Consider the following 61492-nt stretch of genomic DNA (forward strand, 5'->3'; position numbering starts at 1 on the left):
TTATTTTTAGCCCCGATCCTTTCTTCAATTTTCCTTCCGAAGAAGGAGTGGTTGTCTTCTGAAGCAAGCATTGTGCAAAGTCAATTTCACCCGCTGAAAAGTTATTGCCGCAAACACTTTTGACAACAATGCCACCTTCCCCTCCGACCATGACCTGCTTTGGCATGTTGAGAAGGAAAACAATAGACAAACTATTTCGTCATACATCGTTTTCCTGCAAGGCATGAGATTGTAAACCACCATTGTAAACAAGCATTTACAACGGCGCCACCTCACTTCTGTGAGCTTTGTCATTCAATGCCTGTTTTACTGCGCCGACAAAGAGGAGGTGTAAATTTAGCAGCTGCTGCTGACGTCATTAGGGAGTTGACGAGCACCAGCATCGCTGTCGATGCATATCGACTCTTGGTTTCAAGTTCCACGCACTTTGAGTCATGAGCATAGAAAATGAACAGGGTTGCAAGGCGACGAAAAAAGGTTCCGTTCCATCAATCAGCACATGATCGATCGGGACTGTGACCAAAAATGCCATCAATCAGCATATGATCGATTGGGACTTAAAAGGTTAAATGAGGACAATAAATGTTTGCATTGTTGCTAGCCAAATCTTAAATTCTGCAGTGATATGGTAGAGTCGACTACATACTATCAGGATGTATTCCACAGTTAATCATGCTCTTACCAGTTGAGCCTTCTCTAGGAAAGCCACTCTGATCTTGTCTTAGTTGGAATCCTGGCTTTCTAGGCTCTTTCATTTATCTGTTGAAGAATAATGATCATTGTGACAGACTGAGATTAAAAATGGCAGAGCAACAAATACGGAATACCCAAGTAGAGATAAACATGAAATAGTACTGCATATTTGTATACTCAAATCACAAGAAGTTCTCCTTGTATTAGGTAGTAGTCGTGCTGAGAATGGAAAGAAAACAAGAACGGATGGGACATTGAAAAAATGTAACATGGACTTACTACTGTTTTGGGAGTGAAAAATTAGGTTTCGAATGGTTGCTAAATATGTGAAAGTGCTCAAGTGACATTTTTTTTTCATTTATACTATGCAATTAGAATATAATGAAGAAATATCATCTTGACTGATTGATTCATTTTGGTTTTCAGATACATAAAGAAGAGTAAAGTAAAATCCACAATGACTACTAAATGAGAAGTCCATGTGCACTCCCAAAGGTAAAAGCATCGGTTGAACCTCGCCCAAGAATAAAGACTATTGAATTGAAATTGAATCTGCCAAACAAGGATCTACGTTGCATCAGACAGTGCAATTGACATTTTTTTTTCTTTCTTTTGATTTTATTACTTCCTGGTCCTATAAAATTATAAAATCTAATTTACACAAGGCAAGTAAAAGAGAGTGGTTGGGATGAATACCCGTTCAGTGTTCAAGACAGACAATTTATACTGACTCATAAATTCCACAAATATTGGTAACCCACAATAATTTCTGACGAACTAATTTGGTTGGGAGACAGAGATTAAAATATTCAGTTACCCAAAAAAGTCATTATAAGTCGTTAGATTTACGAAAGGGAGACTCAAGTTCTTTAACTGAAATAGAAATAGTCCTGCACACCAGATTAAGCTGCCTGCTCAACTCAGGTTAATTGCCAACGCTACGAGTATGTAATGAAGTTATATCAATGAAAGTTTATTATGTGATTTTGATCATCCTTGCAGTTTACCTGATATTTTCATCAGCTTTTCATCTGATTTTGGATGGATGCACACATTTTCGTTTTCAGTGCAAAAAGAGAAAAAACATAGACAAGAGTAAAAACCTTTGCATTCTATGATGCCCTATCAAATTAATATTCTGGCTAGTTTGAAAAAAAAAAAAAGATGGTCAAAAACTCGAATTTCTAAATTCTTGTCACAGGACAATTTTACTTTAGCATGTGAAATTTATACTTAAGATAAAATCCATGTAATTGTTGCTATGGATTACTAAAATAATATTATTGCCCCAAGTGGAAGGGGCAAGTTCCTTGAAGAAGAACTTTGTCATATTCTCACCACAAGCTTAGAAATTTCTAGCTACAGCACTGTGTGTGCCTCATGAAACAATTAAAACAAATCGGTCACATAGACAAGCAGCTTTGGTTGACAAACAACTGCAGCACAAATATTGGGTGTGGCCAGTTTGAATATATCAAAGTTGAAAACAATTTTTGTTAACAGTCAAACTGCATTTTTAAAAATCTTGTTCTCTGCCTACGAACATTGTATAAACATGCATACAGTATTTACTTTCTAGATTAACTTAGCTATTAAACCAATCAATGTGCTAGCTTCCCGTATTTCGAAATTTTGATTCTTTAAATATTGACAGTTTAATAATTCAAATAAAAATTAATTACTGCCTCTTTATCGAAAGTATTCAGGGAGGATTATGATGAGTTATTTTTTGATAGGGGGTTTGATGAACAACTTTGCGGGGGGAGGGCACCCATGAAAAAATATACATACACACACACACTAGAGAAAACATCTGATTGTACCCTTGAATTTTTGGAAAGTTCACCTTGTAAGCCGTGATTTTTTTTTCATATATATTTTATTATGGTCCTAAAGTGGCCACTCTGAATACATAACAATCTCTTTCAGGTTATCCACAGTCAAAGTACACCTTTTGTCTGTGAGGATCATCTTATATGCTGCAAAGGATCTTTCAACAGACACATGGTGCAAATTTGGATATAGAAATATTACATTGCGAGGCATGAATGTCGTAAAGTGATGAAAAAGTGAGCAAGACCACATGGATCAGAAGTTTGCACTTTGGACTGTGCAGGCAACAGTGGCATCATACATTTTGCTTCGTTTAGAGCTTTGAAAACACATCATGAACTTGGAAGCAGGGAAATTGGCAGACGGTATGTTTCAAACACATAAGTCATTGATTTTTTTGCCACTTAATTCTGTAAAACCATTGATTTTTTTGTCACCTAATTCTGTAAAACCTTTAAAAATATAAGAAGACTTAAAAAAAACATTTGAATTAGGCTCATAAAACTACAATAGGTCCTAACAAGCAAAATATGTTATTTTAGGCACATCATAATTTGCTGCATTCTTTCATGAAACACTGACATAACTTTTTTCTTATTTATCTGAAAAGGAAAAAGTAGGTAAAAATAACTGAAAATCTGATGTATAGTCATCATTTATTCAAGTAAAAAAAAACACTTTACCTCAAATCTTGACATCCTTGTGTCCTTCTCTCTTGCAGATGACAGGTATTCATCGAGAAGGTTTTCCGATTCATGGCACATGTTGTGGAAGTCCTGGAAATCCTCTAGCTTGTCTACACACAAACAGCACACAAACTTCGGCAAACTGTCATCCTCTGTAACCTGGAATACAGAAAATTTAAGTCACAAACAGGTTTCGGACATGGGCATTTCAAACATGTGAAATACTTTTATTACATATAAATTGCTGTTCATAGTTTTGCAATGTTAGAAATATTGGTCCAAGTTCCTTTTGTTTCATTGTGATTTAATCATGCTGCATATGCAATATTTACATGGTTTGATTTTCGTTTACATGATTTGATACTACAGTGTTTTAGTGATTACTTACTGTGGGTATCCTTGGCACTGGTTTTTCACTTTCATATAGTTCTATGTAATCTGGCTTAGTTACCTTAGCATTTTCATGATAACCCTAAATGCTTTCATACTTACGTTAGGTGGGTCAGGTTGAGTTCTCCTAGCATCTGGGTCGTCGCTACTGGGTGGGAGAGAGTATACTGTATATTCCTCAGATAAAGCGAAGTAAAAAGCTGGTAAAGAATTATAGTATAAAGCAGGGCTCGAAAAATCCTGGTCGCCAGGTCGACTAAAAATTTCAGCCTGGCGACTGTGATCTTAGGCTGTAATATGTATGAAATTTTGATGATTCTAAGTTCAAATTGCAGTACAGTCTAAATTAGCAAATGTTTTTTTCTTTCTTTTTAATCAACTTTACGAACATTCCAGAGAATCAGTAATAATTTCTTACTCCTTGTCCCCCAACACCCCATTTCCTGTTCTCTCGAATGATTTAGTGATGTTTTGAATACCGTGATGCTCAGCTTCTTATACAGAGTGTTTCAAAAGTTGCACAACTCAAATTTGAAAATGTATATCATGAAAACCGTAAGAGATATTTACACCAGGTTTTCTGCATTATAAAGTCTCACCCATTGAGATATTTCTCAATGCTTAAAATTATCAGTTTTCTCCATACAGAAAATTTTTAGGCTGGTGAAAGGCAGCATTAAATTTTTTTCCAGAAATGCACTTTTGAATGAGAAAAATACGTAAGAAATTATCGAAGGGTCATAATTAGATGTCTGATGACTTAAGCCATGTCAATCTGTCATTTGCGACCAATATTGGTCATGTGCAACATTTGATGGATTTTTCATTGGCAATTTCATGGGTTGAGTGAAAAAGTGCAATTTTTGGGACATATATGGCAATGCTAGGTCGAAATATTGTCACCAGATGCACACCACATATGCCTAAGCATTGGCTATACATTTACGTGAAAAATCATAAACCAAGATTTTGTTCCAAAATTGGACTCTTGAGAGAATCCTAGTCTGCCTCTGGTTACACTGAATTCTCTTCGCTCTCTTTCGACGCTACTATGCATGTTCTTTTAATTGATTCAGCATGGCGTATTCTTTGGAGCATCGCGTGTGCATTGCTGAAGAGAATTTTACTACTCATTCTTACACTCATGTGCAAGAGGTTTTCCAAGAAAAATCCCCTGCTTCTGCTGTACCTCACAAAGCAACTGTTTTACGACTAGTCAAACACCAACAAATGATCCCACAAATTCTTAAAAGAGTTGGTATTATTATTGAAGATCAGGCACACACAGGAGATGTACTACGTAGAAATTTTTAGCGAAAAATGCAGGCACGACCAGGACCTGGGTCTCTGGCATACCGTACGATTTCTCTAACCACTGAGCTACTGAGCCAGCCTGGCCTCGCCTGATTTCTTGCTGTCCCTGTTTTAGCTGTGTGAAATCGTCTGTGCCAGTGCTACTGCAACAGGAATCTGTTGCCTTTGAAACACGGTAGACTTCGACATTGCCTGGTTCCTCCCTGTGTAGAGATGTTAATGCATTATTCGCTGAAAATTTCTACATACTACATTTCCTATGTGTGCCTGATCTTCAATAATTAACATCTCTACGCTGGGAGAAACCAGGCAACGTCGATGTCTACTGTGTTTCAAAGGCAACAGATCCCATTGTGGTAGCACTGGCAGAGAAGATTCCACACAGGTAAACAGCGACAGCAAAAACTCAGGCAAGGCCAGGCCGGCTCAGTGGTTAGAGCAATGGCACGGTATATCAGAGACCTGTGTTCGAGTCCTGGTCAATCCTTCATTTATTGCTGAAAATTTTTACATTGGTATATATTGTTGAAAATCAATTCTCAGATGTTTTCAGCAAATTAACAATAACATAAATTTATTAACCCAGTGATAGTGTACATGATTAGATTTGTGCAGAAAACCTGGTGTAGATACCTCTTACAGTTTCAATGATATATATTTTCAAAGTTTGGGTTGTGAGACTTTTGAAATACTCTGTAGTATGCACAATTGCTAGTAGGTAGTTTCCTGGCACCTAGCTTTGAAGAGAATTTTTCGAGCACTGGTATAAAGCACACAAAGGGACCTTAACAATTGACAAACATAACTCAGATTCAATTCAAAAACTAAGAACAATTCTAGATTCTCCATCTGAGTTGGTTTCCTTTCATTAACATGTGAAATATAAACATTTAAACAAAATGTCTTTGTTTCGAGTTTAGGAGATGCGGCAGTGCAGTTCCCATTCTTGACGATTGTTGTTTTGTTCTCTTGTGTTTCTTTGATAATTTGTTTTCCTTTGTTGGACTACATTTACAATTGAACAAATCTTTTCAACAGCTGTGGTGCTTTTGCAACGTTTCATTCTTAGTGTGTGCGAGTAGTTGGCGGAGTTCATGGTATGGTGGTGTGCATTTAAGCATTATACCCACGTAGTTCTTTGCTTTTATTTGGAGAAAATTAGTGTGTAAAACAAGGTCCTCTTGTGATTGCGTCTGTGTGAAAATAAAATTTTAATTAGTCTGGTATAGTGCAAGCAGATGTAGAAGACTTAGCATGTCGGGTAAACAAGTTAGTATATCCGATTATTTTAGACAATATAGTAAAAAATTTAAACTTGATAATGCCATCCATAAAAGTCATTCTGATGCCAGTGTAGAGGAATCTGAAGGTATTTCACCAGTTGAAGTTGAAAGTGATTTAGAAGACACAATGGAAGGGGACGTATCGGCAAGTGATTCTTCTGTTTCAACCTTCCAGTGGCATTACCAAAGCTCCAAATCAACTTCCACAACAGCGTGTATTAACACATTTTCCTCAGAAAAAATTTGTCAATATAAAGATAAGTTTCCAGGCGGATTGGTATAACTATTTTAAATTATGGGAACACAACGTCCAAGCTGATTCAGCCTTTTGTTTCCCATGTAGATTCTTTGGGATTGAAAGCATACATGGGTCATTCCATGTCAAATCATCCAGAATTTTGTGAAAATGTCACCCATCATCCCAGATTTTAATGGAATTCAGTATACTTATAGAACTTTTGATGCTGATTTAAAAAATTACATTTTTTTTAGATTGGTCAAGTGGTTCAGAAGTTACACCCTTTTTAAAATGTCTGTGTTCGCCTCATGCGGCTACACTTTGAATGACACGCATTAGGTTATAAATGATAGCATCTTCCCTCAGGTTTGCCGTAGAAACTTCAAGTTTGTTTCCTTTTGTTCAGAATAGTGTAAGCTTTCATTTAAATAAGGTTTCAGATGAGTGTATCAATAATCATGTATTTTATGTATAGTTTCATGTATTTTTTTAGAAAAATAAATTACCAATTTCAAGAGCCAATTTTGTGCAATGCCCCCCTTCAATTTCCCCCAAATTTTATATACAGGTAGCTCAGAGTGTGTACTAATGCCTGATGGAAAAATTGGGATGGGCGGTTCAGACAGACAGGGTGATAAAAAAATCATTTGCATTAAAAGTTAATCTTATTAAAAATGCTTATGTATTTAGCACAAGTTCTGATGGACAATATGTTTTGAGGTACAATATTCAAAATTTTTGTGGTAACGAACCTGAGAGTTTAAAATTTTATATTTGTAAGAAGTTAAGATTTCTAAAATGTTTGTTACTTCAAATAATGTACAAGTTGTCACAGACAATTATAGTTAGACCAATACAGTTGTAGTTGGAACTTTTATATATGTTTATAAATACGTCAAAATCTGTTCGTGTTGACGTCACTTTCTCATCTCAGCCGAGGAAGTGAACCCACCTGAATGTTCCTCACCTGACGACAAACTGAGTTTGAAAAACAGGTGAGGGTGAAGAATAATAAGAACTTTGAAACGGAGAGAATTGAAGTATAGATCTTGGGTTTTTCAAGTTTTCTTCTTGCCGATAAGTTGAAAGTAAACAATTGATTATGTAATTTGACTTTCGTTATATGTGAGTGAATTGCCCAACGTTAGTATTGAATTTTCTAGTGTTTTATTGGTATGCAATTAGGAAATATAAGTGATTATAAAACTGGTTTTAACTTTGAAAACAGTGTTGTGTTTCTTTTCTACCCAGCAAGCCCTGATGATTTGCAGTATAGTGTTCTCATGTTCCCGACTAAAGTAGCAGCGGACTAACTTTGTGACGACTGGTGTCCAACTGGAGGATGTTGCATTGTTCACTATGTGTGAAGGTAAACATAGGCGTTACCTGGCGGGGGCAAAGAGAAGCATTTGTCTCCTCCAAAATTTATAGATTAATTAAAAATTTCAAGTTAAATATATTTTGTGAACCTCCTGGCACTTGAGGAAAAAAAAAAAAAAAAAAAGAATAATTATTGTGATTTTTCAAATGTATTTAGCAAATAATCTCAGACACTATTTTTATTGGATATAAAACTTTGTGATTCTCTCAACCCAATGATAGTTCCCAAGTTACGCTCACGAAGTTAGTACGTAATAATACTTACTCTACTGTACTCTATGCATTGCCAAAATGTCATGTACTATAAATTGTGCCGTTCACATTTTCTGTTCCCAACTGTAAAAACAATATATATCTGTAACCTCTCTGAATGCTACGTAGAAGTATTTTCTTGGAATTGCTGGCCTGGCAAGGAAGCTATGCTTTGTTGCATGCCACCATCAGAACATCCACGCTTTACTTCAATTCATTTCTAATTGTATGTGAAAACTTCAGTGTTTTATGTGGACTGTCGAGCTAGGAAAAAAGTCATCATAGAAGGAGTGGATCTTTGGATCTTTTTGAATTTGGATTGGAGGAGAACGAAATACGTACAAATGGAATCAGTGACACCATATTCAAAATACCTTGGTCAGCATACAAATGATTTCTTAATTTAAAATGACTGTGTTTTATCATTTATTTGCAGTAGTAATGTAAGTATATGAAGACATACTATGTACTAGAAAAACAAGTCTTCATGATCATTGAGTGTGTAATTTTTACATAAATCAATGATCATTAACTGTTAGTTTCTTTCACAGCAAGTGTAAAGTAACTCACAGTTACTTCAAAGTACCAGTAACCGTAACTGAGTTACATTTTAAATGAGTAACTGTAACTCGGTTACTTGTTAAATGTAACATACCGAACACTAGTTCTAAATAGTGCATACTTAATCTTCCTGGCGCTGTTGTATAGTACTTTGAATTTGCTGACACATTGTATTGTGGATTGTTGTCATTTCACCTTACGTGATTAATAAGAAATGAATGCCTCTAATACTATTTCTACAGAACTGGCACATCATTGCCTCACTTGTTGCTTGATACTGTACACGTCTATACAAGTCTTTTAACTGTTCCAACCACCCAGTCGCAAGGAGATTTTCTGTGGTATGTGGCAAAAAAAAAAGCTCCATTTGGAGAAACTTCCATCAGTACTATTAATTCTTACTTCATATTATGTATCCCTGTGAAGAGTAGCCAAAAAAAGAACTTCCATATTGAGATAAAATACACAAAAATAATGTCCTCGAAGAAAATTTGCTAAACTTGGGAATGCTAATGATGATGATTATAATTTTTTTAAAAATTGAAGACAGTTGAAACTAACTAAGATACAGTGGAACCTCGATTTTACGTTATTCAGGGGACCAAGCTGAAAAAACTTAAATGCGAGAAACTGTAAAACCGAGGAAAATTTCTTAGCAATTTGCTATGTTGGGATCACAAAGATTGAATGAAAAATGCAGGAAAATGTAAAATCGAGGAACTTGAAATCGGGGTTCCATTGCAATTATTATTTGTAAATTTTAATTAATCTATATACGAGGGTGATTCAATAATTATTGTCCCCGGCATACTTAAAGTATATGAATTACAATGAATGATGGGGATATTGTAGCCTAATGTCTTAGATGCCTAAATGCAAAATTTCAGAACCATAGGTGCTATAGTAAATTTGTTTTTCTCGTTTGAGGTGTGAGAGGTGGTACTTAGTTTGAAAAATAGAAAAAACCGAACAACGAGCTGTCATCAAGTACCTCCAGAAAAAGGGGCTAAGCCCAAAGGAGATTCATGAGGACATGGTCAGTGTGTTGGTGATGGGGCTCCTACCTACCAGGTGGTAAAAAAAAGGTGCCGTGATTTCCGTTGCGGCAGGGAAAGCTGTCAACAGGCCCCTGGTGCTGGTCCTCCAACAACAGCATCCACCCCAGAAAACATTAATGCTGTGCATGACATGATTATGGCTGACAGAAGAATCACGGTGCAACAGTTAGCAAACATCAAGTACATCTCTGTAGGCTCAGTGGAAACCATTGTGCATGAACACTTGGGATTCAGAAAGGTGTCAGCGCGATGGGTCCCCAAAATGTTATCCCGTGAACAACAGAAAGACAGAGTTCAATGTTCAAGGGCTGGTTTGGAGCTGATGGGGGCAGACCTGAAGCAGTTCTGTGATAGATTTGTGACAGTGGATGAGACATGGCTCCACCACTATGATCCCGAGTCCAAACGACAGAGTATGGAGTGGCGGCACAGCAATTCACCTCCCCCCCGCAAATTCAGGGTGCAAGCATCAGCACGCAAGGTTATGGTCACAATTTTTTGGGATGCCAAAATTTTTTTTTGACTACCTGGTGGGACACACTGTTACTGGGGACTATTATGCAGCCCTAATCCCTAAGTTACGCGAAGCAATCAAGGAGAAATGGCGTGGGATGTTGCGGCGAAAAGTGCTGTTTCACCACGATAATGCTTCAGCACACAGAAGCCATGTTACTGGTGCCGCAATCCATGCTGCTGGTTTCCATTTGTTGGAACACCCTCCCTACTCACCCGACCTCTCCCCTAGTGATTTTCATTTGTTCCCGAAGTTGAAGGAGCACCTCAAGGGGACGCATTTTCCCTCAAATGCTGCTGTTATGGACGCTGCGGAAGAATCGCTCACGGCTCAGCCACAGACATTCTTTGAAGCTGGCATAGTGGCTTTACAGCATAGGTGGAAGAAGTGCACTACTGTGAAGGGGGACTTTGTGGAAAAATAATACTGCTTATATGTCAGGGACAATAATTATTGAACCACCCTCGTATTTGGGAGGAGGCAAATGCTTCCCTCTGCAACCGCCAGGTAACGTCTATGCTTACCTTCACACATAGTGAACAAAAATTTTGAATATTATACCTCAAAACATATTGTCCTTCAGAACTTGTGCTAAATACATAAGCATTTTTAATAAGATTAACTTTTAATGCAAATGATTTTTTTATCACCCTATCTTTGAACTGCCCATCCCAATTTTTCCATCAGGCATTAGCACACACCCTGAGCTACATGTATATAAAATTTGGGGGAAATTGAAGGGGAGCATTGCACAAAATTGGCTCTTGAAATTGGTCATTTATTTTTCTAAAAAAATACATGAAACTATACATAAAATACATGATTATTGATACACTCATCTGAAACCTTATTTAAATGAAAGCTTACACTATTCTGAACAAAAGAAAACAAACTTGAAGTTTCTACGGCAAACCTGAGGGAAGATTCTGTCATTTATAACCTAATGCGTGTCATTCAAAGTGTAGCCGTATGTGGCGAACACGCGACATTTTAAAAAGGTCATAACTTCTGAACCACTTGACCAATCTAAATAAAATGTCATTTTTATAATCAGCATCAAAAGTTCTATAAGTATACAGACTTCATCAAAACCAGAGATGGTAGGTCACATTGCCTGGATGATTTCATGTGGAATGACCCACATAGGATAATCACATTGGCCTTAATAACTGACTTCGGTACCGTCGACGCTCTGTACCCCCGCGATAAGGTGATGATTTTTGTGTCATTTATAAAGATTATGTTCTATACAAACGATTTGTGTCATTTTTAGCTTTAGGAGATGTATTATAGTGGAGTAATGAGAGTTTTTTGATGGGACAGGGGAGCACTTTATATTATTTTTTTTATTATACTCTCTAGCATACTTAAACCAGAAGGTTTATGGCTGCAGCAACACAAGCATTCCATCTGTCCCTATCCGGGGCAAGATCAATCTAATCTTTCCCATCCCTACCGATTTCTTTCAGGTCCATCTCAACGTTAACCCTCCATCCTTGTCTTGTCCTTTCTACTGGTCTCTTACCATCAGGTTTCCCAACAAGAATCCTGTAAAATATTCTTTTCTCTGCCATTCACGTCACATGGCCTGCCCATCTATGTCTTCTTGATTAAATTATTCTAATAATAATTAAAAAGTCGAAATAATTTATTGTGTTACTGAAGGAAGTAACACTAAGATGATGTTTTCATTTGTTTATTTGGAGATTTATTAACCATACCCAGGCCAGGATTTATATACGTATGTGGAGGCTCGGAGCTGCAGTCCACAAGTTCAACCTAAATTCTGATCTCATCTTGATCATACCCTGCATAATGTTGAGCCTCCTAAGCTTACTAGCTGCCTTTAATCATAGAAATATTCATTTGATCACAGTTTTTGTTTCAATAGCTCTAGTAATTACTTTCACTTTTTAAAAGTGGGTTTTATGGGTTGATAATATGTGAACATTTCCAGCATAGATAATATTCAGAAGTAAAACAGACATGTTATGAACACCAGGTTACACTTAAATATTTAATCATTCATATATCCCCGAGTATATGTACTTATTGAATTTGATTGGGTGGGCACAGGAATTTTTGGGTGGGTGCTAGCCCACCCTTGTCTCCGTCCCTGATTCACGGGTAGCCCAACAAACCATTCATGGATAGCCCCACGAACCATGCATGGTAAGGTTAGGTTAGGCAAACATAGTCAAAATTTGGGGTCCTAGTAATGTTAGGATACGCCAGGAGTGTTAGTTTTGATGCTGTTTGGGAATTTTTTTACGGGAAAAATGAGCGATAGTAGTCCAGAATAGGAGTTTCTTGTGCTTACGCGGGTCATACTTTGCGATGAAATATCTCAGCAGGGTAGCTACGATTTTTTTATTATGAAATTCCCTGACTTTTCCAGGTTCTCCAGACCACAAATAAAATTTCACCAGACATGTTTGCTGTCATGATTTTTGCTTTTGAACCTCATATTTTTCAATTAAATATGCAGGAACGTTAATTATTATGAATATGAATATACAAAGTTATTAGCTGAAAATTTACCAAGTGATTAATATAATGCTATTCAATGAAAAAATAAATAACTATTGTACTTCCCCATTTTCATTAAGTAACTACAATTAAGGTGGTGTAAAAAAAATCAATAAAAAGAGTGGCATATATCAAAGCTTTACAATGTAACCTGTGCACAACCTCAATTAGCCTATATCAATACAAATGAGAAACAACAGAAAATTAGGTCATGTACCTTTACAAAAAATGCAATAAGTTTAATGATTATATTTTTTAATTTATTGAAAATAATACATATTACGGAAATTCAGAACTTGAATGGGGCCGGTGACCAACCATACACCTAAAAAATATACAGGGTTATTCAAAATGATGGATACACTTTCATTCATGTATATTTCCTTGAATATATATTGAATATGAATAATATACATACATGAGAGAGGGGAAGGTCTAAAGATTTGAATACTACCGCTAGAGCGCAGTTGCGTAACCAACCACTTGAGTGCGCATGCTCGTGCCACCAAGAACCCTTCAGTTCAGTTCCGAGTAAGATGGCCACCGTGCAGCAGAAGGTTTTCTGCATTCTTGAGTTTGGCAAAACTGAATCGGCAACAGCAGTGCAGCGAGCACTCCGTCTTCGATTCGGCATAGAACCACCAATTTGGAGGAGCATATACCGTTGGTTTAACCAATTTTAGCAAACTGGATGTGTCTGCAAAGGAAAAAGCACGGGCCGATCGCGTGTGTCAGAGGAGGATGTGAGACGAATTGAAAGCAGTTTTGTGAGCAGAAAGTCAACTAATGCAGCTAGCAGAGAACTTGGAATACCTCAAGAAACTGTATGGCGAGTTTTGAGACGCCGTTTCTCAATGAAGCCCTGCCGCACCGATGGATAGGTCGCATAGGAAATGAAGACCTGGCTCTTCTGTTGTGGCTACCGAGATCTCCTGATCTCACACCATGTGATTTTTCCTGTGGGGGTATGTCAAACAAGCCGTGTACATACCACCGCTACCACAAACTCTGGGCAACCTGCAGAACCGTATCACATCTGCAGTGAATTCAGTTACACAAGAGATGCTTCTTCGTGTGTGGAATGAGTTCGGTTACCGCTTAGATGTTTGTTGAGCAGCAGGCGGCGGCCATATTGAACATCTGTAACCTCTATTGAAAGATTGTAAACTTTAGACTTTCCTCTCTCTCTTGTATGTATATTATTAATATGTAATGTATATTCAAGAAAATATACATGAATGAAAGTGTATCCATCATTTTGAATAACCCTGTATATATGCGGGCCATACTTAGGAATCAAATATCTCCATTATTTAAGTTTTCCACATGTTGGAACCAATTTTATATTACGGAAAACATCGAAATCTGTCTTTTAAAAGGTAACTGTTCCGAATGTTTTATGATTTGGAAGTGGAAATGAACCGTTCATTCATTTTGTAACTGGTTCTCCTGCAACTCCAAAATGCGCGTAAATTCCAGAGTATATCCAAAATTCCCTGACTATTCCCTGACTTTTCCTTGACCAACCGAATTCCCTGACTTTTCCCTGTTTCCCAGTCGCATAGCAACCCTGTTCAGTTATTTGTGGTTTCCTAATGCTGGAACCACTTTTATTTAACGTAAAACGTTGAAATCTGTCAATTAAAAAAAAAAGACATAATTGTTCAGGGGGTACAGTGGGTCAACGGCCCCTGACATCTATGCCAACTCAGCCAGAGCCAGGAATTGACGAAGGATGATGATGATAAACATGGAAACGAGCTCTGGTTAACCATGTAAAAATGAATGTGTGCCAGGATTAATATGGAATTAAACAATCGGAACTTGGGCTGATAACGCAACATTTACTATTTAAAGAAAATTAAAATATCCAAAGATTCGGTACTACTTTACTATAGAGGAGACACCTATCAATGATTTATTTCATAATTTTTTACATTGCTAACGGACTATTCTGCATGGCGGAACATTTCTTTAGGTGAAATAATGAATTTCTAACGAAAATAATGTCTATTTCTTACATTAACGAGTACTTACTGTTGTTCCTTATTTCCCACAAACCATCCACGGGTAGCCCCAAAAACCATTGACGTTAGCCCAAAAATTCGCTATAGTCCCACGAACAATCACGAGGACGAGGTATGCCTACTAGGTTAGGTTAGGTTCCATTAGCACTCCTTTCGTTCAAAGGTAGTAGCAGCAATAGCACGTCGGAAATAGATTTTCGTAGAAAACCACATGCATTCGCATTAAAATGGATCAAAACTACATTCCCGAACATCAACAACGCTACAGAAAATGATTTGCGTAAGTACATTCTCCTGTAAATTTGAAGAAATTCGTCTCCGGTATAGTAATGTGTTACCAAAGATTCAAAGCACTCTTTAAATACCGAACCCCTAGTTCAAGTAGTAGCCTACATGAAAAGTAGCTAGTATTGAAAAATATATACTCACAATAAGGGATAAACAATTTAATATCTTTCTTTTAATATCTCGTCTATGTCCTTCTTCCAGGCACATGTTAAGTTTCAAATTCGTCCTCGTCAAGCAGAGTCTACACAGATCATGATAATCCTCTCCGATCTCAGTGTTTTTATTCAGTAACTTGGGTCTCATCATTTCAGAAAATTTCACACAAAAACAATAACATATTTATTCACACACTGGTTATGGTAAACGTCACTAGTTTCAGGCTCGCTACAAAAGATTAATAGCTTCTACAACTTTAAAATTCTTCTTGTGGACACTTTCGTGGTTTTCTTTAGAACAGCAATATCGATTGTACAAGAACAATGATTGGCAGAATGAAAAAATAAAAATTATTGCGCAATAAATTTATATTCCGCGCTCCGCTAACGAATTGCATTTCGTGGGCACCTCCAGTAACGCTCAACGTTGGAGTTTGAGCAAAGTGAGGTTTCTAGTAAAGGGTTGGCATTTACTGGATTCAGAGTTGAGTAGCAAAAGCAAACTGATGACAACAATTGACAACCATTCAGAATTGTCAGTACACTGCACAGTAGGGGTGTCCCCGATCCCGTCTTCGGGAAATGGCTTCCCTACTTTTCGGGATCCCGAGGACGGGAAATTCCGAATTGTCATTTTAAAAAGTCGTTATTTCTCGACGTTTTGTGCATTGTAAATGTCTGGCACTTATCGAAAATTGTTAGTTTTTGTACTAGGAATGCAAAAACAATCACTTAAGGTGAAAATTACGTGTAGAATTTGAGATTTCCAGGACGGGATTTTTTTTCGCGATCCAGGTCCCCGCACATTCCTACTGCACAGTATTGAAAATTTTGTAAACGTTGTTGAATTTAAACAGAAAGAATCTCCCACAGATTAGCGTAGCTCCCTGTGCACACTAAATTTGTCTCTGCTCGTAGCAGCACTCAGTGGGTAGCGCGTGCATCTAATCCTTGCTGGCTCTCAACCACTGTCAAGCACTCTCAACGTCCAGGTAGCAAGTGCAACCCACCACTTGTCTTGGTAACTTGCTGTTCACTTTGTTGCTTTGCGTTGAGCGTTTCTGGAGTTCACCACAACAGGTTTCTTGTTGCTAATGTGAAAATAAATACGTCACTTGCCTGGAAATTTGTGAAATTATGGAACCCAAATTACTGAATAAAAATTTTTATATCCACCACACAGAAATTCGAGAGGACTATCATAAACTATGTAGACTTTGCTTGATTTAACTAATTTTGGCCTCTAATCACGAATCTGTTGTAAAAAACCGTGGGTCACGTCTGGAAATTGGAAAAAAAGCCGATTTTTTTATATATATATATATATATATATATATATATATATATATATATATAAGTGTACAGTGGGATCCATGAGTATCACCGTGCAAATTGTCCATGACTATTTTCATTAATTTTTTCCTACATCCTGTGTGTTTTTAAGCGATGGATTTTTATGAATGCTGGTGCAGAAGTTGTCAACAGCTTGTTTTGGGTTTTTTTAAAATTCTTGAAGCTCTTATCGGGTCAAATAAAGCGCACGAACATGGTGATGGACAATTCGCACGGTAATACTCATGGATCCCACTGTACCATGAGTATTACCGTGCAAATTGTCCATCACCGTGTTCGTGCACTTTATTTGACCCAATAAGAGCTTCAAGAATTAAAAGAAAACTCAAAACAAGATGTTGACAACTTCTGCACCAGCATACATAAAAATCCATTGCTTAAAAACACGTAGGATGTAAGAAAAAAATTAATCAAAATAGTCATGGACAATTTGCAGGGCAATACTCATGGATCCCACTGTACATGCGTAGTTTTACGAACGAAAATGTAATCTCCTATCATTGTTTCCAACCACGCCGTTGTTTTACAAAAAAAATATTTATGATGTTCAATCTTAGTATGAACCCTATTTTTTCGATGAATTTAGGGGTGAAATGAGTGCTAGTGGAACCTAACCTAACCTCGCGTGAATGGTTCGTGGGGCTACCCGTGAATGGTTTTTGGGACTAACGTCAATGGTTTGGGGGGCTACCCATGGATGGTTTTTGGGGCTAACGAACAATGTTTCATCAAAATGTACAATTTCCAGACGTGACCCCCGGTTTTTTACAACAGATTCGTGATTAGGAGGCCAAAATCAGTTAGTATACCGAAAATTACAGACTTTCTCTATATTGTCAATTCTTACCGGTTCGGTATCGAAGAGTCCGTCACCCTATTCCTTGTAATTGTGGAGTTATTGTAATTTTCTAGTAAGAATTTGGGTAACAGTGTCATACATCGGTGACACATTTCTTCATTTTACAGAAGAAACTACTTACGGAAATGAGTTTCTCTAAGGTTTCCAACGTTCGTCGAGGTATTTTCTTTCATCATGGAATCTATTTGACCAGGAAATCATGTATTTTTCAAGAGAAATATATCACCGACGCAAAATTGCCATTGCTTTCATTTGCTTTCCCTACGTGAACCGGATGCTGTATACGTTTAATGACGTAACCCCCTGTCAGTGTTTCCAACCCCCCCTTTTTTGTTTAACTGTTTGCCAAACCTAACCTAACCTTATCGGAAATGGTTCGTGGGGCTATCCGTCAGCTACCAATGCATAATGTACAATTTGCACACGTGACGAACACGATAGTAGGTATTTTTCGGTGAAGAAGGTTGGAAACACTGCTTACCGACAACCTTAGTCAAGCTGTGCCCGCCATATTGTGTATTAAGGAAGCGAAAAAAGGAATAAGAGAAATTACTTTCTGTGTGAAAAACTGGGTAACAGTATGGTATAGTGAAAACACATTTCCTAATTATTTACATTTGTACTTACCTCTTATGCATAGCAGAACATATTTGAACGTGGGATTATGCTTTTTTCACTGAAAAAAAGTGTAATTTTTCACATTACAAGTATTTATTGTTCATTGCTAATTCGCTTTTGTTACATACAATATGGCGGGCAAATCTTGACTCACGTTGTCTATCATCAGCTGATATGTCGTGTTTCCAAACTTATGAACCCAAAAATGCCACACAAACTATTCACAGAAGGTTTTTAAGCGAAAATTGATCCACAAACCATTCACAGAAGGTTAGGTTAGGTTCAGTTAGGTTAGGCAAACAGAAAATTAAATTTGAAAGAAAGAAACCCACTCTCACGTCATCTTGTAAAACTACTGCGTGGTTGCTACAGTAACACTTATTAACCGGAAAATGCCACACAAACTATTGACAGAAGGTTTTTAAGCGAAAATTGATCCACAAACCATTCACGGAAGGTGTTAGGTTAGGCAAACAGAAAATTAAATTTGAAAAAAAAAAAACCGCTCTCACATCATCTTGTAAAACTACCGCGTGGTTGCTACACTAACAGGGGGTTACATAATCAAACACACGGAACATTTGATTCATGTAGTCGACGGTAATGGTGGTAAGAGCTATCATGCATCGGAGATACATTAATGTCGAAAAATACATGATTTACTGGCCGATTAAGTTGAGCGAAGGGAGAAAACACTTCCATGAGCTTCCGATAGTCTACAGAAACTCAGTTTCGTAAGTAGTTTCACCTGTTTTAAGTAGTTTTTTCGTTTCGTCAATTTTTGACATTCGTGCTTACCTATCTGCTTCGCGGAACATTCCTGAAAGTGTATCAACGTTGTTTTGATGAAATTTGAACTATGTTTCCTAACCTAACAGAACTAACCTAACCACGCACCATAACCTAACAGAACTAACCTAACCACGCACCAATGGTTCGTGGGGCTAGCGCCAATAGTTCGCAATTATTTCCAATATCTAGATCCTGATACTAACACGACACAAAATTTTAACTATGTTTCCTAACCTAACAGAACTAACCTATCCACGCGCCAATGATTCGTGGGGCTAGCTGTTCTCCGTCGGAGAATTAATTTTCAACGAACAACATGAATTTCAGCTATGAAACATTCCCACATCACACAAAACACCTTCCCGATGTTCGACAATGCTACAGAACTTATTACGGTAAGTAGTTTCTTCTGTAAAAATAAATAAATGTGTCCGAAGGATAGTAAACAAGTACCCTATGTTCCTCAATACACAATTGGTAAGTACGAACCATGCGAATCACAAAAAATCTGATTCGAATGTGTCTCCGATCTATGAAACTGGTACCAGAATGGAGTGTTGAAAGTGAAATCGAAGTTTCTAAACGCAAAAATATGTATTTGCGTAACTATGATCATCAGAATGTATTGTGAAAAGCATGCTTCTTTTCGTAATTAAATTTTAGGTAACGTTTCCGATTGTTTTATGATTTATTTTCAAATTCTCCTAGCAGAAAGACTAATTATCGTAGAATTTGGGAAATCATTGTCACACGAAATTTGAACCTTCCTTGAAGTAATGAGCACTGTTTGTATTTGGAATAAAGTTATTTATGTTGAAAAAAAAATTTAAAAAACTGGCCATTCCATGCCAAATAACACAGCCCCCGATCTCACCATTTCAGAATTGCATGAAAATGTTAGAGTTAGTAGTATTTGAGGAAACAATAATATTTGCACAATAACAGCCAATAGCGATGCATACTTTTTGTGTAGCAGGGTTGCCAACTTAGGGAAAGAGTTAAAAATTTGACACACGGAGCTGAAGAAAAGAAATCATAACTGTTGTTGCAGATAAGTTAGAATCTTCATGTTGGGCTCATTTTAAAGCTATAGTATTGTTCTTTTAATAAAAAATAAACTTGTTTACTTTCAATCAATTCTTTTTTTCAAGGTCATATCATATGACCTTTGACCTTAAAAATTTTCAAAACTGTATTTTTGAAATTTTTGAAACTAATACATATGGTGAATTAAGATGTTGTCTATAAGTGACAGAAATATCATCTTGGGATGGCATTGGGAACAGGAGCTGCTGAAATATATATAAACTTAACAAAGAAGTGTTACTGTGCATTGACTGAGATACAAACACTGGGAATGATGCACATGTTTACATTTTAGAAAACTACACAAAAATAATAACAAATAACATTACTTATAGTGCAAATTAGTGGCATTTTCTATTCCTAATCTTCTCTTCTGAGGTATTAGTGTCTGAAGCTGGGATCGTATATGTCCGTCCAGTTTCAGTTCTTGGATCTACACTAGTCAGAACATCCTGGTTTGGAATTATTCTTATGTCTGGATGTTGGGGATATACATATGATGGATAAGGACTATGTGGATGAAGAAAACTGATAATAACCTCATAACTTTCACAAACATCGACAACACATCCCAACCACCATGCATGATCATGAACACACGTCACAAAACCACGAGCTTCATCCAAAGGCAGTGTTTGTTGGGCGACACTGGTGTGGTGTTTTTCACTATTTATGTCTGTAGAAAACACAACAACAGATGTTTGGCGCATGAAACTGAATGCGTGTGGTCATTGGCTTTGTGCTGTGCTTTGTGTTTATTATTTATTTAGGTGTTAGTGTTTGTCGTGATATTGCTGTATTAAAGGATAATGGATGTGATATGAGATTTGCTGGTGAAACCTTTTAGAACAAGATCTTTTCAGGAGAAATTGCAAATTGTTAATACAAGTTGGCCAGTGCCATCGCTTCAACTTACTTCTATATACAAAGACAAAAATCGGGAATATGTGAGGCATTTTTCGCAAGCAAATTATAACAAGACACCATGGTTGACAGGAAGTACAAGTGTTAATAAGCTTTTTTGTTGGCCGTGCTTACTTTTCGGGGCTGAAAAGAATGTATAGACGCATGGCGGATACTGTAATCTAAACAATCTTTGCAACTCTTGTACCAAACATGAAAAATCAAAAAGTCACATAACTTCCTTTGTTAAGCTGCAATCTTTCTCATGGCCCAGGGGTAAGTTGAATTTTGCACTTAAATTAATATTGTGGGTTTTTATTTCACTAGTGCATGCCTTTCATTTTATATTTCACAGGTTGCTTTTTTATAGCTTTATAATAGTCTTGTTTTATTCTTTGAAATTCTACACGTACATTAAACTGCAATAACGAGAATTAATTGATTGTGGTAGTAGCAATAAGACAAACATTCCTACACAATATTCATAAATCCAATATGGATCCTGACATAAATTGCACGGAAACTTTTTGAGTTTGAGGATCAAGGGTTGGAGATTACCCACTCGTTAGAGCCAGCATACTCCACTGCTTCAATGTCAAAGGTACATAATAGTTCTTATCTATTGTAATCTACTGCAAATAGAGCCACACACACACACACAAAACAAAATGTTAATAAGCACACTGACACAGGACACCTCTCACTGCTTGAAAGACTGTAGATGCACTGAAAACAAAGTGACTGAGCTCGTCTGAATTTGCTCCTTGGATACCTTCAGTGCAACAACTGCCTAAGTCCAGTGCACCAGTTGACAGTAACTATCATAGCTCCTGTTCCCAATGCCATTCCAAGATGATATTTCTGTCACTTATAGACAACATCTTAATGCACCATATGTATTAGTTTCAAAAATTTGAAAAATACAGTTTTGAAAATTTTTAAAGTCAAAGGTCATATGATATGACCTTGAAATAAAAATTTGATTGAAAGTGAAGAAGTTTATTTTTTATTAAAAGAACAATACTATAGCTTTAAAATGAGCCCAACATGAAGATTCTAACTTATCTGCAACAACAGTTATGCTTTTTTTTCTTCGGCTCCATGTGTCAAATGTTTCACTTTTTCCATAAGTTGGCAACCCAGCTACATGAAAAGTATGCATCATTGTTGGCTGTTATTGTGGAAATATTCTTTACTCCTGAAATACTACTTGCTCTGAGAGTTTCATGAAATTCGGAAATTGTGAGGTCAAAAATTCCATTTTTTGAGTGATTTGGCATGGAATGACCCAAACACCTTATGATTGATTGATTGATTTGGTGTTTTAAGTCTACTTTATGCACAGGAAGGCTAATCGGGACTGGACCTACAGTTTAAAGTGGGATCCAAATCACTTGTGCCTCCACCAGGTATCGAACCCGGGACCCCATGATTGCAAGGCAACGACACTACCACTGCACCATCGGGGAGGCCAACAAACACCTTATGCAAGCATGCGTACTTCGCATGGACAAGGTATTCTCCGTTGACAAGTGACAGTAAGTATCGTAGACTAGTGGGAATGAATGTAGAAGTAAATTGGAACCTTAATAGAATGTATTTTTAATTCTAAGAGAACCACGAAAGCATATATTGAACAAAATCTTAAGTAATCGCTAAAACTTCTCAGTATGTATTGTATGTATTAACAGACATAAATCGAAAGAGACATGGAAGCTAACTTCCTAACCTTACAAGATGTGCAAAAAAGAAATAAATGTCTTACACAAGGACATGTAAATTTATAATATGCACATATTGATGAAGCATAACTTAAGACCTCTATCTCTATCTATCTCATTTCCTTCGTCGCAAATTAGCGAAAAGTGGCACAAAAAACCGAACTAAAATATAGCAAATCAATCAATCATATAGCAACAGACCTCTAAAGTACAGGGTGACGCGTGGTCATCGCATCGAGTCCCATCGCAGCTGCTTTCAGGCTAGAGATAATCTCTATCTATCTATATATATATATATATATATATATATATATATATATATATATATATATATATATATATATATATATATATATATATATATATATATATATATATGTGGGGGCTACCTCTATCTCCATAGAGATCTCTCTCTATCTATCTCCATAGAGATCTCTCTCTTATATATCTCTACAGAGATAGAGATAAAACAAAGAATCTGTATCTCTAGATAGAGATAGATAGATAGACCTGGTGAAAATAGTTCAAAAGCTAGGTTCACCACCTCAAGAAGGTAGTCTCTCTATTTATTTATTGCACACAAGTTACTTAGCTAAAATAGCCCCTGCTGACAATTTAGGAACCTCAGAATAACATTTTTACACTTACTCCATTCTTCCAGCCAAGTCTTCAATTTGAAGATAAGATAAAAATGAAAGAAACTTTGTGAATGCCATAGGCAAGTGGTACTCAAAGTTTTTTTCTCATTGTACCCTTTAGTCGTAACTAAACCTTTAATGTACCCCCACCGTAGATTATCTCCGAATAGTGGGTTTTGGGGAATTATTTTGGCTTCATGATTGGTGAGCCATTTTTGATATGTTGGAGGCGTGTATCTGCAATAGAACAAAAATAATGGCATTCGGGCTGTATGTGGAAAGATGGTAAACAAATAAACATTAGAATCCTATGCTTATTATTTTATTGGGAATTTCTACATTTACAACCTTTATGATTAGTTACAGAAATAAAAATGTGAAACATATGTATACCAAGAAGTATATAAAAAAACTAATTTTCACATATTTTTCCAGAGTTATTGAAAATAAAGTAAACAACACAAATAAGTTTGCAAACAAACATTCAAGCACAATTTTGGAGATTTTATTGTAAATACTCAGAGTTTCTAGTGAGATGGATGTGCCTGCATAGCGTGATTCAGTTTATTGATGTCTGTTTGTGCGCTTGAGACTTTCAAGTGGAGGTTGGATCCAAATTTAGTCTGTTATAGATTTTGAACGAGTATTTTATTTCAAAACATGAAACAAAGATAAAGAGTGTCACTGACAAAATCAGCCTTATTTTCCTGCTGTGTGTTAAATTATGAAGTCTGAAACAATTAAGTCTGCTCTACACACCTGCAGCAAAAATGTTGTGTGGGTATTCTCGACATTTCTCTTCTGAGCTGTTCGCCTACCCCCTTCAAGTAGTTCATGTAACTCTGGGGGTACGCATACCACAGTTTGAGAACCACTGCCATAGGCTATTCTATATATTGAAAAACAAATTAATTTGCTGCCTTCCAAGATTTATTACCATTCTTGCCACCTCTATGACCAAGCATGCTGAGTGGTCGACTGGCAGTTTCACAACTGAAGGTTCTGGGTTGTATTTCTGACCTCGGGTATGGTTGCCTGAGTGATTTCATGTACCGGGAGGTTACCCAGGGTTGATACTTGGTGGAGAAACAGAGTGGATGGGATCCAACTTTAAACTGTAGGTCCAGTCCCAGTTAGCCTCTCTGTGTATAAAATGGCCTCAAAACAAGAACTCAAAATTCTTTCTTCATGACAAACTTTACATTCTGGCGTATGCTGTTGAGTTGGTGTTTACAGTCTACTTTATGCACAATAAGGCTAATTGGGACTGGACCTACAGTTTAATGTGGGATCCGAACCACTACATGCCTCCACCAGGTACCAAACCCGGGACTCCTTGATTACAAGGCAACGGCGCAACCACTGCACCATCAAAGAGTGCTGTTGAGGGCTGTTATGAAGTGATTGAAAGGGAATTTCCCATAATTAAATCTTCTGTTTTTAAATTTGAAGTAACTGTGAGTGAGATAATCATGAAGGTTGCAGCCTCCCTGATCACATAGTGCTAACATCGTCACCTTGTAATCAAGGGGTTCTGGATTTGATACTTGGTGGAGGCACATTGTACAATTGTTCAGATCTCACTGCAGTTCCATTCACGATTATCCTTTCTGTGCATAAAGTGGACTTGAAACAAATTCAACCATGAAGAAGCTTGGAAATGTCATCAGTTATGAAATATATTAAATTTACAACCTTCTACGTGCCTGCCTTGCTCACAGTTATTACCTATTTGAAAATAAATGAGGTTATGGCATAATTATTTTGAAATTGTACCTTGCCCTTAAGTTTCCCCTCAGACGTACTGGAAACTATCACACATTTTTTTCTTCTTGCTACACCAAAATACCTCACCTGAAGTTGGATTTTCAGTTGATTGGATTGATTTCGTGTTTTTAAGTCCACTTTAAGCGCAGTAAGGCTAATCAGGACTGGACCATAAAGTGGGATCCATACCACTATCATAACAGATTGTTGTCGGACTTATGCTTCGGAACGAATGAGGATGAAAGAGGCTTCACTCCCCTCTTAAATAATAGACTGAGTCCCAAAGACAATAGAAAATAAGTGCTTGTGAATTTTGGGTGCGAGTTAGTAGAGAGTTACAGTGTCTTGTCTTTGCGGTTGATAACCGTGTGCGCGTTGCTGGAAAAACGCAAAAAGTTTGCAGCTGTTGACATTTTTTTAGACTTCGTCACCGCGAAACACAAAAGGGCATGGATAGTTCGAGCCTAAAAGAGAACATGAATGGTGAACTCGTAGTTTGAAGGATGAAAAGACTTGTAGTGTGATGGATCGGCGAGAGGTGGCTTCTACCGCAACTTTTTTAAGGTTACAGATAGGAGAAAGGAAGAGGAAGTGCTAACCATTAGTAGAAGAATATAAGTGCTCAGTGATTTTGATAGTGAGTCTTGTTTAAGTGTTGAGAGCTCTCAAATATATGGCCTTTTTAGCGTTGATCATTACAAAGTTAAAAATATAGCGCTGAACTATACAAATTTGAGTAATATTTCTCAATGTGTATATTAGCTTCTATTTTGTGTTAATTTTTTAAGTATGGTTACATTTTTTAATCTTCTCCGTAAATTCCTGTAACTGAACCTTTCAGTATAAATTAGGTGAAGGAGACCTACCAAGGACCTCCTCATAATTACTTGTTAATTAGAAATTCAGAAATAAAAGTTTGTAAAAGGTTATTTTCATCTCTGCTTTATACAGTAAGCTCATTCTTAAGCTAAATACAACTCATAATGTTAATGAACTGTATCTCAGTAGCAATTTAAAAATGCTATTGAGGCACTAAAAAACATGCTTTCAATTACTTTAAGGCGAAGTCAATAGTAAAGATTGAACAATGCTATTGTCATGAGGTTTCTAAATGTTATAAGTATGACTAAATTTTTACAAAATTTAGTCATACTTATACAAATTTATTCATAAAATATAGTATTTATTGCTCAACTCATGTGCGAGCCATCGGCAGTACTCACTACATCTATTCTTATTACACAACTTTGATTTTCCCTACACACTACACTTTCCATTACATTCCGTATAGGTGTTAAATAGCAGTTCTGGTTGTTTTAACTGTTCCCACTTAAACTAACACTTAGTCCTCTTCTTTATCCCGTCTCTGTGCAGCACTTCTTTCCCCCCTAACTGTTTGTAAATATACCCCCCCCTTTTTTCCAATATTCCATGTTCCTTTGTACTACTATTGATTTGAAGACACTTTCCAAGCTTATGTTACGTATCTTCTCCTCCTGCAGAACACGCGTGCCCTGACATAAGAATAAATGTTCTGGCGCATCATCACCATTGCATAATATGCATTATTATCTCCCTTCCTCATATTTTACTGTATTGTGTCTCCATCCTCCCTGCCTCATACATGCCAACCCCTTTCTTGCCAGCATGGTCACCTTCTTGATGTACGCGGTGCCCTTCTTTGAAGCTCGAGCGATCTCTTAGTTTCACATGTCACTATTATTTCCTGCCTATCTATATCCTCTAATATTTGTTTTAACAAATTGCAATGTCTCCTGGTCGACATGTTCCCCCTCCCAGATCCATCCTAATCCAACTTTTTATAATTTGCCTCTGATCTCTTTTACCCATGTTCCCATTTCCTTCCCTTGCACCTGTTGCTCAAGGAGTGTACATTAGAAGATCAGTGTCCTGTTGTGCATCTTTTGTGGACAGGAGGACTTCCTGCAAAGGATTTTAGGAAATGTTTTCCCATTTATGGTGAGAAGTGTTTGTCATGTAAAGTGGTGCACAACTGGGTTGAAAAGTCACCAGGATGGTCAAATGTTTTGCAGATGATCATAATGTTGAACATGAGGTGCAACTATGGCTGGGGCAGCAGCCCAAAGACTTTAATGCAAAAGGTTTGAGGGAACTGATTAAGAAATGGGATAAGAGTATCAATGTTGGTGGAGATTATGTTGAAAAATAAAAATGGTTTTCAAGTCAGTATCTCACTTAGACCTTTCTTAAAATATATATGTTTCTGACTGACTTACCTTCATATTAAAGAACAGATATTTGAAGCTTTGCAATGAGGTACATTCGACTTTTTACCTCCCATTGAGTACAATTTTATAATCATGTGAACTAAAGGGTCTACCAATTTGAACGTCAGAACTTTGAAAGAGTGTTATGGCAACACTGGCTGGAATGACGAGATGGAACTGTGACATCTGTGTGCAATAGTCTGTGGCAAGTTATCATGGAGAGATACACAATGCAAAGAAACTATTCAAATTTATTTTCAAAATTCGTATTCAGTTCGACAGACATTTCGTGCATTGAGAGGAATTTCATCATATTTTCCGATGAAGCACATTTTTTCTTCATGGCTACATTAACAAACAAAACTGTAGGATTTGGGCAGAAGAAAATCAGCAAATGATTCTGGACGTACCCCTTCATCCTAAGAAAGTGACTGTGTGGTTTTTGGGCCAATGGCGTGATCGGGTCTTATTTTTTTGAGGACGAACATGGAAATCATGTGACTGTCAATGGAATACAGGAATATGGTGGTGCAGTTTTTCTGGCCTAAACTGGCAAATCTTGACATCAACAATGTGTTTTTCCAACAGGACGGTGCAACTTGCCACACAGCTTGCAAAACAATGCAATTATTGCAAGAAAAGTTCCCCAGATGAGTTCTGTCCAGAAAGGGTGATGTGAACTGGCCACCAAGATCTTGTGACCTACCCCCCCCCCCCTGGATTATTTCCTATGGGGTTATGTCAAATCTAAGGTCTATGAGACTAAGCCACGCACAGTATGTGACCTGAAACAGAACATCGAACGAATCATTGAGGCTATACAGCTCAATATGTGTGCAGACGTGTTGGAAAATTGGACATTCACAACCCATTCCACCCACCAAAGCAGAGGAGGACATTTGAAAGACATATTGTTTGAAACATAATGCCATTGTTTGCTCTTCAAAATAAAAAAATACGTCATTATCACTTGTGGTTTTCATTCTATCTAATTTTAAAGATCTGATATTCAAATTGGTAGACCCTATAGCTCAAAATTCCTTAACATGGACAGTAGACTTTTTATCACCTCTGGGATGGTCATAGTATCTACCTTAGTATAAAGATTTTTGGTGCTACGTCATCCCCGGCTAGGAGTATGAGAACTCTTTTACAGGTCTTGCTGGGTTTAAGCAACAGTCTTAATATCGCATAATTAACGTTTTATTAACAGTAATTCATTTAACTAGCAACTAGTTAACAACACACATTTAAAAGACACTTTCACGAAGCTACTTAGTTTACACAAACCTTACAGAGGGCAATCTTTCAATTAAATTCCAGCAGATTATAAGCCGTAAAATAGTCACAATATTATCACAAAATAACTGGCAATCACACAAACTTAGACTTACATTAAAGTCATCTTTCATGTTTTTTCACATCACCAAAAAACCAGCAAAACCTCAATCTTTTTTCATAGATACCAACTAGCTTATTTGATTTGATTTGATTTGTTGTTTTAAGTCCACTTTATGCACAGTAAGGCTAATTCGGACTGGACCTACAGTTTAAAGTGGGATCCGAACCACTTGTGCCTCCACCGGGTATCGAACCCGGGACCCCTTGATTACAAGGCGACGACGCTACCACTGCACCATCGGGGAGGCTCGTCCAACTCGCTTATTTTTGCGGAGTTGCCAACATATGTGATAACACTAGATATGAAAATACAGGCCCTCCTATGTGTGTGATACACTTACAGAACATGTACATAAATTAAACAATAAATCTTTTGCTATGACGTAACTTGGGTCGTTGCATGGGACAAGTTATAACGTCAAATTTTTATTCTCCACTGATATGTTCTGTCCTGTTTAATTCACTAGCCTTTCCAACAGAGAACAGGAAATGTTTAACTGACCTTGAAACATCTGGCACATGTCATTAAAAAAAGTAAAGTGTTCCCCTGTGCTTAGCACCATGCCATGAAGGTGTTTAGGGGGTGTGGGGGTAACGCCCCACAATTTCTTGATCCGGTCGTGAGTGGGGGTGATGTGATCAGTACTAGGGATGGCCAAACGAATCCGGACCCGGAAAATCCAGATCCGGATCCAAACGGATCCGAAAATTGCGGATCCGGATCCAATAGTTTCGTATCTCAATCCCATTATAATATTACCACACCTTAAAAGGTATTATGATGCTCAATTACAAATAAATTTTTCATTTGTTAGTCCTACAAGATTTTTTTCAAGTGTTGTTCCTAAAATAATTTGCTACTCATCGGCTAACACACTCGTGCACAAAAATAATCTTACTTGTTTAACATAAAATGTCAGAGGTGATTTTGTAAATTCCATTGAAACGAATATATATTCACTCGAATGTATTGGAAACTGGAAACACACATAAATGTGAGACATTCCATTCCAGGATGAAACCTTTACCACATTTAACAAGATAGAAATGTTATACAAAAATTATACAATTGTTCTACAGTTACAGTTTTAAAAATTAAAATAAAACATAATATATGCAGTGTTATATAATAACAAAGTGCAGGACTAACAAGGGAGGTTATCTAAGTGTCCCCCTCCGATTTCCATGAAACTTGGCAGGTGTATAGAGGGGCCCAAAGGAAGAAATACGTGTATTTTTGTTTCGGCTAAAAAAAAAATTGTTTTAGGGGGCAAAACCTGCCTCAAATGTCAAGATGAGGACAAATTGACGTGGGGATCTGACCCCTGTGTCCCCCTCCGATTTCCATGAAACTTGGCAGGTGTATAAAGGGCCCCAAAGGAAGAAATACATGTTTTTTTTTTGTTTCAGCTAAGAAACTGTTTTAGGTGGCAAACCCCTCTCAAATGTCAAAATGAGGACAAATTGAAGTGGGCATTTAACCCCTGTGTCCCCCTCCGATTCTCATGAAACTTGGCAGATGTACAGAGGGGCCCAAAGGAAGACATAAGCGTTTTTTTGCTTCGGCTAAAAAACTGTTTTAGGGGGCAAAACCCACCTCACGTGTCAAGATGAGGACAAATTGACGTGGGGACCTGACCCCTGTGTCCCCCTCCGATTTCCATGAAATTTGGCATGTGTATAGAGGGACCCTATGCTCCCTGTTTCTTCCTATGCCATATTTACATGGTTTTGGGGTCAGATCCCCACTTCAATTTCTCCTCATCTTGACATTTGAGCGGGGGAGTGGGTTGCCACATAAAATCATTTTTTAGCTGAAACACAAAAACATGTACTTCTTCCTTTGGGCCCCTCTATACACCTGCCAAATTTCATGGAAATCGGAGGGGGACACTTAGATAGCCTCCCTTGCAAGTGTATTAAATTACAAATCGCGCACGTGGACTATATATATATATTAGCAGGTAACAATATGTTATAAACACATTCTTACTTTCCAAATAAGCGCTCATGTGGGATGGCTAAACGGATCCGGATCCAAAAAAATTTAGGATCCTGTTCCGAAAGTTCCGGATCTGGATCCAAAAAATTTTTGGATCCGGATCCTAAAGACCTGGCCTTGTCCCTGCAGAAAAAAAGTGGCTCTGGGAGTGCTCAGCCTCAAATCAATGGGTACCTGGAGGCAACCCTGGGATGTAAAGGTGACCTGGACCATGGTGCTGTTCACATCACCTCCAAAATGTCCGAGATCAAGAATGCATGGGGCCTTACCATCACATCCCATAAATGTGCCTTCATGGCAAATTGCTATATGCACAGGGATCTTCACATCACCTTTTTAGGTTTCTACAAGATAAACATTTTTCAAAGTTATAAAATAATTCTTCAAACACATCACATGATTGAAGAATATCTAAATATTTTCACATTTCTTGATACACAGAGCCTCCTCGATGGTGTAGTGATATCATCGTTGCCTTGTAATCAAGGGATACAGGGTTTGATACCCCATGGAGACACACAGGATCTCACTTTAAACTGTAGATCCAGTCCAAATTAGCCTACGTAAGCATAAACATGGACTTAAAACAAAACCCAAACTTTTGACAAACAGTAGCTGTCAATTAGCATGATGTCAACGAATCTGTAATGTATTCTTCAAAGTAGCTGATGTAAATCAAATTACTGAAGTTGTAATTATTAGTACTCATTAGTTATATTGCCAGGTACTGGGATCTAGAAGTGCATGTGAGATACTGAGCTTACTATAAGGGGTGTGATGTATATTCCATCTGATAAAAAAGTGATCTGAGTTATTACGTAATTAATACAAATTTTTACACATTCGAATATAAAATAATGTGTGGATGTTTAAGATTATAAACTGACATTATAAATAAAATAAAGTTTATATAATAGATATTTAGAATATCAAAATGACAATTCTCCAAATTGACAAATAAAAACAGCAACTTATTTTTTTTTAAAGTTTTATTGCTTGCAATGTGATATTTTCCTATACAGTTGCATATATATCTTCTAAATTCACCTATTACATCTAAAGTACCTACAACTACTCAATTTAAATACAGAAAAATTTAGAAAAGAAATATCTGACTTTCGCTATTATAATATTGAGTCACTATGGACATTAATATTTCCCTTTCATGTTACAACTTATGTTGTAAACAGTCAACAGGATTATCTTTGTAAGAAGGCCCATATGTATCGTAAATTTTTCTTTATGGGCAAAATCTCTGGAGCACATAGAAGTATTAAAAGGCTTCTCCTCAGTGTGAATCTTTATAAGAAATTTGGGATCCCATTTCTCTCTAAAACTTGGGTTGCGAATTGAACATGTAGTTCCTCTTCATTGTGAAACTGGATATAATCATTAAGCTTATCTTTTATGGAACTTTCATTGCATTCTCTTCTGTATAAACCCTCATATGTACATTAAGTAAATCTTTCTAAGAATCTTAGTGGCAAATTCAAGAATTAAAAGGTTTCTCTTTTGTCTGAATCATCATGTACTCTTTAAGCTAGGATTTTAAAATAAAATTCTTCTTGTAAATTGAACAACGAAAAGGTTTCTCTTTGGTGTATACCATTGTATGTCTAACAAATGTATTTCTACAGGCAAAATCTTTGTTGCAACCCTCATATGGACATTAAGATTTTGTTTTTGGATGAAATCTTTGTTGCAAAATTGAACAACTGTAAGGTTTCTCTTTTGTGTGTAACTTTGTATGTTCATTAAGTCTATCTTTACGGGTAAAATTTTTGTTGCAAATTAAACAACTAAAAGGTTTCTCTTTTGTGTGTAGCTTTGTATGTTGATTACATCTATCTTTACGGGTAAAATTTTTGTTGCAAATCAAACAACTAAAAGGTTTCTCTTTTGTGTGTAGCTTTGTATGTTGATTAAGTCTATCTTTACGGGTAAAATTTTTGTTGCAAATTAAACAACAAAAAGGTTCCTCTTTCGTGTGTAAACGTATATGTCTAGTAAGTGACCATTTACGAGGGAAATCTTTGTTGCAAATTGAGCATCTAAAAGGTCTCTCTTTTGTGTGAAGATGTCTTATGATATCTCTCCTTTTGGTGAAAACTTTGTTGCAGTTGGAACACACAAACTGCTTCTTTTTATCATCACTGCCATGGTCAAAATCTGCCCCATTTCTGAAGGATTTTTGTGAAGAATGGGTACCCATGTTCACTTGTCCACTGATGCATTTTGTATTATCTTCCTGCTGCTCTTGAATGCTTGACTTGCCTGCATATAATGATGGAAATGGAGGTAACCTTGGCACATTTCGCATCTGTCTTTCCATGAAGTTTTTGTTTAGATATCTGAAAAAGAGTACATTCCAAGTGTAATCTTGCTTCTTCACTAAAGTCTGAAAAGTGTAACCTGATGCTTAATGGCAGAAGGGGATGGAAAAGAAGAAGAAAGTGTAGAAATTTGATAGAATAATGGAAAAGATTATTAGCTGATAACATGCTCATAGCAACTTAAATAAAATTTCAAAGCAGTAAAAAAAAATCATTTAGTTTTGAGCTGAGCATATAGAAAGTTTGAACAAATACAGGGTGCGAACACCCTGTCCCGCACCACAGGCAAAATGGTAAAAATTTATTTTTTTGGTCTTTTGTTGTAGAGAATGATGCTGTCGCAGGACGAACGTGTAGAAATAATACTGCTATGTGGGCATTAAGGTTACTCACATCGAGATGATGTCAGTGAGTTCAACCGATGCCATACCGAACGGCAACCAGTATCCCTCACCACCATGGGACGATTGCTGGAGAAATTCAAAAGGACAGGTTCTGTTGTGGATTTGCCCTGGTCAGGAAGGTCACAAACTAGCGAAGACGTCCGGGAAGCAGTGCTTGCCGAAGTGTATGCCAGTCCAAAGAAGTCTATCCGGCGGACCAGCATGGAGTTGCAAGTTTTCCTCCCCGATCGACCATTCACGATATCCTGAAGAAAGAAAAATTTCATCCAGTCAAGCTGCAATTTTTGCATCGCCTATCAGAAGATGATCCTGACCGCAGACTGGAAATGTGTGCTTGGTTCTTGGAGAAGATGGATGAGGATGCTACATTTCTAAAGTGTGCTGTTTTCCAATGAGGCTAATTTTTATGTCGACGGGAAGGTCAACAAACAGAATCTGCGCTACTGGTCCAAGGATAAACCCCATTGGTACAAACCTCACAGCAGGGGTCTCAGCGAGTTATGTGGTGCAGCATGTGGAATCATCATACCATTGTCCCATACTTATTCGACGAGGTTGTGAATGGCAAAAACTATCTGACAATGTTGGGCGATTGGCTGATACCTGAACTGGACATTATTGGATCGTATCCAGTAAGGTTCATGCACTATGGTGTCCCACAGCACTATGCCCGGATGTATGCGAAGCCACTGGCCCAGATTATGGCCCCCGTGTGCTCAACAATTTGCGATTCCGCCTACAAATGTGTTGAACTCAATGGAGAGCACATTGAACAAATACTGTGATTTTGCCTATGGTGCGGGACTTTTTGGACACCCTGTACTATTGTCATAATAAGGCTTTTAAGGCTTATCCAAAATATGCAATACTGTTTTGAGGTTGATATATCTTTATCTCATAAGAACACTAAATAAGCAGCTTTATTTTCCATTCTGAGGAGTGGTAGCTGTCATAAGCAGCATCTGATTTCCATGTGAGAGACGGGGTAAAGGCAGCAAGGAGCGTGGTGCTGATCACATCACACCCACCTCCGGCCATGATCAAGAAAGTGTGGGGCCCTAACTCCACACCCCATATACACCTTCATGGTAAGGTGCAAAGCACAGGGGAGCACTTTACTTCACTTCACTTTTATTTTCCATACAGCAAGAAACTACCTGTATCTAATTATTAAGTACGCTCATGTCAATATTATTTTTCTATTCACCTTGTAAACTAGTATGGAAAAAGTTGAAGGGCAGTACAAAACAAATACACATTTTTATCATTGTAGAAGTTAAAAACATATATTAACTAAATGACATAAAATGTGTGTAAAAGTGTCTAGTGTAAATGAAAGTAGGTAAAAGTAGGTACCATTGTTGTTGATCATGATGTCAGTGTCAACTGTATTGTGTCACTCAAATCAATGTTCAAAAATGGATTCAAACCTTTGATTCCTACGTCAGCTTCACAGTGTGATATGGAAACCACTAAATCACAAAAACATTTGCCAGACACACTATATCAACAACTACACCCACAGGGTTTTCAAAAGATCCAACTATAATATTGTATGAAGAATTATATTGGCTATAAGTCTGAAATATGCATAGTAATCTAGTACAAGTATGAAGTAATAATAATGAAATGGCAAACTACATTCAGAGAGTAAAATAAAAGAGATTTCTCAGTATTCTTCATGTTTATTTCATACTGTGATATTGAACAATGAATCACAGTTATCTAAAAATATAGATGTATAATTAGGGCTAGCCGTGGTAGCTCATTTGTTAGGGCATCTGACTACTATGAGAAAGACCGGGTTCGATCCCTGGCAGGGGAGAACTGGTATTTTTTTCCACCTGTTCAAGTGGCTCCGGCACCCACTCAGCATCATGTAAAGTGGGTACAGTTGGCAGCCGACGAGAAGAGCGCTGGCAGAAGAGGTGTGACGTACTGCCAGGCGACTCCACTCTTTCACGTGGGGGAGGTGCTCTTCCACCAGAACTCTTCTCGTCAGCTTGACAATGACCCGCCAAGAAGAAAACAAGACTTCCTTCTCCCCGACCACCCCTAAATTCTGCAAATGAACCTGAACCTGACCCTCCCTTTCCCTCTGTGCCCCGTCTCCCTTCATTCAGCGATCTTCTCCTCGGCTGCCGGCTGTACCTGGAGGAAACTCTGGTGGGTAAAGGCAGCCAGGGGCATGGTGCTGATCACATTACCCACCTTCCGCCGCAATCAAGAAAGTGTTGGGCCCCAACTCCACACCCCTATACACCTTCATAGCATGGTGCAAAGCACAGGGGAGCACTTTACCTTTACTTTAATCAGGGCTAGGATTTTAATTCACAAAAAATACCAGAAAATGCTCCATAAAAATGCAATAGTGCCTTAATAAACACACAAAATGTTACAATGCTTTATTACAACAAACTTACAATTTCATTTCACCAGTCTTGCATTTCAATGAAGTACTGAATGACTGCTGATTGTCTCTTAACAAAGAATTGAACAATGAAAAGCTCCTTTCCATCTCTACCAATACTAGTGTAGCATACTTAACTATGTCACCAGCTTGCAAATCCCCTAATAATCCTACAGAAGAAGAATTTTCTTGAAACATATCATTAGCAAGAGAACATTCTATACTAAACCTTTCGTTTTTGTTCAAAACCAACCAGAATCATTTTCTTCGTTGCTTATTTTCAATCAAATTTTTCTAACTCACTTGTCACTTTCTTTCAGTGGGTCTCTTTGTACCAGACGGAAGGATTTAACAGATTTCCTGTAACCAAAGTTGTTGTTCTGAAATTCTGGTACTGGCAAGAAACAAATTTTAAGAAAATAAACGAAAACACTAAGAATGCCTCTTCTCATGTGGGAAAAAAAGCACAATAATGTGTCTAAAATTTGTTTAACATTCCATGAAAACTAAAAATGCAATATCCTGGAAAATTAACAAAAATGCATAAATAAAGCAAGCCTAATGTCAACATTTTTCCAGCCTTGTCCCTGCATGAAGTGGCTCAGGGGTTCACCCAGCACCAAATCAATGGGTATCTGGGGGTAAAGGTTGCCAGAGTATGGTGCTTATCACATCACCTCCAAAATGGCCGAGATTGATAATGTGTGGGGCCCTACTACTACATCCCCATACAACTATAGCACGGTGCTATATGCACAGGGAACTTTAACTTTTTTTACCTTACATAATTAAGTAACCAATAACCTTGTAGTGTTTCAAAATATACATAGCTTTAGCTATTACCATGCAAAAGCTGGAAAATTTATTCAGCAGTGTCTTGGGTTACAGAATCTTAGCACATGATTCAAACTGACACTGACATATTTTCAAAGTTATGATTGCTACAACTCAAATAGTAGGTGTATCAACTATGTTTAAAATATTTATTTTATGTTGCTCCTTTATGTTCATTCAGGGAGATCAAGAGATGCCAAGTGACTTCCATTTTACATTTTTCCACATTATACATTCAATGTTGTCGGTCCCAACACAGCAAAATGTTAAAAAAAAATTCCTTGATATTACATTTTCCCACATTTTAAGTTTTCAGCTTGGTCCCCTGAAAAACATAAAATGGAGGTTCCACTGTATAAAGCTAATATTTGTACATAAAATACACAAAAACATGCACTGCATAGATATACAAAAAAAGAGTTGACGGTGGGTGGGTTAGATTAGGTTAGGCATGATATAATAAATTACATGCATCATTGTAAGTGATACTGATAAGATCCAGTTTTGAACCTTAGTACTGACATGCTTATATTCAATCCTTGTACTAAAATTTTTCTTCACCTACCTTTCTGCAGGATCTGCCACTTCAACTTTCACCTGATCAGGATTCGCTGCACTATTCTTCCTGCCTTCATCATCACTTAAAATTAACACATCATTGTCACTATCCTCAGCAAGAACATTTTGTCCACCAGGAACTTCACGAGGTGTACCTTCAAAATGCATCGGCCCATCATCACTCTTGCTTTCCACTTTACAAACTACAGGCTCTTGCTTGAACTGACTGGACAGTTTGCTGTCAACAGAGGCATCAATGACAGAAGGAACAAGGGATAATACAATTTCAGTCTTGACATATGGTTGATCCGAAGGGCACTCATTTCCCACAGATGTTTGTTCAGAAACTAGTGAATCTACTTTTAGCATTTTAGACTTTTTCATCTGTTTGCGACGAGGGACACTTGCATCAGACAGTGGTGCAACCACAGTTTCTTGACTGTCATGAGACCAAGAAGGAGATGACTTCTGAAATAAAATCATAAGGTATATAAATTTTGTGATATTCTCTTTGCTTTTTTAAAATTAACCTGATCCCAATACTCTTCCTACAGAAACCACTGCTCTAATTATACAGTTTATGGGCCATCAACAAAGCAGAATTGTTTCCAAGTTGCCAAACTTCTTCCATTTAACCCCATTAACTAAGTGTTATGTGTAAACAAATCTTCCCTTTGGTAAGCTGCAGTGGACATGACATAATATTCTGTTTAGTAGCTAACATTAGGCTCTGAGTATCACTACGGAAAGGCATTTGATGATTTTGCATCTTTTTCCTTTTATGAAGGTTGAAAGATTGTTCGAATACAAGGGTTACAGCAACAATTTTTTTCCCACGATAATGCGGGTCAGGCAAAAGATTTAAAATATACAACTTACAATATATGTTAACGTTTAATGTATGAATTTTGAAGAACAGATCTGTATCAGGATACAGAAAAAGACAAAATACGTGCAGTCACAGGTTGTCCTGAACGTTGCATGAGATCCAAGAAAGCTTAGATGAGCGCTCTCGTGTAAAATAATAGTTCTCCTATATGAAGAAATTAGAATGTAGAAATGCATATTAATGTCGTCACAGAGCAAGCTGTCCGTTTTCCCACAATTAATGCATGCTCAGCATGCGTTCAGGAGATGCCTCTGCTACGAACAATGGAAACTATGCCTGCGACGCTGTGTAGCTGCCCACGAGAACTATTTTGAAGGGGGATAACCTTGATTTGTAAAAAGAGTAATATTCATGGTTAATAGAAAATCAGTCTCATTACTTTTCTGCCACACCTCGTATGTATATTAACACAGGCAAAAATCATAAATTGAGAAATGTTAAGAAACAAAAAGCCTACATTTCGTCAACCTCCTATCCACTGTTATGTAAATTGATGAATATCTGTTTCCCAATCCAGGTCATAATGCAAATGTTGAGAGGGTATTTTCATTAATGCCAGCAGTGCTCCAAGTGAAAATTCCTAGCTGGATGGATACTTTGTTGAGTTTGGGGATATGAGAGGTATGCTTCTATGGAACAACACGGAGGCAACACAGTGCCTGGGGGATGCCTATGCAAATTATCCTAACTGGGGAGGGAAGGGGGGTAGTTTATGAAAATTTTCTTAATTGGAAAAATAGAATCTCCCTGCATCGAGAACTGAATGTCAGGACTATGGATTGATGAGAGAAATACATTTCTCATAGTGTCTGTAAAAAATTTAGTACTAGTTCGATATAATTTCAAAGAGTTCGACTGTTCAGAATTTTAGAAGTATATTTTGACTAAACTAGGTGTTTGTAGACCAAATGGCTCCTCTGAGAAGGACGACTGAAAACACATGTACTTAAGAAATTATTAAAAATCATTATTATTTTTCTTTAACTGAAAATGTGTATATTTTACATTATTTGTTAACATGTTCTAGTTATGTGCATTATTTACTGTGAATGATTTGTGTCCTACAGTTGGGATAGCATGTCCTACTGCTAACCCTACACTAGAGGTAAGGTGATCATGTGTTAAAGGTTAATGATCAATGATCACTCAGTGTGTGCGTTACATATACACACTTAGAGTACTGCATCAGACTAGGGATGGCCAAACGGATCCGGATCTGAAAAATCCGGATCCGACAGTTCCGGATCTGAAAGTTCCGGATCTGGATCTGGATCCGAGAGTTCCGGATCTGGATCCGGGTCCGAAAATTCCAGATTTTTTGGATCCGGATCCGAGAGTTTCGTATCTCAATCCCATTATAATATTACCACACCTTAAAAGGTATTATGATCTTTGAATACAAAGAAATTTTTCATTAGTTAGTCCTACAAGAATTTTTTTCAAGTTTTGTTCCTAAAATACTTTGCTACGCATCGGCTAACACACTCGTGCACAAAAATAATCTTACTTGTTTAACATAAAATGTCAGAGGTGATTTTGTAAATGCCATTGAAACGAATATGTATTCATTCGAATGTATTGGAAATGAAAACATACATAAATGTGAGACATTCAATTCCAGGATGTAACCTTTAACACATATAATAAGATAGAAATGTTATACAAAAATTATACAATTGTTCTACAGTTACAGTTTTACAAATTAAAATAAAACATTATAATATATGCAGTGTTATATAATTACAAAGTGTAAGACTAACAAGGGAGGTTATCTAAGTGTCCCCCTCCGATTTCCATGAAACTTGGCAGGCGAATAGTGGGACCCAAAGGAAGAAATACGTCTTTTTTGTTTCAGCTAAAAAACGGTTTTAGGGGGCAAAACCCCCTCAAATGTCAAGATGAGGACAAATTGAAGTGAGGATCTGACCCCTGTGTCCCCCTCCGATTTCAATGATACTTGGCAGGTGTGTGTTATACGGGCCCATAGAAAGAAATACGTGTTTTTTTTTTTGCTTCAGCTAAAAAACTGTTTTAGGGGGCAAAACCCCCTCAAATGTTAAGATGAGGACAAATTGAAGTGAGGATGTGACCCCTGTGTCCCTCCGATTTCCATGAAACTTGGTAGGTCTATAGTGGGGCCCAATGGAAGAAATACGTTTTTTTTGTTTCAGCTGAAAAACGGTTTTAGGGGGCAAAACCCCCTCAAATGTCAAGATGGGGACAAATTTAAGTGTGCATTTGACCTATGTGTCCCCCCCGGATTTTCATGAAACTTGGCAGGTGTATAGTGGGACCCAATGGAAGAAATACGTGTTTTTTTGTTTCAGCTAAAAAACGGTTTTAGGGGGCAAAATCCCCTCAAATGAAAAGATGAGGACAAATTGAAGTAAGGATCTGACCCCTGTGTCCCTCTCCGATTTTCATGAAACTTTGCAGGTGTATAGAGGGGCCCAAAGGAAGAAATACGTGTTTTTTTATTTCAGCTAAAAAACTGTTTTAGGGGGCAACCCCCTCCCCTCAAATGTCAATATGAGGACAAATTTAAGTGTGCGTAAGACCTGTGTCCCCGTCCGATTTCCATGATACTTGGCAGGTGTGTGTATAAACGGGCCCAAATGAAGAAATACGTGTTTTTTTTTTGTTTCGGCTAAAAAACTGTTTTAGTGGGCAACCCCTTCCCCCTCAAATGTCAATATGAGGACAAATTTAAGTGTGCATTTGACCTATGTGTCCCCCTCCGATTTCCATGAAACTTGGCAGGTGTATAGTGGGACTCAATGGAAGAAATACATGTTTTTGGTTTCAGCTAAAAAACGGTTTTAGGGGCAAAACCCACTCAATTGTCAAGATGAGGACAAATTGAAGTGGGGATCTGACCCCTGTGTCCCCCTCCGATTTCCATGAAACTTGGCAGGTGTGTGTATAAATGGACCCAAATGAAGAAATACGTGTTTTTTTTTTTTGTTTGGGCTAAAAATCTGTTCTAGGGGGCAACCTCCCCTCAAGTGTCAAGATGAGGACAAATTGAAGTGGGGATCTGACCCCTGTGTTCCCTTCCGATTTCCATGAAACGTGGTAGGTGTATAGAGTGGCCCAAAGGAAGAAATACGTGTTTTTTTGTTTCAGCTGAAAACTGTTTTAGGGGACAAAATCCCCTCAAATGAAAAGATGAGGACAAATTGAAGTAAGGATCTGACCCCTGTGTCCCTCTCTGATTTTCATGAAACTTTGCAGGTGTATAGAGGGGCCCAAAGGAAGAAATACGTGTTTTTTTGTTTCGGCTAAAAAACTGTTTTAGGGGGCAAAACCCGCCTCAAATATCAAGATGAGTACAAATTGACGTGGGAATCATCTGACCCCTGTGCCCCCTCCGATTTCCATGGAATTTGACAGGTGTATAGAGAGGCCCTATGCCCCCTGTTTCTTCCTATGCCATATTTACGTGGTTTCGGGGTCAGATTCCCACTTCAATTTCTCCTCATCTTGACATTTGAGGGGGGGTGGCCCTCTATACACCTGGCAAGTTTCATGGAGATCGGAGGGGGAGACTTAGACCTCCCTTGTAAGTGTATTAATTAATTACAAATCGCGCATGCGGGTACACACACTATATACAGGGTGTTTCTAAAGGTCGTTTACAACGCTTGGGAGGTGATTCCTCACACGAAAACAAGCAAAAAGTCTAAGTTCCATTTTTACGACTGAGGCTTCGTTTCCGAGATAGGAGCCTCGCAAAAGGTGACAAAGTGATCGTCACACCTAACTGGGACGAATACTATCACAGATAGAGAGGCGGTTCCAAGGGAATCATAAAGGAATCGTATGTGCTCAGTCCGGAAGTCACTATGAAAAGTACACTGCACGCATGCGCAATGGAGTCCTCAAAGGAATTGGGGATTTCCAGCAAGAACAATACATGGAAAGGGTATGTAACGCAGCAAGAAGGACCGTGACAATGAGAAATGCGTTAAAGACAACACATCCCAACCTCAAACATCAAAACATGAGCACCGAACACAAAATCCGAAAAGTTGAGCACGGTTGCATACCCCAGTTACACGCGAGGAATGAACGAATCATGTCATGTGGCATACGAGAGACACATTACTCCACCAGGAGGAGGGAAAGAAAAACACATTATCAGGTGATTGCGACAACGTGTATTTTTACACGCGACAACTACGTAATATCCCCCCCCCCCCGACACACACACACAACAAACAACAAATGCTACAATGTCTTATGCACAGACAGTGCGTGTCACTGTACACCAACTGAAGATGTCATTTTCACCACACAAAGGGGGTGGGGAGCAATACCAAAAGTGTTCGCACGCGATCATTGTGACGTAAAAGAGACCAGTTTTGGAAGCGCTGCACAGGCAAGTCTGGCTCTCGTAGTCTACGTTTGACCTTCATGACTGCTGTTCCCGCGAGAGGAGCTCGAAGGGTTGGTTCTCTCCGGCAGTCGTTCCAGTCGTGTTGCAGGTGCTGGGATATGATCAGCAGTTCGCTCTAGGTTGTCATACGCATTGAAGAGTACTAGTATGTTGTATTGAAAGAAGTTGACGTGGTGGAGTGGACAAGTCAAGTATCGCAACAATTGGTCTGTGGTGTTCGTACGGTGATACGGCCAATTTGTGCAGTGTGCCAGTGTTAAACAAAAACAATACTTTGCAGTTCCAGCTCCCTATTACACAGATGGCTGCGTATACGACCCAGCAGCTAGCAGACATGCATCTCATGTATGGCGAGGCACGTGGTAATAGCCGCGAGGCAAGGCGTCTTTATGGAGAACGCTTTCCACATAGACCTTTACCGTCTCACACCTTCTTTCAGGTAGTGGACAATCGACTGCGTGAAACAGGGTCAGTGTTACCACCGCGGCAAGACGTTGGAAGACCCCGAAGTGTACGCACACATCAGTTTGCAGAAGATGTGTTAACAGCGGTCGCAGAACATCCTGGAACTAGTACGCGCGTGCTCGCTCGGGCACGAAACACGTCTCATGTGAATGTTTGGCGAGTGTTGTCAGAGGAAGGAATGCACCCTTTTCAACTGCAAAAAGTACAAGAACTGTTACCTCGTGACTTTCGCCCTCGTATGGAGTTTTGCCAATGGTTGTTGCATCATCTGGACACAAACTCTCACTTCGGGGCAAACGTATTGTGGACAGATGAAGCCATTTTCACCAGGATTCATGTCTTCAATAGTAGAAACAGTCATGTATGGGACTTTGACAACCCACATGCACTTTTTGTGGCCCATCACCAGCACAGGTTTTCAGTGAATGTGTTGTGCGGGATAGTACATGATCATTTAATTGGACCATACATTCTCCCTGTTCGCCTGAATGGTCGCACGTATCATGCATTTCTTAGTGACGTTCTGCCTGAACTGTTGGAGACCGTACCTTTGGCACTGCGGCAAGAAATGTGGTACCAACACGATGGTGCACCAGCTCATATCGATTGTAATGTACGACATTTCCTGCATGACGTGTTTCGCAATAGGTTCATTGGTAGGGATGAGCCTGTGCCTTGGCCACCGAGGTTGCCAGATCTCAACCCTCTCGATTTTTCTTCTGGGGATAAATGAAAACCTGTCGCATCAGCTGAGGACCTCGTTGTCGCATCAACGTCGCCGCCGCGACGGTAGCAGATACATCTGGCTTGTTTGCTCGTACTCGACAATCCTTGAAATGTCGCTGTCATCTCTGCGTAGAAGTGAATGGCAGACATTTTGAAAACCGTCTGTGATTATTGCACTCGGCAAATCTCAGTGAGAACACTCTTGGTATTGCTCCCCACCCCCTTTGTGTGGTGAAAGTGACATCTTCAGTTGGTGTACAGTGACACGGACTGTCTGTGCGTAAGATATTGTAGCATTTGTTGTTTGTTGTGTGTGTGTGTGGGGGGGGATATTACGTAATTGTCGCGTGTAAAAATACACGTTGTCGCAATCACCTGATAATGTGTTTTTCTTTCCCTCCTCCTGGTGGAGTAATGTGTCTCTCGTATGCCACATGACATGATTCGTTCATTCCTCGCGTGTAACTGGGGTATGCAACCGTGCTCAACTTTTCGGATTTTGTGTTCGGTGCTCATGTTTTGATGTTTGAGGTTGGGATGTGTTGTCTTTAACGCATTTCTCATTGTCACGGTCCTTCTTGCTGCGTTACATACCCTTTCCATGTATTGTTCTTGCTGGAAATCCCCAATTCCTTTGAGGACTCCATTGCGCATGCGTGCAGTGAACTTTTCATAGTGACTTCCGGACTGAGCACATACGATTCCTTTATGATTCCCTTGGAACCGCCTCTCTATCTGTTATAGTATTCGTCCAAGTCAGGTGTGACGTTCACTTTGTCACCTTTTGCGAGGCTCCTATCTCGGAAACGAAGCCTCAGTCGTAAAAATGGAACTTAGACTTTTTGCTTGTTTTCGTGTGAGGAATCACCTCCCAAGCGTTGTAAACGACCTTTAGAAACACCCTGTATATATGTGTATGTATGTATATTATACCGGGTGTCATTTTAATGGCGCCCACGGACCACAGATTCATATAGAGGACATCAAAACAACAACTTTTCTCGGTAACATTTTTCTCGTTGGTGCGTCGATTCGACGCTACAGCCGTTCAAAAAAGACCGTTTTGCCGCCTGGATGCTGGCAACCCAACACAACATTTGATCGTACCTGTGACGTCATATCCTGCGGCGAAATAGCACACGGCAGGGTTGCAAGGAACACACAAATTTTGTAAAAAATGACTAACTACCAACCACATTATTAGCTGTAAAACGAAGCGAGAAACGCGTTCAGCAGACCGAACATCATAGCCTACCAGCCAGAAGATCAGCAGTCATCTCAGGGGAAGGGGGAAGTGAACCAACGATATGAGAAATGGTAAAAAACGTATTCAAAATGAAATGTTAATGTCGGATTTTGTCTCAGCCTACATCTCAAATATCAACAACAATACATTTTATTTGACTTACAGCTTACACGTGGCTGTTTACGCCCAACTACATGTCAAATATTTGCAAATCTCGTTGCAAGGTTGATATCTACAGGTTTGTGTCCAGATGCCTTGTGGTAATTTTGTGCTGATAACGGAAGTATTCGAGGTTCACGTTGTTACATTATGGCTAAAACAAGTACAACCACAGTAACGATCTAATGATGAATCAGTACCGAATGTACTGCCCTGTTCACATTTGCAAACTATTACATGTGTATCCGGTGCATATATAAACACACAGTCGTCTTAGAGTTTGTATTACTACTACTTATATCCCTGTATTTTCAATCATTTTTGCCACTTGCCTCATAATGCTCTGAATGTACATTATATTATCTGTTGCTTACCTTTGGAATTTTGAGTTCTTTCATTTCTATTTTGTCATCTGTTCAGTGTGTCACAGACAACTAGTATCAGATAAACGAAGTGGATAGACTAAATTGTAGATGCCAACTTCGTAACTAGATTTGCAAATATTTGACATGTAAGCTGAGACAAAATTCGATATGACCACTACCACTTGAATTCTATTTTCTTTCTACTATTTTTCGTATCGTTTGTTTACCTCCTGTTAGGTTACAGAACGTGTTTTCTAGTTTTGTGTTACGGTACATAATTTGGCTATGTCATTTTTCGCGGAGTATGTGTGTTCCTGGCAACCCTGGAACGCATCGTTTCACGACGGGATATGACGTCACAAATGCAATCAAATGTTTTGTGTGGTTGCCAGCATTCAGGCAGCAAAACGGGCTTTTTTGAACGACTGTAGCGCCGAAACGACGCACCAACGAGAAAAATGTTTCTGAGAAAAGTGGTTTGCTTTGATGTCCTCTATACGTTTCCGTGGTCCGTGGGTGCCATTAAAATGACACCCTGTGTATATATATATATAGTATGAATATTAGCAGGTAACAATATGTTATAAGCACATTCTTACTTTCCAATGAAGCGCATGTGGGATGGCTAAACGGATCCGGATCCAAAAGTACCAGATCCAGATCCGAAAGTTTTGGATCAGGGTCCAAAAGTTTTGGATCCGGATCCGAAAAATTTTAGGACCCGGAACCAATCGGATCCGGATTTCGGATCCACCAGGATCCGGATCCAGCCATTCCTACATCAGACCACTTTCGCTTGCTCAAACTCGTTCAAATCTCCCACGCAGGAGCGTGCTATGCTCGATCGTACTGCACTCAAGGAATAATTGACGACGACACATATTTGAGATCTTAATAAGCAGTACTGTCAACCTAAAACCTATACATGAAAGAAAACCACTCTATGCAATTACAATTCTAAATAATTCCTTATATTATTATGTAAGACTCAAACACAGCACACATGAAAGTATGCAATATCTATAGACGAAAACGTAAAATGGTTACACATGCTGACAGACCTGCCTAAGCAATTACAAATATTGTATCACAGTGCAAGAAGTACGTGTACATCATTCTTCACTTACCGAAAAGGATAATAATATTATGCGAAATAATAAAATGCAGTTATAACATTCAATCGAACAACATTTCAATGTGACAATAATCATAGAAACTATTTCATTTTCAAATATCTCGGTAAGATACACAAAACTGCATTTTAACATGAAAATGATGATTATGTTCACTTATTATTCATGATCCATATTTGGGAGCCCACTATCATAGACAAATGACGGAAATGCGTGTACTAATAGGATTCGAGTGTATTTCGCTCGTTCAAGCATTTTTCCCTTGAGCGGAAGAACTATCAATTGTGTATGCCATCTAGTGTTGCCCATGTGAACTATTTGATGCTCGAGCAAAAAACACTCAATGCAGCACTCTAACATGAATATATATAATTCTTAACTAATTTTCAAATAGTTTAAAGTGAAGTCCATGTTAAATACAAAAATTAATTACCATTGAAAACACGGGAAAGGAAAAATAAGGTAATAAGAAACACAATATTATACACTAGAGCCAGGGGAGGGGGGCATGAGGGGGTGCTTGCATGCCCCTTAATTTTCTTCCACACTCCGTTCAGCACCCCCTACATTAAACTCAAAACACTAATATTAATATGTAATATTATGTCATGTCGTAATATTGAGCGCGGAGTGATAGGTATTGAAGTAAGACCATTATTATTGTATGCAACAGGCAAGCACTGAAAGAGGTGCCGATACTTTTCTGTACTGGCGGCAGCCTCTCTAAAGACCAGCAGCAGTTTTCTTTCTTTCGTCAGCATTGTTGTTATGAATTTTTTCTTCTCTTGTTTCTTCAAGTGGTCTGTTCTTGGTTTTTGATAATTGCCTATAGCTTAATGTGAGTTATGTTTTTCTTTTTTTTATTGTTGATAAATGGTTTATTTTCCACCTACTTGTTCTTACACTGGAGCAAAAATTTCAGCTGCTTTTAAGGTATCACCAGGTCGTGCTTGGGAAATTATTTAATGCGAGTTGTAACATGAAGGGTAGTTTTCTTCTTAATACGTTCTATGTATTTGTTTCACGTAACATGTCTAGTAAACATGCAATTTCAAGCTTTTTCAAAAATTGTTAGGAAGAGGCCCAATGTTCACGAAGAAATTTTACAGTTCGTTGTTGGGGATAGTGCGGCAGAAGGGATTTTAAAGATGACACAGTTGCTCTGCTCTTCGCGTTTTGTCTTGTGGCAGATGGAAGGTATAATGTACTATGTTTTGTACCTCCATTGGTTACATTGAAAAGGTTCAAAAATTGTGTTTTTAAGGGCAGGATGATTTTATTTTGTATTTCACTACATAGTTCAATAAGACTGCAACATGTATCTGAATGCTTACACTGTATGACCACTTTCTTGGAGAAGACGACTTAATACATATCATCATAGATGACCAGGGGGGAGGGAAAGGAGGGCAGCATCCCTGGAAAATGAATGTCAATCTAAAGTTATATATTACACACATATATTTTAATTTCAGCCAGTAATTTATGTTAATCAGTGGCGGCAATTAGGGATACAGTTGCCCCCGCACTATGCCAAACCTTATCTACCAAGGTAAAGGTCTCCCCTGTGCTTTACACCATGCCATGAAGGCATATAGGGGGTGTGGGGCTAATGCCCCACACTTTCTTGATCCAGTCGTGAGTGGGGGTGGTGTGATCAGCATCACGCCCCTGTCCACCTTTACTCCCAGGTACCCATGTCATTCAACGCTGGGTGGGCGCTGGGGCCACTTCCAACGTTAGAAAAGTTCTTGGATTTGAACTGGCCGGGGATCGAACCCGGGACCTTTAGCATGGTAGTCAGACACGTTACCGACTGAGCCACTGTGGCCTAGGGAAAGTAAAATGTCCTTGCCCCCCCCCCCCCCCCCAGTTTTGGCACCCTGCTCCCCACTTTTGAAAGGTTGCATGCGTGTTTCATGTTTTCCTTATTTTCACAATCACACCCCCTAAATTTCTTTCCGCACTCCTAAATGAATAATCCTGGCGCCGCCGCTGACTAGAGCGATAATGCACACATACAGCTCGCCGCTCATGAGAAGATCTCCAAATGAGGGGTGAGGACGAGAGGAGGGACAGGGGAAGACCAGTCTATTTGCAGATTTTAGGGGTAGCAGGATGACAATGTATAAGTGAACTGATGAAGTAGATAATGGGGCAAACACATTGATAATACGCCCATGTCTTAATCAGAATTCGAACGTGGGATGTCTGCTTTTGAGCGCGTTACTCTAACCGCTCCGCCACGATCGCCGGCTGTTGTTATATTTTCTTGTATCGACTTTTTGCATATTCGTTGTCACGAGTATCCAATGAATGTTATGCCTGAATGCTGGAAGTTGAAAATGTCAATGTTAGATGGCAGCACCACTCTACCTTGTGCACAGCGCCAGATCCTACAACGGAAAGAGTTTCCACTTCATAATGTCATCTCTAGACAGGATTTATGTGCAATAGAAAGTAGCAAAATGTTCCATTAAAACCTAAGACATAGACACTAAAATATGCAACATATTAATGAAAATGAAGAGCAACTACAAAATCATTTGTACGGATACCCTTCCAAATACGAAAGTCAAACTGCAACGCGAACTAGGAGTGCCCACAGGCCGGTTTGTGGATGCAGGGTGCACCCACCTAACTTTTGAGGGGGATGGGGTCGTAATGAAAATTTGAGTTAGTAAATAATACAGAAGTTGAAATGAACTGTCATCACTAGACCTTCGATTTTTAGGTTCCTAAAATAGGCTCTAATAATAGTAAAATAGGTTCTAAGAAGCTTAGAAATGGCTCGAAAACTTAAATTTAACGTAAGTAGTAATAGTGGATACAAACCGAGAATGGGGATAGATGGACTTATGTGGGGGCAAAAGATGGATCAGGATTGACCTGGTATAAACTGGAGGATGGAAACAAGTTAGAATCAAAAGGATACCTAAAACGCAGAATGCCCACTATAGAGTGGAGACGAAGTTTCACATTTTCCTTCGCTGCGAAGAAAAAGAGCAGGCAAGACGAAATTAATGACTCTAACGTAGAGATTATAATGGGTGGGGATACGCAAATAAGGAATGTGTGAACTTTCATACATTGTGTCTGGACAGAGAGAGCAAAACAGCTAAGCAGGTAGAACGAAAATGAGTGAAAGAAGGCTACTAAAATTTCTAAGATTCAAGTAGCTCAGAAATTAGTAAAAATTGTGAAAGTGCGTGGAAGTGAAAGAAACTGAAAGACGCTAGTTGAGTACTCGCAATTAAGCGAAGTGAGGCAAAAAGACAAATGGAAGGAAGTGATACCGTAATACGCAATATCCTTTTTTCCTTGTATGATATGTACAGCTGTAGAGGCCCATACTTGAATAAACTTATCGAAGATTAGGCACACACATCTCCTGTGTGTGCCTAATCTTCAATAATTAACATCTCTACGCTGCGAGGAACCAGGCAACGTCGAAGTCTACTGTTTCAAAGGCAACATATCCCATTGGGGTAGCACTGGCAGAGACGATTCCACGCAGGTAAAACAGCGATAGCAAAAAATCAGGCGAGACCAGGCTGGCTCAGTAGCTCAGTGGTAGAGCAATGGCACGGTATGCCAGAGACCTGGGTTCGATTCCTGGTCGAGCCTGCATTTTTCGCTGAAAATTTCTACGTTGAATTAACTTCTATTCTATCTAAACTTTATTCTATTCTAGTTCCCGGCTTACATACCTTAAGCAATGGAACGTTATCATATACCTAAATTGTCTCAATAAATATTCTCTACTCTCCACCAAATCCTAGGAAATAATGCTAATATTGAAGGCGAAGTTAAAGACAGTCTTCTCTTCGCCTAATCTGTTATTACGTAACAACTCTGAAGACTCATATCAGGCTGTAACTGGGATAACTTAAGATGTTGCTGTAAGATCTTTCATAGATGATCGATGGCTGTGTGGACGAATGGCATTTCAATGGCGAGAGAATCACCTGATGATGGAAGATCAAGGATTAGCCCCTGTCACGGCTTTGATGATTCAAACGAACCACCGAATTCAATTTCATGTGGTTGTACCACAAACTGGAGGTGTAGTTGTAGGCGTAGGGATGTGACGACCTCATCGCCCAGTGACTTGTTCACTGCAGTTAGTCAACCAACAGAGTGAAATGGTCAACATTTTGCTCTGTTGGGATTTACAAAGCTGTCCTGTCATGGCTCTATGAGCGTCCCACAATCGGCAGAAGTGGGATATGGTTGGTGGACTACAGTGTGAGCCTCCCAGCTAGATCCAAGGGATCCGCTGACCAACGATAGGTGCGGTCCTCCATTCATATTGGGGGTTAGGCATAGAGCTGACAACTCTGCACTGTAAAAAGACATGTCAAAAAACAGCAATATAAGGCCATGGATGTTGCCAAGGTAAAATATTCCGGAGGTAAAATAGTCCCCCATTCAGATCTCCGGGTGGGGACTACTTTGGGAGGTCCCTGAACTAAGGATAAGATCTACATTAGGAATAAGGATATTAAATTAGGCACCTGGAATGTTCTGAGCCTTTACCGGCCTGGGGCATTTCAGTGTACAGTTAATGAGATAGTTAAGTAACTATAAATTAGATGTAGTAGCTGTCCAGGAAGTTAGGTGGTCAGGAGAAGGGAATTGTAAAACTAAAAATTATACTTTCTTCTATGGTAGTACTGAAAATCATAATTTTGGAACAGGCTTTTTCATAAATAATATAATTATCTCGGCTCTTAAAACAGTAGAATTTATTAATGATAGGATATCATATGCAGTTTTACAGGGTAGGTGGTGTAAAATTATTTTAATAAACATACATGCACCAACGGAAGATAAAGATGATAATACTAAAGATGATTTTTATACAGAGTTTGAACAGGTCTTTGATAAATTTTCTCAGTATGATATGAAAATTCTGTTTGGTGACTGTAATGCACAGATTGTCAAAGAAGAGACATTTAAACCCACGATTGGTAAAGAAAGTCTTCATGAATTAAGTAATGATAATTGTATAAGATTGATTACCTTTGCAACCTCAAAGAATTTAATTGTGAAAAGTACCACTTTTAAACATAAAGATGTCCATATGGTCTTCTCCAGATGGTATAACTCATAATCATATAGATCATATTCTCATTGATAAGAGAAGGCATACTAGTATAATTGACGTTCGTACACTTAGAGGTGCTGACTGTGCCAGTGACCATTATTTAGTAATTGCTAATTAAGAGAAAGACTCGCAGTGATAAATCATAAGCAATGAAATCTAAAAGTTCTAAAATTTAATACAGGAAAATTTGCTGATGAAAGAATTAAGAAAGATTACCAAATTAAACTGTCAAAGAGATTTGATGTTTTGCAGGATTTAAATGATGATGAAAATATAAATGAAACAGATGTAAATAAGAATTGGGAGCACATACGTAATGCAATAGAATCAGCAGCTAAAGAAAGTATAGGATACCATAAACCAAGAAAAAGTAAGCCATGGTTTCATAATGAATGTCATAATCTAATAGAAATAAGAAATCAGGCTAGACTTAGGTGGTTAAATAACTCTGATGATACAAATCTAAACAATTATAATAGAATAAAGCGAGAAGTTAACCGCACGTTTAGAAGTAAAAAAAAAAAAGATATTACTTGAAAAGCAAAATTAACGAAATTGAAACAAAAATATCAGAGATTTATATAAAGGTGTAAATGAATTTAGAAAGGGGTGGCAACCTAAAGTAAACTTGATAAAAGATAAAGACGGTGATTTTCTAGCTGACCCAAGCGATATTCTAAATATATGGAAGAACTACTTTAATGACCTTTTAAATGTTCATGTAGGAGATAAATCAGAAGTAAATGAAGTACACACAGCAGAACCTTTAGTTCCAGAACCTAACTCTACTGAAGTTAAAGATGCTATTAAAAGGCTAAAGAATAACAAAGCACCTGGCATTGATTTAATACCAGCCGAGTTAATTAAATATGGTGGAAATTCGTTAATATGTCAAATTCATAAATTAATTTGTTTAATATGGAATAAAGAAGAAATTCCTCAACAGTGGAAAGAATCCATAATTGTTCCCGTGTTTAAAAAAGGTGATAAAATGAACTGCAATAATTACCGTGGCATTTCTCTACTCTCAACAACTTATAAAATATTATCTAACATTCTTTTAACAAGACTAACCCCATAAGCTAATGAAATTATAGGTGATTATCAATGTGGATTTAAACGTAACAGATCAACTACATATCAATTTTTTCACATCAGACAGACACTAGAAAACAAGTGGGAATATAATCAAAATGTCCATAAGCTATTCATTGATTTCAAAAATGCATATGATTCGGTCAAAAGAGATAAATTATATAATATATTAGTAGAGTTTGGAATACCTAAGAAGCTTGTTAGTATGATAAAAGTATGCACCAGTGAAACAGAAAGTAAAATTCGTGTGGGTATTAATGTGTCTGAGAAATTTACAATTCATGATGGGTTAAAACAAGGGGATGCATTATCTCCATTGCTCTTTAATTTTGCCTTAGAATATGCTGTTAGGAAGGTAAAAGTAAACTAAAGAAGGACTAAAATTAAATGGTGTGACTCAGTTCTTAGCATATGCAGATGATGTAGACTTATTAGGTGATGATATAAATACAATTAAGAATAATGCTAAAATATTTTTCAAAACTGCTAAAGAGATAGGTTTGGAAGTTAACAAAGAGAAAACTAAATATATGCTTAGAGGCCGAAACCAAGTGTTAGGTAATAATCAAAATCTAATTATTGATAACAACTCGTTTGAACCAGTTTCCAAATTCAAATACTTAGGAATAATATTAACATGAAAATTATATTATAGAGGAAATAAAAAGTAGGCTTAATTCAGGAAATGCATGTTACTTCTCTCTTCATAAACTTTTGTCTTCTCGTTTAATATCTAAGAAACTAAAAGTTAATATATACAAAACAGTCATTTTGCCTGTAGTATTATATGGATGTGAAACTTGGTCCCTTACATTGAAAGAGGATCATAAATTCAGAGTATTTGAAAATAAGATCCTTAGGAAAATATTTGGACCTAAAAGGGATGAGGAGACAGGTGAGTGGAGAAGGTTACACAATTTAGAACTACATAATTTGTATTCATGTCCAGATATTATTCGAATGATTAAATAAAGAAGACTTAGGTGGGCAGGCCATGTGGCACGAATGGGAGAGGAAAGAGGAGTTTACAGGATTCTTTTTGGGAAACCTGATGGTAAGAGACCTGTAGGAAGGCCAAGACGAAGATGGAGGGACAACGTTGAGATGGACCTAAAGGAAATCGGTAGGGATGGAAAAGAGTATATAGATCTTGCTCAAGATAGGGAAAGATGGGAGGCCTGTGTTGCTGCAGCCATGAACCTTCAGGTTTAAGAAGGCTACAGAGTTAGTTAGTTAGTTAGGGATAGCAGGAAGTCTTCCGCTGCAATCATTGTTGTTGTGGAAGTGCTTGTACGTGGGTGTTTAGTTTAATTGCAATTTTTGGGGGGATTTTTCGTGTTTTTCATGGTGTTTTAAGAGATATGGCAGATGTAAGGAGGAAAGGTGCTACTGTGCATAATGAAGTGTGTGAGATTGTCAGCAAAGTTATTGATTTCTGCGATCGTAAATCTGAAGAAAAGCAATATTTGCTGCTAATTACACAGAGCACGAAGCGTGCATCTGCAGCAACAGGTTTGTCGTAGCCGACAATCAAGAGTATTTGGAAACTCTCGCTTGAACGGAATGATCAGTCACCGATGAGAAAACTCGTTTCCTCCGGAATTATTAGGAAAAGGCCACCTCATCCTAATATGAACTCGATTATTTTGACAAGAATGTCATCAGGAATTCAATACGTTTTGAATTATGAATCTGTTTATTTCTCATTGGTTGCTGTTTTCTTTTTCAGTCTACAGAATATTTTTGTATTGCCTATACTGCACACTATTTAGCCGTGTTGTGTCGGAAACGTTTGAATAAAAGAAATGATCAACAATGTTGATATGAAACAATCAGCCAAACCTTGACCAACAAAGCAATGTTTACCATTGTTGACATTTGTAGCTTTGCACATTGTAATAAACGTTGTCCGCTTTCGCAATTCTTTTTTTCTTTGTCATTTTCTTCGAACGCCAGTACATAAACATTGTAGTTAGTACAATCGGCAGGCTCTTTATTTAAAAAGAAAAAAAGTAATCAGTGTAACCAAGAAATCAACATCAGATTGACGATGATCATACCTTGACCGCTAATGTAGATATCCCCTGAGCGTGTGCGAACAGTGATTTGAGCGTTCTTTGAGCATAGATGTGAATCAAACCTTACAGCGAGACCACAGCGCTTGTTTCTGACCCAGGGTGCATTCCCCCAACCCTAATAGTGCAGTCGCCTGCCGCTACGTCACTTGACTTCCGGCAGGGATCTTCGCCTGAGCAGTGAGCTGTACATGCCCCTTTCACTTCATATATTTTTCAGGCATGCATTTATTACCATTCCATGGGTTACTAAGGTTTGACTTCAAATTAAAAAAATAGCTCTACCTCATAACTCGACTTCCTCCTGCATTTCTCTTCTGCAGATTGCAGGTATTCATTGAGAAGGGTTTCTGATTCATGGCACATGTCACGGAAGTCCTGGAAATTCTCTAGCTTGTCTATGCACGAATAGCACACAAACTTTGGGAAACTGTCATCTTCTGTAACCTAGAATGCAGACAAATTAAGTCACATGTAGGGTTTGGGACATGGATACTTACACACTAAGAGTTATAGATACAGTCTATATTTTCTACAATTTCGTGACAACAAAATTCCCTGATTTTTCCAGATTTTCCACACCAAACTGATAGGGCAATTCATGCATTTACTAGTGTTGCTATATTGAATAAATGAAAATCCTGGTTGCTGATTCCCAGGAGCCTGTTGCGGGGGAAGTCTAGATCTGACAAAGTAGTATGTATGTACACCACAGTTATTATGGACAAAACACTGGAAAAACCATTCACGTAGAAATGTAATTAGGCCTAATAAATAATGAAGTTCATGTAAGTCTAGCCTTAGCCCTTAGATGCTGGACCCGATATCCCAGCTCCCCAACACCAGGAGCATATTCAAGCAGGAAATTTGAAATGCACCAAGATTTGAATAATATTTTTATTAGGGATGGGCCGATATGAAATTTTGGCCGATACCGATAAAGTACCGATATAAATTTTACCGATACCGATAACCGATATTCTACCGATCCGATATATAATTAAAAATGGCCCTTGAAGAACCTGAAAGAATCATTGACCTCCTTAATAAATGTGTGTTTCAAGGTGACTGCAGTTCTAAAGAAATTGCATATTTAGACAATTACTTTTTTTTAAAGTAGGACATCGAGATTATCCATAAAAATTACAACAAAATGGCAAAATTTTGCACTAAATTATCAGATACTTATCGATATATCGGATCGGTAAAATAATCGGTATTTTTTCCGATAAACCGATACACCGATATGCCTATATCGGCCGATACCGATAGAGTACCGATTAATCAGTCCCATCCCTAATTTTTATTATAACGCTAGAGTTATAATAATACCTCGTTTTGTTCAAATAAAGATTAGGCTACAACCCTATAGTCCAAAATTCCCAAATTTTCTTTACCAAATAAAAATAACAAGAAAGTAAAACAAATATATATATTTAAACAAAATTTTAATTTTCGTGAGCCCCTTGGAAACGAGGTTTCAAAACTGTAGCTGCATAATGCCCGATATGTGTTCCATTCTCGTGGCAAGAATTGCATACTTGCTGCTGATACTTTTGGAGAAAAAATATTTTCTGATGTAAAAGCCATGCTTATTTTTGGCGAGAAATTTAAAATTCTACAGTTTTCCAATCAAAATTTATATGTAGGTAACTATGAATGCTAGAGTTACAAATTATAGCTTAGTTTATTCAGTACAGTCTAGGCTACAAGCTTTTGCCAAATATATATATATATATATATATATATATATATATATATATATATATATTTCTTATTTAGCACACAGAAGAAATTTAAAAATTCGGTAAAAATGCCATATGCAGGAAATGGATTTCTTCAAATTTACAGGAGAAAGCACTTACGGAATTGAGTTTCTGTGTAATTTCGGAAGGTTGTGGAAGTGTTTTCTTTCATTTTTCAATGTATTTGGCTGCTAAATCATGTATTTTTCTATAATAATGCCCGTCCGATGCACGAAAGCTGTTGCTTGCATTTCCATCCATATACTTGAACCGGATGTTGCGAGCATCTGATGACGTAATCCCCGGCAAGTGTTTCCAAATGCATAGTGTTTTCACTTTATTGGGTAAGACTTGACTCTACGTCCTTTCCTAAGGAATACGTGTCATATATCGTTGGAAAGCTTATTCTATATGGAATTCAACAACGTAAATCCCAAAGCGAGGAAAAATTACCTGGAGGAGGAAATCGATAAAAACCGATGTTGTCCGGATATGCGTAATTGAATGTACTGAGGAAATTTTTTGATGATGAAGCACATATTTAGGGGTGAAATGAGTGCTAATGGAACGGTAACGGTTCCGATTGTTTTATGATTTCCCCTAGCACAAAGACTAATTATCGTAGAATTTTGGAAATCGTTGGCACACGAAATTTGAACCTTCCTTAAAGTAATGAGCACTGTTTGGACTCGAAAAAAGTTATTTATGTTGAAAAAAAAAAAACTTGAAAATTACCTTAAGCACTTCTCATGGACAAGATATTCTCCGTCGACAAGCGATAGTAAATATCGTAGAAGCGTGGGAATGAATGTAAGAAGTAAATCAGAACCTTACATTAATGCATTTAGGGACGGTAACATTATAGTATAGGGGAGACGGATTTCTTCAAATTTACAGGAGAAAGTACTTACGGAAATAATTTTCTGTAGCGTTGTGGAAGTTCGTGAATGTAGTTTTGATCCATTTTAATGCAAATACATGTTTTCTGCGAAAATCTGTGTTCGACATGCTGTTTCAGCTGCCACCATTTGCTTTCTGCATGAGATAACAATGTTCCGTGTGTTAAGATGACGTAACCCCATAGTCAGTGTTTCAAACTCACCGTGTTTTCACTAGAACATGACATGTCGAGTATTTTTATTCTCTTACATTTTTCCAACTATGTTTGCCTAACCTAACTCAACCTAACCTTACGGAAAATGGTTTTTGGGGCTAACGTGAATGGTTTGCGAGGTATTAGCATAATTTCAAATCTGGGCACGAAAGTAGGTATTTTCTGGTGAACGAGGTTGCAACACTGCATAAATCGACAAAACACTCGCACAACGCATTCTGAACCAGTATGCTATCGCCCGCCATATTGGGTAAGAGTCTAGTTTACGTCCTTTTCATAAGGAATACATGTCATGTATTGTTGGAAAGGTTATTGTATAAGGAATTCAACAAACTAAATCCCAAGGCGAGGAAAAATTTCCTGGAGGAGAAAATCGAGAAAAACCGATGTTGTCCGGATATGCGTGATTGAACGTACTGAGGACATTTTTCGATGATGAAGCACATATTTAGGGGTGAAATGAGTGCTAATGGAACGTAACCTAACAGGCCTAATCTAACCTCGTAGGCATACCTTGTTCCTGTGTATGGTTATACGGCATACGCCTAACATGAGTTCAGCCAAAACGCTGCCAGCGCTCTTGCGCTGTTGCCAAACCAACTGCTAGCGGAAGGGGAACACAGAGAATTCCTTGTGTCCAATTTTTAACTTTTTATATATAATGCATGCACGTGATATTTCAGTACAATGAAATATAGAGTGAAGAATTCTACATTGGATTATATCATATCACTGCAGCATAAGAGAAACTCGTACCTGAAAGGAGTTCGAAGGTATGTATTTATTGTAGGGGAACTGCAAGGTCAACATCATCATCGCTCTCATTTCTGTTTTCTGGCATGTTTCCCAGGAGATTTGAAAAGGGGGTCACCGATTTCTGTGGTAGATACTTTACCCTGTTTTATATTACGCAACACAGTAAAAACAAATACACCACACGCTTTAGCTGTAAGTTCTCGGCACCGAGAAAACACTGTTTCAGCACGCACTTCTTCTGACGCCAATTCATTGAAGTAAGAAACGAAAGGGTCATTGTGTGTGTGTGTAGAGACGTGTTGTTTCCCATGTTTCTTCGAGAAGTAATAACTCCGGCTGTAGGCGACGGAAATTCATAGGACTTGGACGGTCATGTTCAAAATGTATTTCCCCATCTTATGAATAACCTTAAAGTGGCGAGTTTTATGAAAACTTCTTGCACGCAAGAAAAATACAGAACACGGCGTTTAACTTGCGCGCCACAGTCTCCTAACTGTACAACGTTGCACTCCTGCCATTGGCTGGTCGCCAAGGGCACACTCTCAGTAGCTCCGTCCGATATCGCTTCTAAAAACGTGCGTCGTATAGTGACAGAAAGTGTAAAAAGAAAAACTTGTTACCGAAAAACTTACTTACCCTACGGAAGTCGGAGCGCCGGCTGTCTGCTAGCACGGTTGGTAACACTTTACTATACCTGAGACAGATTTCTTCAAATTTACAGGAGAAAGTACTTATGCAAATCATTTTCTGTAGCGTTGTTGATGTTCGGGAATGTAATTTTGATTCATTTTAATGCGATTGCATGTGGTTTTGTACCAAAATCTATTTCCGACGTGCTATTGCTGCTGCCGCCATTTGCTTCCTGCATGAGAGCAGAATACGCTCTCGTATTGTCCGTATATGCTTAATTGAACGAAAGGAGTGCTAATGGAACCAAACCTAACAGGCCTAACCTAACCTAGTAGGCATACCTCGTCCCCGTGATGGTTTGTGGGGCTATCGTGAATTTTTGAGCTAACGTCAGTGGTTTTTCTGGCTCAAGGAACGATCAACGGTAAGCTATCGCCATGTTGTGTGTGGAAATAAACAAGAACAGTAAGTACTCGTAAATGTAAGAAATATACATTACTTTCCTAACAAATTAAATTATTTCACCTAAATAAGTGTTCCGGAATGCAGAATAGTACGTTAGCAATGTAAAAAAGTGCGAAAGAAATGATTCCCAGGTGTCTCAGGTATAGTAAAGTAGTACCGCACGGTTTTGTAAACGGGCAAGAAGGAGTGCGCAAAAAGGACGTAAACTAGACTCTAGCCCCATAATGTGTTACAGAATCGAAATAACAAGTAACAATAAGTACTCGTAAATGTAAGAAATAGACATTATCTTAGTTAGAAATGCATTATTTCACTTTAGGAAATGTTCCGCATTCCAAAATAGTACGTTAACAATGTAAAAAAGTGCGAAATATATGATTTATAGGTGTCTCCCCCATACTATAATAGTACCATCGCAAAAAACTCCACAGTATGTGTTAACAGACATACATCGAAATCGAACCATGTAAAAATTGCATTCATAGCATGATGAAATCGCAATAAAACAAAAGGAACTTGGGCCGCAAAAAGCTTCATGAACTAATACATAAAAATAATGCTGAGAAGTTAACTATACTCACAATAAGGGATAAGCAAGTTAATATCTTTCCCTGAATATCTCGTCTTTGTCCTTCCTCTAGGCACATATTCAGTTTCAAGTTAGTCTTCGTCAAGCAAAGTCTACATAGATTGTGATAATCCCCTCTGATTTGTGTGCGTCGAGGAAAATTTTTATTTGGCAATTTGCGTTCCATCATTTCAGAAACTTTCACAACATACCGAAAACTACAACACAACGTACTATATGATGAACTGAACTTCTCTTCTCGTTCACTACCAGATTAATAGTTAATAACAAAATTGACATTGTTGTGGATATGTTAGTCGATTCATTTTATAAAAATAAAGTATAGATGCTTCGCCTGTAAAAATAACAGTTACTGTCAATACGGAAAAATACAAATCTGAGCTAAAACTGTGATAAAGCAAGAACAATTTATTTCTAATCCGCGCTAACGACGAACATACTTTTGCAGGCCCCGCCACTCTGTGTTCTGACGTCACTGGAACAACCATTCGTGATTGTTATGGGCTCTTAGCACAATCTAATTTTTGTGACGTCGTACGTCGAAGGGCAGGGCCGAAAAATAACTGTTGCCACAACTAGTGAGCTCGGAACAATTTCCCTTTTTCTGCACAAATTTCCCTTTCCCATACAAATTTTTAGGAGCGTGGAGATCGGCAAATTCAAAATTGTCAAACATAAATGTGGTTAAATCTCGATTATTGTCTGGAACTTCTGGGAGATGCAAAAAGATTCACTTAAGGGGAAAATGGCATGTAGAATTCGAGATTTCCAGTGCCGAGAAATTTCGAGTATTTCCGTCGTGAGAATTTGATCGGATATTGCTAATTTTTCCCTTCCCGAAAAAAAAAAAATCCCGGCCGACCAAAAAAAATGTCCCGCACACCCCCAATAAATTTTACCTTCAATTATCAATAGAAAATACAGGGCTTTATTGAGTAAATAAAAAACATTTCCAGTCAATTTCTTTTACAACATTTTTAAAAACTACACCCTGGAAAAATGACCCCTGCAAGTTCTCGCGTTTCTCTGCGTCCAGTTTAAGGCAGAAACGAGACTTCCAAAGTTGTGAGGCTAGCGTTGCGCTGAAACCATGCTGCCGCCATGTTACTACGTCACTACTTAGGGAGAGCTCGTTTGTCGTCTGCTTCGAGCGTCCAGTTCCGGATGGGTAGCCCACGGTGAGCGAACACGTGCAGCAGTTTTACAAATCTGTACCGATTTAAATAATGGAAGAAGGAGCGATAGGAGAAAGGAAAGCTATACTTTGTAATGATCATTCTTCTATGAAATATTCGTGCTGCTCACGTGCAAGATAAATGAAAGGGTTCAGCTGCGTGTGTGTTCTCAGGCCATGCAAAAAATATTGCTTATAAAATTGGTTGCTGACCAGACACTCAATTTT

At 38.1% G+C, this 61492-nt stretch overlaps 1 protein-coding gene across 2 annotated transcripts; it reads right to left on the minus strand.

Moving 5' to 3' along the window:
- Positions 1-32243: 32243 nt before the first annotated feature.
- LOC145999621 (uncharacterized) lies at positions 32244-60530 on the minus strand. 2 transcript variants are annotated; one of them, XM_083136713.1, is made up of 4 exons: positions 60083-60530; positions 55077-55238; positions 37137-37597; positions 32244-32941 (listed from the first exon to the last, which is right to left on the minus strand). In XM_083136713.1, exons 1-4 carry the CDS (start codon positions 60257-60259, stop codon positions 32260-32262), a joined length of 1482 nt encoding a protein of 493 aa, XP_082992839.1. In that variant the 5' UTR covers positions 60260-60530; the 3' UTR covers positions 32244-32259. The 2 variants fall into 2 exon arrangements, with proteins under 2 accessions (XP_082992839.1, XP_082992840.1); XM_083136714.1 differs by lacking the exon at positions 32244-32941 and having other exon boundaries at positions 36536-37597.
- Between the last annotated feature and the right edge of the window lie 962 nt (positions 60531-61492).

Source organism: Lepisma saccharinum, chromosome 15, assembly GCF_977018435.1.
Source record: "Lepisma saccharinum chromosome 15, izLepSacc3.1, whole genome shotgun sequence".
In the NCBI taxonomy this organism is placed as follows: Eukaryota; Metazoa; Arthropoda; class Insecta; order Zygentoma; family Lepismatidae; genus Lepisma; species Lepisma saccharinum.

What these genes read in the sequence shown, in the direction of transcription:
- LOC145999621 (XM_083136713.1), bottom strand. Translation starts at nt 60,259, where the DNA reads ATGATGGAACGCAAATTGCCAAATAAAAATTTTCCTCGACGCACACAA. An exon ending in GGAGGAAGTCGAGTTATGAG is followed by an intron (nt 37,598 to 55,076) that starts GTAGAGCTATTT and finishes ATTTTATTTCAG; the next exon opens with AAGTCATCTCCTTCTTGGTC. An exon ending in GTGGCAGATCCTGCAGAAAG is followed by an intron (nt 32,942 to 37,136) that starts GTAGGTGAAGAA and finishes ACTCTTTTTCAG; the next exon opens with ATATCTAAACAAAAACTTCA.